The sequence below is a fragment of the Triticum urartu genome, chromosome 4 (assembly GCF_003073215.2).
Source record: "Triticum urartu cultivar G1812 chromosome 4, Tu2.1, whole genome shotgun sequence".
Classification (NCBI taxonomy): Eukaryota; Viridiplantae; Streptophyta; class Magnoliopsida; order Poales; family Poaceae; genus Triticum; species Triticum urartu.
This window is the reverse complement of record NC_053025.1, coordinates 177646698-177718786: the sequence shown is the minus strand read 5'-3', so window position 1 is coordinate 177718786 and position 72089 is coordinate 177646698. Positions and strand designations below refer to the sequence as shown.

Here is a 72089-nt window from a genome sequence, read left to right as displayed (position 1 = left end):
CGAATTAGCCAGAACAAAAATGATTCCACGACGATTCCACCGGTTGATTAACAGTGATGGATGGACTATGATAAGAGATGAGTGAATATTTCGCTAATTAAGTTGATTACCTTCTCCATGAGAAAAATCCCCAGCCCAATCCCACAGAAAACTCCAGTCGAGTAGAGTCTAGAATGTCGGTGCAGATAGGCGGCGGAAAGTGGTGGAGGCGAAATCCAGTGCCGTTTGGAGCACGACCTACGCCCGCCACCAACAACCGTCGAGCTTAGGGTGCGGAGTTGCGGAGGAGTCCGCGACGAGTGAGTGGGGACGAAGTGAGCGAGGGTTTCTTTTCCTTTTGCATGTGTGAGTGAACATACACGGTTCGTAGAGGTGACGGAGTTGAATCGTGTGCAATAGTAAATCACTGAGATTGAATGGGAATCCAAATTTCCTTTGTCCTTCATCCATGTGTTTTTTCTACGATGAACATAAAACCTGCTAATCACCGTGTTCAAATTTGCCACTTTTCCGGGTTCATTTACAATATTTAGGGGATTATGTGCATTTTGTAGGTATTAATGCACATAATTCAAATTCAAACAATTGGTGCATGAAAGGGTGCACAAGAATGGTCTTGAAAACCATGCTCGTGCTATTTAGTACATTCTCATGCCTTTTACAAGGAATGGGCAGATATTTCAAGGAAATGTGTGGCAATAGTCAACCATAAGCACGTCATTTACTGGGTTAACAACTATACAAAAATGAAATACATGCTTGGAAAACACATGACGCCTGGTGTGGTGCCATGGTATGACCTCACCGTGCCCTAGTAAAAATGTCGTCATGCACGTCTTTCATAAAATGAACCATCACCGAGGAAGTTTCATAGTTTCGAGGGGGAAATCACCAAGATTGAAGGGGGATCCAAATTTCCTTTGTCCTTTGTCCACGAGTTTTTTCTATGATGAACATACAACCTGCAAATCACTGTGTTCAAATTTGACACTTTTCCGAGTTCATTTGCCATATTCAGGGGATTATGTGCATTTCCTAGGCATTAATGCACACAATTCAAGTTCAAACAATCGGTGCATGAAAGGGTCCACAAGAATGGCCTGGAAAACCATGCTCGTGCCATTTAGTAAATTCTCATGCCTTTTACAAGGAATAATGGATAGATATTTCGTTGAAATGTGTGGCAATAGTCAACCACAAATGTTTGTTTGTTGGATTTTTAACTATAGAAAAAATGAAATAAATACTTAAAAAACATGACGCCTGGCATGGTGCCATGGTATGACCTCACCATGCCCTGGTAAAAATTTCAGAAGGTTTGGCTTATGTCGTCATGGATGCCCTTCATAAATTGAACCATCACCGAGGAAGTTCCATGCTTTCGAGAGGGAAAATCCCCAAGATTGAAGGGGAATCCAAATTTCTGTCCTAGTTTGTCATTCAGTTTTTTTCAACGATGAACATACTGCCTTAAATGCAACGTGTTCAAATTTGACATTTTTCCGGGCTAATTAACCATATTTAGGGGATTATGTGCATTTTCTAGGCATTAATGGACATGATTCAAATTCAGACAATCGGTGCATGAAAAGGTGCACAAGAATGGTCTGGAAAACCATGCTCATGTTATTTAGTACATTCTCATGCCTTTTACAAGGAATGGACAAATATTTCAAGGAAATGTGTGGCAATAGTCAAACATAAACGTGTTGTTTACTCGGTTAACAACTATACAAAAAATGAAACATATGGATGGAAAACATGACGCCTGGCGTGGTGCCATGGTATGGCCTCACCATGCCCTGATAAAAATTGGAGAATGTTTTCTTTATGTCGTGATGTGCGCCTTTCATACATCGAACCATCACCAAGGAAGTTTCATGGTTTCAAGGGGGAAATTATCAAGATTGAAGGGGGTCCAAATTTCCTTTGTCCTTTGTCCACGAGTTTTTTTCTATGATGAACATACAACTTGCAAATCACCGTGTTCAAATTTGTCACTTTCCCGGGTTCATTTGCCATATTTAGGGGATTATGTGCATTTCCTAGGCATTAATTCACATAATTCAAGTTCAAGCAATCGGTGCATGAAAGGGTCCACAAGAACGGCCTGGAAAACCATGCTCATGCTATTTAGTAAATTCTCGTGCCTTTATAAGTAATAGTGGATAGATATTTCGTTGAAATGTGTGGCAATAGTCAACCACAAATGTTTATTTGTTGGGTTTTCAACTATAGAAAAAATGAAATAAATACTTAAAAAACATGACGCCTGGCATGGTGCCATGGTATGACCTCACCATGCCCTGGTAAAAATTTGAGAAGGTTTGGCTTATGTTGTCATGCACGCCCTTCATAAATCGAACCATCACCGAGGAAGTTCCATGCTTTCGAGAGGGAAAATCCCCAAGATTGAAGGGGAGTCCAAATTTCCGTCCTAGTTTGTCATTTAGTTTTTTTCCAACGATCAACATACCGCCTCAAATGCAACATGTTCAAGTTTGACATTTTCCCAGGCTCATTTACCATATTTAGGGGATTATGTGCATTTTCTAGGCATTAATGGACATAATTGAAATTCGAACAATCAGTGCATGAAAAGGTGCACCAGAACGGTCTAGAAAACCATGCTCGTGTTATTTAGTACATTCTAATGCCTTTTACAAGGAATGGACATATATTTCAAGGAAATATGTGGCAATAGTCAACCATAAACGCGTTGTTTACTCGGTTAACAACTATACAAAAAATGAAAGACATGGATGGAAAACATGACGCCTGGCGTGGTGCCATGGTATGGCCTCACCATGCCATGGTAAAAATTGGAGAATGTTTTCCTTATGTCATGATGCGCGCCTTTCATAAATCGAACCATCACCGAGGAAGTTCCATGGTTTCAAGGGGGAAATCACTAAGATTGAAGGGGGGGTGGTGGTCCAAATTTCCTTTGTCCTTTCTCCACGAGTTTTTTTCTACGATGAACATACAACTTGCAAATCACCGTGTTCAAATTTGGCACTTTCCCGGGTTCATTTTCCATATTTAGGGGATTATGTGCATTTCCTAGGCATTAATGCACATAATTCAAGTTCAAACAATCGATGAATGAAAGGGTCCACAAGAACTGCCTAGAAAACCATGCTCGTGCCATTTAGTAAATTCTCATGCCTTTTAAAAGGAATGGACAGATTTTTCGATGAAATGTGTGGTAATAGTCAACCACAAATGTTTGTCTGTTGGGTTTTCAACTATAGAAAAAGTGAAATAAATACTTAAAAAACATGAGGCCTGGCATGGTGCCATGGTATGACCTCACCATGCCCTAGTAAAAATTTGAGAAGGTTTGGCTTATGTCGTCATGCACGCCCTTCATAAATCGAACCATCACCGCGGAAGTTCCATTCTTTCGAGAGGGAAATCCTCAAGATTGAAAGGGAATCCAAATTTTCTTCATTCTTTGCCCTGGAGTTTTTTTTCTACGATGAACATACACCCTGCAAATCACGATGTTCAAATCTGGCATTTTCCGGACTCATTTACCATATTTAGGGGATTATGTGAATTTTCTAGGCATTTAGCGCATATAAATTCAATCCAGCTACAGGTGCATGGGTGTGATGTGAGGGACATGGATTGCCGTTCGATCGTGGCGCATGCAACGGTGCACACACGCGATCCGCGTGGCTGGGTTTCAGACCAATCATAATGCAACACACAATAGGCTCAGCGCACACTGTTTCCGAAAGCGACGGAGATGAACCGTGTGCGATAATGAACGAGAAAAAAATGTAAGGGAAGCCAAATTTCTGTTGTCGTTTGTCGTTGAGCTCTTGAATACCACCGCACTGTATGGCTGCCCGGCCCCTCCGTCCCAGAGCTCTCTCCAGGCGTCGTCCATGGCACCGCAGCACACAGTAACTGGTAAGGAAGCGATGGCATCATGCTGCGCCGCGTTCCTCGCCGCCCGCGACCGCACACATGGTAAGGAAGCGATGGCATCTCGCCGTGCCGAGTTCATCACCGACGGCGGCCAAACAGTTACATGGGCGGACTTTGAGGCTGCCATGGCCAAATGGGTGGTGGATCTAGAGGCAGCCAAAGCCGCACAGAAGGAGCGGAAAAGGCATAAAGTAGTCAAGAAGAGAGAGTCCTGCCGCCGCAAGAAAAAAGAGGCCGCATGCCGTGGTGAGGAGAGCTTGGCGGAGATCAAAGCACGATGGGCTACCGCCTATAAGGCCGGGAAGGAGAACACGGGCGTCTGGCCAGCATGCCCTGATGGCAGCATGTGAGAAGTAGTTTAAGTTTGTAGTATTAGAGCAAATTACCAGTAGTACTTTAAGTTTGTAGTATTAACATACAATGTCGGTAAGAACATCCTTTGAGGGCTTTGAGCATTGATTATCATGTGTGCCCGTGTTTTTTTTGCGTTAATCATTAGAAGATCACAAAACACACGGTTTCTATGCCGTACCCGGCTTGCGTTTTTTTGCATTAATGACCCATAAGTCAGTTATCTGTGCGATATTTCCTAATAAACCAGGCATACATTAACCGAAAAAAACAAGTACACATGTACATTTTTTGGAGACGGGATCTGCCAACTTTCTTTTTTCTCGCACACGAGTATTTTACGCGCTTCGTCTGTGTTGTGTGTTTCCCCCGCCCAAGATTCATGTTTCGCACCAAAATTTTCATTAGGCACGTGATTTCAGAATTTATTCCTCCAACCACATCCCCTTACCCTCAGTATCCCCCTCCCTCGCCCCTTCCCCTACCGGCATCTCAAACCGCCACCGCCGCAACCACAGCTTCAACCACATCTACGTTCTGCTCGGATCCAGTCAGGTAACCCACCGATCTCTATCACGTCTCCGACCCGATTGCTTAAATGACGCCTGCAAAACATCCTCATGCCTCCAAATCCCCCCCGCCAGGAGCTGATGGCGGCCATGGCGCGATGGCCGCTGTGCGTGTTGACCCAAAGGAACACCTCGCCTTAGCCGCCGCCGACGACATGGTGCAGGTTCTGGCCCAGATGAAGTCCCCCAGCGACTACCCCCGAGGACTTAGCAGGTAAGATCTGACCAGCTACCAATACCACTTGCAACGACTATGATTTGTATGGTTGATGTATTAAGCATGTTCGTGCCTTGTTTATTTCAGTACTGCACACTGTGTCATGTTCAAATATTACCGTGTCCAGCTCAATTTCACCAATACTAGGAACAAACTTACAATACATGACTCAGGATATCACTAGAGATGCTGCCCATTTGCTATTTTTCGTGGATGCTAACCCTGTTGTACTTAACATGCCTGTCCATTGATATGTCTCCAACATATCTATAATTTTTGATTATTCCATGTGTTTTGGATGTTTAATGGGCTTTAATATGCACTTTTATATTATTTTTGGGACTAACCTATTGATCTAAGGCCCAGTGCAAATTGTTGTTTTTTCCTATTTCAGTGTTTCGCAGAAAAAGAATATCAAACGGGATCCAAACAGAATGAAACCTTCGCGAGGATCTTTTTTGGAACAAACGCAATCCAGGAGACTTGGAGTGGAGGTCAAGGAAGCAACGAGGCGGCTGCGGGAGTCCTGGACTAAGGGGTCCTCGGGCGTCCGGCCTGTTAGCCATGGGCCGGACTGATGGGCTGTGAAGATACAAAGACCGAAGACTCTACGCGTGTCCGGATGGGACTCTCCTTGGCGTGGAATGCAAGCTTGGTGATCAAATATGAAGATTCCTTTCACTATAACTGACTTCGTATAACCCTAGTCCCCTCCGGTGTCTATATAAACCGGAGGGTTTAGTCTGTAAGGACAATCATAATCAGATAGGCTAGACTTCTAGGGTTTAGCCATTACGATCTTGTGGTAGATCAACTCTTGTAACCCCCATACTCATCAATATTAATCTAGCAGGACATAGGGTTTTACCTCCATCGAGAGGGACCGAACCTGGGTAAACATTGTGTTCCCTGTCTCCTGTTACCATCAACCTCAGACGCATAGTTCGGGACCCCCTACCCGAGATTCACGGATTTTGACACCGACATTGGTGCTTTCATTTAGAGTTCTGCTTTGTCATCGCCAAGAGGTTCGATGGCCCGCTTCAATCATCCACAACGACATTATCCAGGGAGAAACCTTCCTCCCCAGACAGATCTTCGTGTTCCGCGGTTTCGCTCTGCGGGACAACTCGCTTGGCCATCAAGAGCAGATCGATAGCTATGCCCCTGGCCATCAGGTTAGATTTGGAAGCTTGAAGTACGCCGTGGACATCCGCGGAGAGTTGATCTTCGACGGATTCGAGACCGCGGTAGTAGCCGCTCCCTGTCACCATGATGAACATGGCTTAAACCTGTCATCAAACTACACCCAGGAGATAGAACCTTCAACTGCTCCAGCCTTAGATCCGAAGCAGATCACGCCATCCGAGGATGGGAGGCTCGGCCCCGCCATGGAGGCCACAGACTCAGCGGCGTTGGAGCCGCACACAGACACAACACCAAGTGAGATCTGTGTTGCCAGAACCTCGGACACATTTCCAGCTACAGGTTCCAAGGCATGTGCGTCCATGCACGACGAACTTGATCGGGCGTCGATCATTGAATTCAGCTCTGCAGACATCTTTCGACACTCACCTTTAGGTGTTGTGCTAAATTCATTAAAAACACTCTCCCTAGCGGGGGACTCACAACCGAATTATATCTGGTTTGAACTGGAGGCCAATGAGGGAGAATTTCGTTTCCCACCCCCCGCCCACTTAATAGCCACTGTCGAAGACCTAACTGACATGCTCGATTATGGCTCCGATGACATCGATGGTATGGACGATGATTCCGGAGAAGAAGAGGCCCAAAACCCGCCGTTTACCAAACGTTGGACGACCACTTCCTCGTATGACGTATACATGGTGGATGCACCAAAAGAGAATAGCGGCGATGATAAGGAAGATCCGATTGAGGATAAACCTCCCGAGATACAACCAAAGCGCCGACATCGGCGGTGTCGCTCTAAATCATGCCACAACAAAGACAGCAACACTGACACAGGAGAGGATAACACTCCGGATGGTGCCGAAGACAATGAAGACCCCGTTCATCCAACTTCCGAATAGGACGAACGGGAAGACAGGCAAGTTAGCCCTGGTGAACAGGCCACGCACGAAGACTCGGAGGATAGTAATTATCTTCCGCTCTCTGAGGATGAGGCGAGCCTCGGCACTGAGGATTTTATCATGCCCGAGGAACCTCTCGAGCAGGAGCGCTTCAAGCGCCAGCTAATAGCCACTACAAGGAGCTTGAAAAAGAAACAACAGCAGCTTCAAGCTGATCAAGATCTGCTCAATGATAGATGGACTGATGTCCTGGCAGCCGAGGAATACGGCCTCAAGCGACCACTCAAAAGTTACCCGAAGCGCAAACTACTACCTCAATTCAATGATGAGGCGCTGGAGCCCGTACCATCAGCGCACAATGTGGCCGACCAACCACCATGTGGCCGGGACAAAGTGGCAACGCAAGCTGAACACCAGCCCGCCTTACCTTGATGTAAAGGCAGAGACAAAACTGCTCAGGGATACACGTATGATCTCCGGCAGGGCCTGAAAAATAAAACAGGTCCGGCCAGATCGATCTATGGATCACGGGGGCGTGCCTCGACGTGCGACGACGGCTATCAAGCCGAACATGGCAAGTATAATTACGTCCAAGCCGAAAGCCGCTAACGGACTCCAACCGAACTACGTCACGAACTGGCTTGATATAGAGGCGCCGCACACCCTCTCTGCTTCACTAACGAAGTCATGGAACATGAATTCCCATAAGGGTTCAAACCCATGAATATCGAATCATATTCATATGGCCCGCGACGATGATCTTCATGCCATTAAATACCTCCCCCTAAACTCAAAGGGCCAGCCCTACACTGGCTGAATAGCCTGCCTGAAAATTCCATTGGCAGCTGGGAGGACTTGGAAGAAGCCTTCCTTGACAACTTCCAAGGTACATATGTTCGACCTCCGGATGCCGATGACTTAAGTCACATAATTCAAGAGCCCGGAGAGTCAGCCAGGAAACTCTGGACTAGGTTCTTAACTAAAAAGAACCAGATCGTCGACTGTCCGGATGCCGAAGCCTTGGCGGCCTTCAAACACAACATCTGGGACGAATGTCTCGCCCGACACCTCGGCCAAGAGAAGCCAAAGTCCACGGCAGCCCTTACGGCACTTATGACCCGCTTTTGTGCAGGAGAAGATAGTTGGCTAGCCCGTAGCAATAATAGGGCAAGAGAACCTGGCAATGCCGAAGCCAAGAGCAGCAATGGCAAGCCCTGGCGCAATAGACACAAGCGTTGAAATAACGGTGACAATACCGACGACACGGCGGTCAACACCGGATTCAGCGACTCCAAATCTGGCCAGCGAAAGAAGCCGTTCAAAAGGAACAATTCGGGCCCATCCAGCTTGGACCGCATACTCAATCACCCATGCCAAATACACGGCACTCCTGACAAACCAGCCAACCACAACAACAGAGACTGCTGGGTTTTTAAACAAGCCGGCAAGTTAAATGCCGAGAACAAGGAGAAGGGGTCGCAAAGCGAAGACGATGACGAGGAGCCCCGGCCACCGAACACAGGGGGACAGAAGAAGTCCCCCCCAGGTTAAAACGATAAACATGATATACTCTACCCACATCCCCAAGAGGGAACATAAGCGCGTGCTCAGGGATGTCTACATGATGGAACCAGTCACCCCAAAGTTCAACCCATGGTCTTCCTGCCCGATCACTTTCGATCGCAGGGACCATACGACCAGTATTCGTCATGGCGGTTCGGCCGCACTGGTCCTCGACCCAATCATTGATGGATTTCACCTCACGCGAGTCCTCATGGATGGTGGTAGCAGCCTGAACCTGCTCTATCAGGATACATCGTGCAAAATGGGCATTAATCCATCAAGAATTAAGCCCACAAAGACTACCTTTAAAGGAGTCATACCAGGTGTAGAGGCCCACTATACGGGCTCACTCACACTAGAGGTTGTCTTCGGATCTCCGGACAATTTCCGAAGAGAAGAGCTGATCTTCGATATCGTCCCCTTTCGCAGCGGCTATAACGCACTACTCGGATGAACCGCATTTGCACACTTCAGCGTGGTGCCACACTATGCTTATCTTAAGCTCAAGATGCCCGGTCCATGCGGCGTCATAACAGTTAATGGGAACACGGAACGCTCCCTCCATACCGAGGAGCACACCACCGCGTTAGCAGTAGAAGTACAGAGCGGCCTCCTCAAGCAGAACCTTAATTCGTCGGCCGAACTCCCAGACACTGTCAAACGAGTCCGGACTACTCTGCAGCAGGACAACCCAGCTCATCAAGAGCTCGACTAGCAACTCGGCCTCCGTCCCCGTCCCATCCAAGAAGCGGCATTCGTACCGCTCGTACATAACTACGCACTCAAAATACTATGGGCATAGACGGAGGCATAACTATCTTGTGATCCATAATACGGCTCGACCGCTCCTGGACACACACACTTCCCATTTTTTCCCTCTTTTTCCTTTTCAGGTCCTTTTTTTGCAGGTTTCTTCTGACGACCTGATCATCAGTCCTCTCGGCAGGATGGATACACCAAGGTGGCAAGAAGCACTGGCGTACAAGGGAATTCTTAGATGGTCTCTTTAACGATCATTCTACCTGCCTTCAAGACCCGCGCGCAGCTGTCCCTTGGTTAGGGCATGTTAAATAGCCTGGTTACTTATCGCACCAATTGTACGAATACGCTTACGTATTAATCAAACTATAATGGAAATAGTTTGCGGCCCAACTTCTGTGGCACTAGCTTACTATACTTTTTGCCCTTTTTGTTTGATGATTTTCTCAAAGTTGCGACCATACACTTTGGTACGCTTTAATCCGCCAGGGGATCCATCATGACCCATAATACGGCAACAAAGTCCGAACACTTTCCACAACATAGTTCGGCACCCTGAATTTAGCATTATATGCATTGGCTCTGAATCATGTCTTTGGTCAATAGTTGGGTTGCCCGGCTCCTGTGCTTACTACCTTACATTCCACTATATCGGCTAGCATAGTAAAGGGAGAACTATTGCGATTGTGTCCTGGTTTATCCGGATGAGCACCTCAGTAGAGAAAGCCGAAAACTAACTGTCATGATGCGGCGACAGCCGGTCAGCTCTTCGGAGGGTTCAAATCTTTAGCGATTTTTTCCGCATTATGCGATGAATTGGCTTTTTACCCGATCAGGTGATTACAGTACCCTAGTTCGGATACCAGGGGCTGCGCCTAAAATTTTCATTGTAGAACTCCTATGGCTAAGTGAGGGTGATAAAGCCACATAGTCCGATTGCCTGGTTCGTTGCACTAGACAACTCCTTTAAGGACCAAATAAATTGGATCAAGTGTGTTTAGATTCCATCCCGAACATCCCCATAATACCTACGTGGGGGCTGAAGCTGTCGACTGGCCAACTCTCAAAATTTCATAAACACGGCCACACAGGAGGTAAAATATTAAACAAACATTATATTACATAGCCGAAGTTGTTTTATAATACAGGGTGAGACAATATAACAGTATTCATTCAAAAATTACATCCCTCGTACACTGTTCCGCCATAATACGGGATCCCTCAAGGACTTTGCTAAAATATCGCTCGGGCGTGCGGTACACCTTTCCCGCGAGCGGTCCTTCAGTCGCGACCGTGGCAGCATTCATCTTCGCCCACTTCATCTTGACACGGGTGAAGGCCATCCGCGCACCTTGGATACAAACCGATCGCTTGATGGCGTCAAGCCGAGGGCAGGCATCAACTAGCCGCTTCACGATACCGAAGTAGCTGCTGGGGATAACTTCGGCCGGCCACAGCCGAACTATCAAGTCCTTCATGGCCAGTTCGGCCACCCTATGCAGTTCGACCAGCTGTGTTAGCTGGTCGCTCAAGGGCACCGGATGTTCTGGCGCAAGATATTGCGACCAGAATAGCTTCTCCGCCGAGCTCCCCTCTCCAGCTCGAAAGAACTCAGAAGCGTCAGAAATGCTGCGCGGCAGATCTACAAATGCCCCTAGAGATCTCCAAATACGGGTCAGTAGGAGATACCTCTTCTTCACATACTTGCTTTGCATAATAAAAGCCTTTCCCGCCGCGATCTTTTTGGCCTCCTGGATTTCTCGGAGGGTGCCTTGGGCTTCGGCTCGGGCCTATTGTGCACTCTGGCGAGCCTTCCCAAGTTTGGATTCTTGGTCTGCATGCTGACGCTCCAAGGACTCGTATTTCCTCAAAGCGTCTTGAAGCTCCTGCTGGACCTCCCCAACCCTAGCCTCATGCTTTTTCCGGATGGCTCATTCCTTCGCCGCCCTCTCCTCAGCCTCAGCCAACACTTTTTTGAGGGTTTCAACCTCAGTCATTGCTCCTGCAAACATCACGACACTACAATCAATATACATCATTTATTCTTTCCGAATATATGACAAGTATCCACATACCTTGCTTATCCTCCAGTTGCCTTTTCACAAGGCCGAGCTCTTCTTCGTCCCGCTCCGGACTCTGCTTTAGTCCGGAGACCTCAACGGCATGAGAGGTGGCGGCCAGCAGCGACGCCTGTGTTCATAAGACATATTTAGTTAGTTTCCTTCGAAAATTACTTGATCCTCTGTCCGGCTTTTTTTCTGAACACCGGACAGTGTCTCAGGGGCTATACTGTCTATATTGGGACTTTCTCTTTTACGTTGCTGACCTCAAAACCTGTCAGCAGGCTGCTGCAGGCTTCGGTTAGTCCGCTCTTGATGGACTGAACCCTCTCAATCACCATACCCATAAGGATACGGTGTTCATCCACAATGGAAGCGCCTCGTAGCGCTTCCAACAGATTATCCGATGCCTCTAGTTGGACAGAGGTCACCGGCGAGATAGGCACACCTCCTTCTCTCGAAGGAGGTTGCTCGCCGGATTCCGGAGCCGTATAGGTCTCCGGAACCGTATCCGGCTAGGGGCCAAACTGAGCACGACCCCCATCGTCGGTCTCCATGGGGATCTGCTCTCCCAGGTGTTCGGCGACCGAGGTTTCGCCCTCCGTTGCCTCCCTGGCGGCCTCCTGAACCTGCCCTTGGCTTGGGAAGGTCCTTCAGGACAGCATCTCGGCATCGCCCTTGTCCTTGGGAGAGTAAGAGGCCGGCGGAGACTCACTGGCCATCGCCTTCGAATCCAGTGAACCTCCTGATGAGGATCACAGGGAGCTGTCATGGGCCGGACTGCAATAGCATGATTAAACATGTTGATACCAAGAAGAAGAGAGGCCGGGTACATGGATGTATGCAGGTTTCTAGTACTTATGATGTGACCATGGGCTTATTTCGGGGGCGTCGCTCCGGGCTGCTATCAACGTCCCATGCGGAGTTATCCATAAGGGTGCCTTTCCCCCTCTTGGGTGCCTCCGCCTCCAGATTTGCGGAGGCCGCCCTCTTCTTCCTCCCCCCATCAGGGGTAGAGTTACTTTCTTCCTCCTCCTCGTCGTCATCTTCGGCGGTGGAGGAGTGAGTCTTGTCTTCGGACGACACGTCCGAAGCTCCCTTGCAGCGGGGGCCACTCCAGACCCCCTTGGCCTTCTTCTCCGGCGCCTGACAGGGCGCCGGGACCAGCATCTTCACCAGGAGCAGGATGACTGGTTCCTCAGGTAGCAGAGCCAAACATTATCCGCTCCGCTTTCTCTGTCCATACCTGAAAAAAAATAAAAATATTAAAGTTTAGATATCCCCCTTGAACAAGCAAGTAGAGGATACGCCTTGAGACATGAAAGACTTACCTCACTGGCAGGATGGACAAGATCATGCCTGCGGTCCGAGTCTATGGCCGGTGGCGTCTCATTGCCCTTAAAAAGCAACTTCCAGGCATCTTCGTGAGTAGTTCCGAAGAGCCTTTCCAAGGTTTGGTGCTTCTTCGGAATGAGTTCCCATAAAGGGCAAGTTCGACTTTGGCATGGGAGGATCCGGTGAACTAACATCACTTGGATCACATCGACGAGCTTGATGTTTTTATCCACCATGCTTTGGATGTGCGTCTGTAGCGCTATCAGTTCATCCGACGAAGACCAATTTGGGCCCTTCTCTATCCAGGAGGTGAGCCGCGTTGGAGCTCCGGACATGAATTTGGGAGCCGCGACCCAGGTGGTGTCATGGGGCTCTGTGATATAGAACCACAGTTTTCGCCACTCCTTGACGGTCTCCACAAAAGTACCTTTGGGCCATGTGACATTGGGCAGCTTGCTCACCATGGCACCTCCGCACTCCGCGTGCTGGCCATCCACCACCTTCGGCTTCACGTTGAAGATCTTGAGCCACAATACAAAGTGGAGTTGGATGCGGAGGAAGGCCTCACACACGATAATGAATGCCAAGATGTTGAGGAAAGAGATCGGGGCTAGATCATGGAAATCTAGCCCGTAATAGAACATAAGTCCGCGGACGAAAGGGTGGAGAGGAAACCCTAACCCGCGGACGAAGTGGGGGATGAACACCACCCTCTCGTTAGGCTTCAGGGTGGGGATGATTTTCCCCTTGGCTGGAAGCCGCTGGGCGATTTCTTTCACCAGATACCTGGCCTCCCGAAGCTTGGTGATGTCCTTCTCCTTAATGGAGGAGGCCATCCACTTGCCTTGCCCTCCAGATCCGGACATGGTTGAGTGCTTCCTTGAGGTGGAAAAGATGAGGACTTGGGCCCTGGAGCTCGAGAATGGAAGGGCAGAGAAAGAGACAAGGCATGGGCGAAGAAAGGGAATCCTTATCTCCTTATAAAGGCAGTGAATATCAAGCGCCTCCCCACTCACCTTAAAACTCACCTGTTCCCAAGGGCTGTGCAAACGGTATGGTTGGATTACCCATGCCCGTATTGATGAGAATCCGGCAATAGGGGGACACGATCTCTGCTTTAACAAGACGTGCCAATAAAACCGCGTCTCGAAATACGAAGCGGCAGGCCGAAAAATGGTTCGAAATAATGACCGGTCAGACAAGATGTCACATTGCAAAAAGTTGTCAGCAGATTTGACTCGTGAAATATTGAACTCTCTGCGGTTGTGCGTGGTACTTGTGTTACATATACGGATACATTCTTTGCATCCGAAGACTATTTTGGAGAAGGGAACCCGCCTTGCAATGCCGAAGATAGTCTGCACGCCGGACACCTCGTCATTGAAGCCTGGTTCAGGGGCTACTAAGGGAGTCCTGGACTAAGGGGTCCTCGGGCGTCCAGCCTGTTAGCCATGGGCTGGACTGATGGGCTGTGAAGATACAAAGACCGAAGACTCTACCTGTGTCCGGATGGGACTCTCCTTGGCGTGGAAGGCAAGCTTGGCGATCAAATATGAAGATTCCTTTCACTATAACCGAACTTGTATAAACCTAGTCCCCTCCAGTGTCTATATAAACTAGAGGGTTTAGTCTGTAAGGACAATCATAATCAGACAGGCTAGACTGCTAGGGTTTAGCCATTATGATCTCGTGGTAGATCAACTCTTGTAACCCCCATACTCATCAATATTAATCTATCAGGACGTAGGGTTTTACCTCCATCGAGAGGGCCTGAAGCTGGGTAAACATTGTGTTCCCTGTCTTGTGTTACCATCAACCTCAGATGCATAGTTCGGGACCACCTACCCGAGAACCGCCGGTTTGACACCGACAGCGGCCACGAGATAGGGCGGCGTGCCCAGGGGGCAGGCGCGTCCCCACCCTCGTGGCTCCACCGACCTACTTCTTTCACCTATATATACTCTTATACCCTGAAAACATCGAGGGGAGCCATGAAACCACTTTTCCACCGCCGCAACCTTCTGTACCCATGAGATCCCATCTGGGGACCTTTTCCGACGATCTGCCAGAGGGGGATTCGATCGCGGAGGGCTTCTACATCAACACCATAGCTTCTCCGATGATGTGTGTGTAGTTTACCACAGACCTTCGGGTCCATAGTTATTAGCTAGATGGCTTCTTCTCTCTCTTTGCATCTCAATACAAAGTTCCCCTCGATGTTCTTCGAGATCTATTCGATGTAATTCTTTTTGCGGTGTGTTTGCCGAGATCCGATGAATTGTGGGATTATGATTAAGATTATCTATGAACAATATTTAATTCTTCTCTGAATTCTTATATGCATGATTTGATATCTTTAAAAGTCTCTTCGAATTATCAGTTTGGTTTGGCCTACTAGATTGATCTTTCTTGCAATGGGAGAAGTGCTTAGCTTTGGGTTCAATCTTGCGATGTCCTTTCCCAGTGACAGCAGGGGAAGCAAGGCACATATTGTATTGTTGCCATCGAGGATAAAAAGATGGGGTTTATATCATATTGCTTGAGTTTATCCCTCTACATCATGTCATCTTGCCTAATGCGTTACTCTAATCTTATGAACTTAATACTCTAGATGCATGCTAGATAGTGGGCAATGTGTGGAGTAATAGTACTAGATGCAGAATCGTTTCGGTCTACTTGACACGGACGTGATGCCTATATTCTTGATCATGCCTGGATATCATCATAACTATGCGCTTTTTATCAATTACTCGGCAGTAACTTGTTCACCCACCATAATATATGCTATCTTGAGAGAAGCCACTAGTGAAACCTATGGCCCCCGGGTCTACCTTACATCATATGTTCCCATCAACTAGCCATCTCTATCTCCGTTTATTTTGCAATCTTTACTTTTCAATCTATACAACAAAAATACCAAAAATATTTATCTTATTATCTCTATCAGATCTCACTTTCGTAAGTGACCGTGAAGGGATTGACAACCCCTTTATCGCGTTGGTTGCGAGGTTCTTGTTTGTTTGTGCAGGTACTAGGCGACTTGCGTGTAGTCTCCTACTGGATTGATACCTTGGTTCTCAAAAACTGAGGGAAATACTTACGCTACTTTGCTGCATCACCCTTTCCTCTTCAAGGGAAAACCAACGCATGCTCAAGAGGTAGCAAGAAGGATTTCTGGCGCCGTTGCCGGGGAGATCTATGCTCAAGTCAAGACATGCCAAGTACCCATCACAAACTCTTGTCCCTCGCATTACATTATTTGTCATTTGCCTCTCCATTTTCCTCTCCCCCACTTCACCTTTGCCTTTGCCTTTTCTTCGCCCTCTTCCCGTATGTGTAGTGACCCGACCTCAAACAGTCAAGTCTCTGTGCTTCAGTGTCATCCCTGGATCGGTACTGCTGACACACACAGTACTCGAGGATTTATAATAGAGTAGCAACCACACACTTATTACATCGAATGTCTCAAAAGAGAACTTATTACAATAAATATGGCTTAAGGCCATCTAATTCGATAACAGCGGAAGGCTTGGAAGATAAAGTTCCATCAACTACAATGACATGGCTGAGCTGCACGGCAACGACCTAACGAACCTTACTCCTCGTCTGAAAAGTCTGCAACATAATACGTTGCAGCGCGAAACGGCTCAGCACATGGAATATGCTGGTAAAGTAACACAGTAGAGCAAGAACAGAATAATGCTATCACTACATGCATATTTGGCTGGTGGAAAGCTCTATGGTTATAGTTTTGCGAAAAGCCAATTTTTCCCTACAACAAAGGAATACATTTTAATTTAACAATCATGGTAGTTGAAACATCATTGAGAAGGTTCCTCCAACTCAATCCCGATTGAAGTAATTATCAACCCAACAATATTAAGTTAAAAGTGATGAGATACTTAGAGATACTCCAAGTACTAGATACTCAAGATGTCCATAACCGGGGACACGGCTAATCATGGTAGTCCATGCCTAATATCACATCCAATCCCTTGTGACTCCAAGATAATTAGGTCGGGACGAAAAACATGGTTGCCATGGTTAGGGTATCTGGTCACACCATCGAACTAGCCATAATACTCTGCTCCAGGTGAAAACTACTAACAGAGGGTTCCTAAGGGTTTGGGTTGGTAGTCTATACTTATCCACGAATCCCTTGATATATGAAAATGCGATGCACCCAGTATCAAAAAAGAACAAGAGTGGTAAATGACTTAACCAAAAACTTAACCTATAACCCGCGTCAGGCTGCTCTCAACCTCCTCCATGTTAACGTGTTTACTTGTCCTTGTTGAATGGAATGGGCTCTTCCCAGCGCTCCCCATTTCCATTTCCATTCTTCCCTTCAGGGAACTCCCGTGGCATAATGTCCCAGTCTTCCCGCACTTGAACCAAGTAACGTGGCTTAGGTCTCTCTTGGCGGGTGTGGGCTGGATTGGGGCGGTTTCTGATTGTTGCTGCTCCAATTCCCATTCCCATTCTTGGCTAGTATGAATTATGGTTACTTTCATTATGGGTGTGGCCTCCCATGGTTATGAACAAAGTCCTCCCAAGTTTCGGGATTTAGGCGAGGCTTCTGTTGAGCTCCTGAGTTATACCTCCCTTGTCCATACTTTCCTCTTACGGCTCTCATCTGCTGCTTGTTTCCCTTCAATTCAATAAGAAGGCCCCTTAATCCTACCAACTCCTGTAGTTGTTGAATGTTACACCATCAAACTGCATGCTCATCTCATCATTCAGCCCTTCCATAAACTTCTCCCTGCTTTGCGGCATCTGTGCCACATAATTAGGGCAATAGAGATAACTTGCTAAACTCATCCGCGTACTGAGCCACGGTACGGTTCCCCCTGGCGTAAGTTGCGAAACTCAACGCTTCTTCATATCTCATAGCTCCAGTTGAGACATGGGCCTGTACGGGAAAGCTTGCTGAAACTGGTTCCATGTAACAGTGGCTATACGGTAGGTGACAGTGTATATTCCCCCCATGAGGCCTGCTGGTTCCATCCAACCTGATTGTGTGGCAAAAAAACGGCACCTTCTCAGCATTGGTACATCCTGCAGTGGTTAACTCCCTTCCAATCCTGCGGAGCCAATCATCTGCTACTATAGGCTCGGTGCTACTGGAAAACACCGGCGGCTGCAACCTCAGAAAACGGGCTAAGTTGTCAACTGGTGGTGGTGATGGTGGATTGTTGTTGTTGTTGTTGCCTTGGTTTTGAACTAACAAGTGTATCAGGTATTCTGCTGCTGGATCAACTGAGTGAGCTCTGGTGGGAAGGTAAATTCGGGGTCACGTCTCGGAGGCATCTGATGGGTTTTAGAGGGGAAAGATTAGAATAGAAAGGGGTCTAATGAGAAAATACTACCCATATGCACATGAGACAAACACAATCATTTCACTCAATCAATCAAGCAAGGGCATACAATCGATCTAGAACTATCGCAAAAGTTCTCAACTACTACTAAATACATGGGGGAATACTACTAATTATTTGGTGGTCATCAAGAAATTTTGATCGGTGGAAGACTCCATGATATCTGCTCCAGCTTCGTCTTCAAAGTCATCATCATTAGGGTCGGAGTCGGTATCGTCGATGATGATGTAGTTGTCCGGGTAAGTGGAATCATCGTCTTCTCTTCCCGGTGCTGGATCTCCCATGAATACTCTGATCTTCTTAATCAGGTCATCATCCTTCTCCAATAGTGTCTTAATTTCCTCCTCATATCCATCGCGTGTAAACTGGAGTTCTTCTTCTAGCTCGATGATCCTTGTCTTTGCCTTCTTCAAATCCATCATGTCTGAGCACATCTGGTTCTCCTGACGTCGAATATGCTGATTTAACTCCTGGATGAAAGCTGCAATTGATCTATCCTTCCTGGTGCTAATCATCTCCCACTGCTCATCTTGGCACCCACAAATCTGATAGATAGTATCCTTAAGGTCCTTATGATAAATTTCTCCAATGCGTCCCATGGTAATGTGAGCTGCCATACTCTTTCCTAGACTCCAGGTGGGTGCATAGAAGGAAAACTCTATGGGCTTAGTGACTGGCGTGAATGTCCTTCCTGGAACTTGAACTTGAATCATCCATCGCTCCTCTTCTGGTAATGTGGCGTTGTAAGTCCCGGTGAAGCTTGGTATTCCTATGTTCAGGTACCTAGTGACTTCCTTCAAGTGTCGTCCAAAAGGTGTGTCTTCATCCGGTTATGCAAACTTGTTCCTTGCGTCCGCCATCCTAAAGAGTAGAAAATGGAGAGGAGTCATAAATGAGTAGAGAAGAGTGAACTAGGGTTTATCTTAGTGGTCGTGTCCTAAACTCAGCGTGTGCTTTGATACCATCTTGTAGCTGACCCGACCTCAAACGGTCAAGTCTCTGTGCTTCAGTGTCATCCCTGGATCGATAATGCTGACACACACAGTACTCGAGGATTTATAACAGAGTAGCAATCACACACTTATTACATTGAATGTCTCCAAAGAGAACTTATTACAATAAATATGGATTAAGGCCATCTAATACGATAACAGCGGAAGGCTTGGAAGATAAAGTGAGTCCATCAACTCCAACGGCATAGCTGAGCTGCACGGCAACGACCTAACGAACCTTACTCCTTGTCTGAAAAGTCTGCAACATAATATGTTGCAGCCCAAAAATGGGTCAGCACATGGAATGTGCTGGCAAAGTAACACAGTAGAGCAAGAACAGAATAATGCTATCACTACATGCATATTTGGCTGGTGGAAAGCTCTATGGTTATAGTTTTTGCGAAAAGCCAATTTTTCCCTACAACAAAGGAATAGATTTTAATTTAACTATCATGGTAGTTGAAACATCATTGAGAAGGTTCCTCCAACTCAATCCCAATTAAAGTAATTATCAACCCAACAATATTAAGTTAAAAAGTGATGAGATACTTAAGATACTCCAAGTACTAGATACTCAAGATGTCCATAACCGGGGACACGGCTAACCATGATTAGTTTGTCCACTCTGCAGAGGTTTGCGCACTTTTCCCCACAAGACTCGATAGCCTCCGTTGGATTTCTCGCACTACATGGTGTTTGAGAAACGGATGACCGAGACACAGTCTTTCAGGAACATTAACTCTCTACTCCGGGCAGACCATACCAAACCTACAACCCACTACCTACTGATCCACCTCTTCAAGAGCTTCACGTAACTTACTCAACTATGCTAGAGCCCATAATAGCTTGTGGCTGCACACGGAAGTTTCTAGCATGAATCATCTCAGTTCCCTTTGAGCCTGGGTGGCGGTCCATAGGAAAATCACACGGAACCCCGGGATTTCCAAAAATACATGCAACACTGGGTTCTCCAGGTACCTCAATCCACCCAGATGTGTATTCAAGTTGCCACCTTAAGTTAAACCATTAATTAACAATCTCACATCTGTGATGGATTTCACTCACCCAAACCACGTCTACGAGCATAGCATAGCAATATAAGCAATTCGTATAAGTAACTCCCAAGGTTTGAATATAGCAGGGCAATAGGTTCTACCTCATCAACTACTTCCCAACCCACATGTTAATGGCATCATAATCATGCAATGTTTGAGGATTGGAACTAATGCATAAAAACTGGCTGATAAAGGGGTATGATCAAAGTGTTACTTGCCTTGCTGATGATCCGCGAAATCTAGGGACTCCAAATAACACACTTCGCACTCCGGGAATTCTATCGCAAACAAACAATAGCATACATAAGCAATCAAGCAAAGAAGAATGGGTAAATCTCAAATAAGAAGATCTACCAGAAAGTTCAACTAAAGAACTCCGGTTTGCAAAAAGAATCAAATCAAAGGGAGCAACGAAACTCAAACGGTGAAAGAAACAAGATCCGTTTACTAATCTGGACTAAGTTCAAATTTTACAATAGCAAAATCTTGTTTAAGTTGATTAAACAGAAAGAGGGTCTTGAGACGAAGATCTAGGCGCTTGAATCGCCTCATTCCGATAAACGAGTGAAAAGATAAACTAAAATGGAAATCGGATCAGAAATCGCGATCAGAAATAATTGCGGAAAAATCTGATAAAAGAAAGCTGACGAACAGGCTAACGAACGAGCGTTCGTTGTCTGTAACTAACGAGCGAAAACCTTCGTTAAAACGAATGTACGGACGAACGTCCACTAAAGAGAAGAACCGGGAAAAACCGGCGAACCGATCTAAAAAACGAACTAGGTTTTTCAAAAAAATGAAACGTTTCTTTTTTTAAAGAAAAAACCGGACGCGAACGGCTACCTCATCGGGTCCGGCGAGACGCGGGAGCGGCGGCGGTGCGAGGCGGCGAGGCGAGGCGGCGCGGCGCTGGAGCAGCGGCAGCGGCGAGGCGCGGTAGAGGCGGCGGCGTGGCTACGATGGCGGGGCTGCGGGCGGCGGGGTGGGTGGTGGTGGCGGGGGGCTTGGGTATTTAAAGAGGGAAGGGGGAAGTGGCTTGGGGGAGGGGCAAGGCGGCGGGGAGGCGGAGTCCGGCTCGGACTTCGTCCGAGTCGGCGGCGGCGGCGTCGCTGTCCTGACGCGGGACGAGGCGGCGGGGAAGATGGGCCGGCCCGGCTGGGTTTCGGCCCAGTCAGCGCCCGAAGATTTTTTTTAAACAATTCCGCCGAACAGAAAAAAATCTTAGAAAATAAAATAAAAATCTAAAAATGCTAAAACAAATTTCCACCGTCTAAATAAAATATTTAGAACGAGATGAACATTTTTTTGGCCCTAAAATGCAATTTTGAAAATGTGCAATTTTTCTAATGCAAACAAAATTGCAATAAAATCCAATAAAAACAAATATTTGATTTTAATATTTTTCCTCCAATATTTCAATTATTTTGGAGAAGTCATATTAACTCCTCTCATATACTTTAATATGAAATATTTTTAGAGGGAAAAATAATTAAAACCAAAAATCCTTGTTTCAATATTTGATAAAAATCAAATTTGAAAACCGAAGAAATCTACAACTCTCTCCGAGGGTCCTTGAGTTGCTTAGGATTTCGAGGATCGCGAGACGAAATGCAATAAAATATGATATGCAAGAATGATCTATGTATAACATTCCAAATTGAAAATTTGGGATGTTACACGTAGTGCCAAGGTTTTTGATGACTTGTAAATTTTTGCAATAAGTATGTGAGTTCTTTATGACTAATGTTGAGTCCATGGATTATACGCACTCTCACCCTTCCATCATTGCTAGCCTCTTCGGTACTGTGCATTGCCCTTTCTCACATTGAGAGTTGGTGCAAACTTCGTCGGTGCATCCAAACCCCGTGATATGATACGCTCTTTCACACATAAACCTCCTTATATCTTCCTCAAAACAGCCACCATACCTACCTATTATGGCATTTCCATAGCCATTCTGAGATATATTGCCATGCAACTTTCCACCATTTCGTTTATCATGACACATTCATCATTGTCATATTGCTTAGCATGATCATGTAGTTGGCATAGTATTTGTGGCAAAGCCACCGTTCATAATTCTTTCATACATGTCACTCTTGGTTCATTGCATATCCCGGTACACCGCCGGAGGCATTCATATAGAGTCATCTTTCGTTCTAGTATTGAGTTGTAATCATTGAGTTGTAAATAAATAGAAGTGTGATGATCATCATTTTCTAGAGCATTGTCCCAAGTGAGGAAATAAAAATAAAGAAAGAGAAAGGCCATATTAAAAAAAAGAGACAGGCCCAAATAAAAAAATGAGAGAAAAAGAGAGAAGGGACAATGCTACTATCCTTTGCCACACTTGTGCTTCAAAGTAGCACCATGATCTTCATGATAGAGAGTCTCTTGTTTTGTCACTTTCATATACTAGTGGGAAATTTTCATTATAGAACTTGGCTTGTATATTTCAACAATGGGCCTCCTCAAGTGCCCTAGGTCTTCGTGAGCAAGCAAGTTGGATGCACACCCACTTAGTTTCTTTTGTTGAGCTTTCATACATTTATAGCTCTAGTGCATCTGTTGCATGGCAATCCCTACTCCTTGCATTAACATCAATCGGTGGGCATCTCCATAGCCCATTGATTAGCCTCATTGATGTGAGACTTTCTCCTTTTTTTCTCCACATAACCCCCATCATCATATTCTATTCCACCCATAGTGCTATGTCCACGGCTCGCGCTCATATATTGCGTGAAAGTTTATAGGTTTGAGATTACTAAGGTATGAAACAATTGCTTGGCTTGTCATCGGGGTTGTGCATGATGAGAGCATTCTTGTGTGACGAAAATGGAGCATGACTAAACTATATGATTTTGTAGGGATGAACTTTCTTTGGCCATGGTATTTTGAGAAGACATAATTGCTTAGTTAGTATGCTTAAAGTATTATTATTTTTATGTCGATATGAACTTTTGTATTGAATCTTTCGGATCTGAATATTCAAACCACAATTAAGAAGAATTACATTAAAATTATGCCAAGTAGCACTCCGCATCAAAAATTCTGTTTTTATCATTTACCTACTCGAGGACGAGCAGGAATTAAGCTTGGGGATGCTTGATACGTCTCCAACGTATCTATAATTTTTGATTGCTCCATGCTATATTATCTACTATTTTGGACATTATTGGGCTTTATTATCCACTTTTATATTATTTTTGGGACTAACCTATTAACCGGAGGCCCAACCCAGAATTGTTGTTTTTTGCCTATTTTAGGGTTTCGAAGAAAAGGAATATCAAACAGAGTCCAAACGGAATGAAACCTTCAGGAACGTGATTTTCTCAACGAACAAGACCCGAGAGACTTGGACCCTACGTCAAGAAACAAAAGAGGAGGCCATGAGGTAGGGGGCGCGCCTACCCCCCCCCCCCCCCCCCCCCCCAGGCACGCCCTCCACCCTCGTGGGCCCCCTGTTGCTCCACTGACGTACTCCTTCCTCCTATATATACCTACGTACCCCCAAACGATCAGATACGGAGCCAAAACCATAATTCCACCGCCGCAACTTTCTGTATCCACGAGATCCCATCTTGGGGCCTGTTCCGGAGCTCCGCCGGAGGGGGCATCGATCACGGAGGGCTTCTACATCATCACCATAGCCCCTCCGATGAAGTGTGAGTAGTTTACCTCAGACCTACGGGTCCATAGTTATTAGCTACATGGCTTCTTCTCTCTTTTTGGATCTCAATACAATGTTCTCCCCCTCTCTTGTGGAGATCTATTCGATGTAATCTTCTTTTTGCGGTGTGTTTGTTGAGACTGATGAATTGTGGGTTTATGATCAAGTCTATCTGTGGACAATATTTGAATCTTCTCTGAATTCTTTTATGTATGATTGGTTATCTTTGCAAGTCTCTTCGAATTATCAGTTTGGTTTGGCCTACTAGATTGATCTTTCTTGCAATGGGAGAAGTGCTTAGCTTTGGGTTCAATCTTGCGGTGTCCTTTCCCAGTGACAGTAGGGGCAGCAAGGCACGTATTGTATTGTTGCCATCGAAGATAACAAGATGGGGTTTTCATCATATTGCATGAGTTTATCCCTCTACATCATGTCATCTTGCTTAAGGCGTTACTCTGTTTTCATTAACTTAATACTCTAGATGCATGCTGGATAGCGGTCGATGAGTGGAGTAATAGTAGTAGATGCAAGCAGGAGTCGGTCTACTTGTCTCGGACGTGATGCCTATATACATGATCATACCTAGATATTCTCATAACTATTCTCAATTCTGTCAATTGCTCAACAGTAATTTGTTCACCCATCGTAGAATACTTATGCTCTTGAGAGAAGCCACTAGTGAAACCTATGGCCCCCGGGTCTATCTTCATCATATTAATCTTCCAATACTTAGTAATTTCCTTTTCTTTTCACTTTGCTTTTATTTTACTTTGCATCTTTATCATAAAACTACCAAAAATATTATCTGCTCATATCTATCAGATCTCACTCTCGTAAGTGGCCGTGTAGGGATTGACAACCCCTTATCGCGTTGGTTGCAAGGATTTATTTGTTTTGTGCAGGTATGAGGGACTCGCGCGTAGCCTCCTACTGGATTGATACCTTGGTTCTCACAAACTGAGGGAAATACTTACGCTACTTTGCTGCATCATCCCTTCCTCTTTGGGGAAAACCAACGCAGTGCTCAAGAGGTAGCAGTAACCTATTTGGCTTTGGATTTTCTTTGGTAGATGTATAGGCATTTTGTATTTGTATTGGATAGGAGTCAAATATGCCTATGTTGGAATATGATGTGAGGAAGTAGAAATAGAATATGCTGACTTGAGCAAATCTATCACTAACCCCTTTGATCCCTTCTTAATAGTGTGGGATCCCTATAACTCAAGAATCATTAAAAAAAACTATACTAGATAGCTTCTAGAAACTCATTCTTGAGCATATATCCTTTTCGATGGTCATCGATCCTCACAACTAAAGCAAAGGAACTAATACCTTTGACTAAAGCATTCCAATTGAGCTTGATGTTGACGTTTATGCTTGGCTCAAGTCAGAACAATGATCTTGATCATGACACTTGGTGAAGGCTTCCAATAGCTGCCCCATAAGCCATGTGGGGAGCATGGCATTGTATTCATCTTCATATGTTCGTCATGTGATCATCCACAAGCTTCAAGCATGTAATCCTTCAAGATGGCTATCTTGAACTGCCCTTGTCAACCATGATCATCAACACTTGATGTCATCTTCTCATGGACACTTGAGATCTCTCTCTCTCTCTCTCGATGCGATCCCATGAGAATCACCTAACCCTCAAAAACATAGATAACACATAGTATGGGTTAGTACACAGAGTACAATTGATAATTTCTTATCATACCACAAGATCCTATATGGTGCATCGTTTGTGCTCGTGTGTTGACCATTTAGAGTTCGATCTCCGAGCTTCATCTTGGTCAACCGATATCTCTACTCCATGTTTAATCTTGAAGTCATGAAGGGTATATTGAATTCTTCACTTGAATAGCTTGCTCAATCATGACTCAACACATGAGTCCATTATGATCATATCCTTGAGCCACTCCTAGAATTCATCATTCAAATCATCCTTTTAAGATCTTGATCCATTATGGCTCAAACCATAGCTCTAAGCATGGCAACCCTTAAGATACTCCAATTAACTCCATTTTGATCATCTTGATGTAATTGTTGCTTCAAAGGAGTTGTGTTCCATTATTCTTCAATCATTTTTCAATGGGACTAACCTTCAAATGTATATCTCAATGCAACATTAGTCCTATAGGATTGTTATTTAATTACTAAAACCACACATGGGGGCTACATGTACTTTCAATATCCCCCATTTTGGTAATTGATGACAATCTCAACCAGAGGGTTTATATAATGAACTTTTAAACAAGCATGCAATTTATCCAAGGATAAACTATATACTTGGGATGGTTGTACTATCATCAAGACACTACACAAGCATTTGATGATAGTACACCCATAGTATATAGAGCAAACTCCCCCACAATACATGCATGTGTGAATGAACTTTGAATGTCATTGCATATATTGGTTGACATAAACTAGGAGAATATTTCTCTATATAAAATACTCATCCATGCAACAAGAATATATAACAAGGGTAGATATGCATGAGCGACAACAAGCACTACAAAAATACTTATCTTAAACCCTCTAAACTTCTCCCCCATTGGCAACAAATGCCAAAATGGATGAAAAAAAATCTAGAAGACTAATATAGTATGAGTTCCTCCTTAATGTGTGCATATCGCGAAAATGTGAGTGAAATCAAATGCACATATTCAATGATGAAAAATTTGAGGAGCTCAACCCATATTTAGGATCTAGAATGCAACAAGATAGTATGATATGAAAATAAGATTAAACATGGAAGGAAAACATTCAAAAGATCCAAAGAACATATTTTGGACAAGATAAAATAGGAATATACAATGTGATCATCATGTCAAGTATGGGTCCAAAATACATCCAAAACACATGAGTGCGCAAGGATATATGCAATGCATACAAGCACTCACGACACAACCTCTTACCGAAGCCACTATATGAATAAAAGGAACACACAAAGTGATTGGCAAGGAATAAATGATATCAAGGAAAGATATGAACTTTCTTATGTATAAAAGTTTCTAAGTGGCCAATAATATGTATCCACAAAGAAACCCGTATACACAAAAAGGTTGTAATTGATAAGAACATGATATCCACAGGTGAATCCACTATTATATAACTTTGAGCCTAGCATAAGAGCAAGGCGCATGGCACAAAGCACATGGCACAAATTGATCTCATTTGCATAACACAAAGTGACGCAAGCAATCAAAAGATCCGATGAGCCAGAAAGATAAAAGAATATTATGATTTGAGCAAAGGAGTGTTCTAAGGAAAATAGAGAAGCTCCCCATGATTTGCGCACTATTTAGTTTTTTTATTTGGATACAAGTGCACAAAATAGGATCATCACTCCCCCAAAATCAATAGGAACACAAAACAATTGCAAGCAAGCATAGATAAGAAAAGAATCCTAGCAATTGCAACAAAGATATGGTTGAGCAACATGTAAATGAGGCAACCTAATAATAGGCACAACCAAATCGATGTGTGTGAGTCACGTCAAAGCACTTGAGAAGACTAATATAATGATGAGAATTAAGCATCAACATAGTCTTGAGTAAATGAGATACAAGGTGCCAGACATGTCCCTCCCACACACATGAAGTTAAGCAGGTGTGACGCCCCCGATTTAATCATACACTAATCATACACGCAAACGTGTACGATCAAGATCAGGGACTCACGGGAAGATATCACAACACAACTCTACAAATAAAATAAGTCATACAAGCATCATATTACAAGCCAGGGGCCTCGAGGGCTCGAATACAAGAGCTCGATCATAGACGAGTCAGTGGAAGCAACAATATCTGAGTACAGACATAAGTTAAACAAGTTTTCCTTAAGAAGACTAGCACAAACTGGGATACAGATCGAAAGAGGCGCAGGCCTCCTGCCTGGGATCCTCCTAAACTACTCCTGGTCGTCGTCAGCGGGCATCACGTAGTAGTAGGCACCTCCGGTGTAGTAGGAGTCGTCGTCGAAGGTGGCGTCTGGCTCCTGGGCTCCAACATCTGGTTGCGACAACCAGGTAGAAGGGATAGGGGGGAAAGAGGGAGAAAGCAACCGTGAGTACTCATCCAAAGTACTCGCAAGCAAGGAGCTACACTACATATGCATGGGTAAATGTGTAAAGGGCCATATCGGTGGACTGAACTGCAGAAAGCCAGAATAAGAGGGGGGATAGCTAATCCTGTCGAAGACTACGCTTCTGGCCACCTCCATCTTGCAGCATGTAGAAGAGAGTAGACTGAAGTCCTCCAAGTAGCATCGCATAGCATAACCCTAACCGATGATCCTCCCCTTGTCGCCCTGTGAGAGAGCGACCATCGGTTGTATCTGGCACTTGGAAGGGTGTGTTTTATTAAGTATCCGGTTCTAGTTGTCATAAGGTCAAGGTACAACTCCAAGTCGTCCTGTTACCGAAGATCACGGCTATTCGAATAGATTAACTTCCCTGCAGGGGTGCACCACATAACCCAACACGCTCGATCCCATTTGGCCGGACACACTTTTCTGGGTCATGCCCGGCCTCAGAAGATCAACACGTCGCAGCCCCACCTAGGCACAACAAAGAGGCCAGCACGCCGGTCTAAACCTAAGCGCACAGGGGTCTGGGCCCATCGCCCATAGCACACCTGCACGTTGCGTACGCGGCCGGAGAGCAGACCTAGCAACCTCCATTACAAAGGAAGTCACGTTACGTGGTCCAACCCGGCGCGCGCCGCTCAGTCGCTGGCGTCACGAAGTGCTTCGGCTGATACCACGACATCGAGTGCCCATAACTGTCCCCGCGTAGATGGTTAGTGCGTATAGGCCAGTAGCCGGACTCAGATCAAATACCAAGATCTCGTTAAACGTGTTAAGTATCCGCGAACATCGACCATGGCCAGGCCCACCTCTCTCCTAGGTGGTCTCAACCTGCCCTGTCGCTCCGCCTCAAAGTAACCGTCGGGAACCCAGGCCCACCTCTACCGGGATGGAGCCACCTGCCCCTTCAGCCCCCATCTCCGAACAGTATCATAAGTAAGGTAACTGTGTAAAGTATACAGTATATGCCCGTGATCACCTCCCGAAGTGATCACGGCCCAGTAGTATAGCATGGCAGACGGACAAGAGTGTAGAGCCACTGATGGAACACTAGCATCCTATACTAAGCAGTAGGATAGCAGGTAATGGTAACAACGGTAGTAGCAAGGACAGGCTATGCATCAGGATAGGAATAACGGAAAGCAGTAACATGCTACACTACTCTAATGCAAGTAGTATAGAGAAGAGTAGGCGATATCTGGTGATCAAAGGGGGGGCTTGCCTGGTTGCTCTGGCAAGAGAGAGGGGTCGTCAACTCCGTAGTCGTACTGGGTAGCAGCGGCGTTTGTCTCGGTGTCTAGCGAGAGAAGAGGGGGGAGAAACAATAAATATTTAAGCAAACAGATGCAAGACATGACAAGGCGTGATGCTAGGTGTGCCACTAACGCGGTACGAGGTGGTACCGGTGAAGGGGGAAACATCCGGGAAAGTATTCCCGGTGTTTCGCGTTTTCGGACAGATGAACCGGAGGGGGAAAGTTGCGTGTTTGCTATGCTAGGGATGCGTGTCGGACGAACGGGCTACAAATCCGGATTCGTCTCGTCGTTCTGAGCAATTTTCATGTACAAAGTTTTTTCATCCGAGCTACGGTTTATTTTATATTAATTTTCAAAGTTTTAAATCATTTTCTAAATTGTTTTAATTCGAAAATTAAATCTTAAATTGCTATGGGTACACAGAATTGTACCCAACAGAATGTATGTGTGGCTGGCAGGTGGGGTCAAGGGGTGGTCCAGTCAGCATTTGACCAGTCAACTGTTGACTGGTCAACAGGGTCTAACAGGGCCCACCTGTCATGGACTGGGTCAACCCAGTCAACAGTTTGACTGGTCAAACTAAACAGGGGGCCCACATGTCATTGACTGACAACTAACTAACCTAATTAATTGGTTTAATAAACAGATTAATTAGGTTAAGTTAATTAGGTTAATCTAATCAATATTAATTAAGTTAATTAATTCTTTAATTAAGTAATTAATTATTTTATTTATTTATTTATTTTAAACTCCTTTTTTTCATTTTATTCTGGGGGTGGGGCCCCACTGTCATAGGGCCAGAGGAGGCCTAGCGGGTTTGGGCGTGGGTGCCCGCCCGAACACGCACGGGCGCGTGTGCTCTGGGCGCCGGCGTCGGGCGTGTGGTCTGCGGCGATTCGAGGGAGGCCGGGGCGAGCGGCGGCCGGGTGGTGCAGGAGGCGAGCGGCAGGCCAGCGTGCGGTAGCGGCTGCGGGTGGCCGCGGCGGAACCAGGAGGCGGCGACGCAGGCGGGCGCAACCAGCTGCCGGCGAGCACGGCGAGCGGCCAGGGGAGACGCAGCGGGTAGGGCTCGGCCATGTGCGGGCGGCACCAGCGTCAGAGAGGCGAAGCACGGGCGCGCGCGAGGCCACGTGAGAGCGTGCCCGAGCGCGGGCAGCGCGTTCTGCGAGGGAGGGGAAGGCGGGGGCTGGGCCGACGCGGGCGCGCGCGGTCGATGGCCTCGGCGGGGCGCAGGTGTAGAGGCGGCGCGGACGGTGCATGGTGAGCACGCGGGGCGAGGGAGAGAGGAGGCCGGGGCCTCACCGGGGCGCGTAGGGGTCCGGGCAGCGGGGATCGAGGGGGGTGATGGCGACGATGGCGTAGAGGGAAGCAGGCCAGCGAGGGAGGCGGTCCGGCGAGGTGGAGACGAGGATGACAGCGACGGGATCCAAGGGCGGCGGGGTCGAACGGTGGGCGTCGGCGGCGTGGTTCCGGCGACGGCGTGGCAGCTTCGGGGGGCGGCGGTGAGGCATGGTGTCGGGGACGAGTGGCGGTGTTGCGGCCTCGTCTGGGTCGTGCCCCGATCCAGAGGGAGTCAGGGGAGGCAGAGAGAGGAGTGGGGGAAGTGGGGGCTTTCGCCCCGATCCAATCTGGATCGGGAGGGGGCGAGGGAGTGGGGAGGAGTGGTGCGGTTAGGGGGTTAGGGTTTCGGCACCATGGGATAAGGGAGTGGGGCGTGGCTGGGCCGGCCTGGCGGCCCGATGGCCTGCTGGGCCATGGTCCAGCGGGGGAGGGGGGATCTTCTATTTCTTTTTTTGTTTAACTGTTTATAACATTTTTCTTTTACGGTTTTAATTCATATTATTTTAGTTTTATGAAATATAATTCTAGCACCTAAATTAGTGGTAGTAATTATATTACTGCCACAATTATCCTTTTATTTATTAAAAGTAGTTTTCAATAATTTAATCCTTTAAGTGACGATTAAATAAATAATTTACTATTGTTTCTATCATTTAATGCATCTAAGCATTTTATAAAATTTTGGGTTCACCACCCTGATCATATATGATTTATTTGCTACACTTTAAACATTTTAGGTTTGACTTTAGAAAACTTTTATCGTTTAACTTTATTTTAAGTTAGAATTCGAAAGGGACGTGATACACCGCAAGATTAACAACAGTAACCATGGTGACGTGGCATCATTATCGTGAGATTACTGTAGCCTAATTATCCGGGCGTCACAGCAGGTCACACACATATCAAGCAAATGGGTTCACAAGCTCACTAGTAGCAAATTAAAAATCAAAGCTTGTGACAACCCATGGTGAAGATAGAAAATAATAGGCTTGTCAAGACAAGCACGAGGACAACAAACTTCACCAAACATGAGTAAAGTAAGATGCAAAGAGGTAAGACACACACTCATACAACGAATGCTTCCACGGAGCCACCAAAGATATAAAAAGAGAACGAAACGGTGGACATGAAAGAATATGGATATCAACTAGAGATGTAACTTCTCTCACATGTATAAGATTCTAGGTAGATGACAATCATGGTGATATATATCAACAAAGAAGGATGTACACATGAAATAGTTACAAAAGGAAAGAATAATATATCCAAACGGGAGTCAAAGGAAATACCAATGAGATCTTTGCTTGAAAGCATAGCACATGGCTTAATATTATCTTATTGTATATTAATGAACTCCAAACACACAACCATCAAAGACATCACAACTAGAAACAAGAGATCATTGTTGGGATGCTTTGAGAAAGGAAACAAGTATCACAGGAACGAGTCAAGAAATTCATGCCATGATGCAATCTACACAAGGTTGAGCCCATTGATACGTCTCCAATGTATCTATAATTTTTGATTGCTCCATGCTATATTATCTACTGTTTTGGGCTTTATTATCCACATTTATATTACTTTTGGGACTAACCTATTAACCGGAGGCCCGGCCCAGATTTGATGTTTTATGCCTATTTCAGTGTTTTGAAGAAAAGGAATATCAGACAGAGTCAAAACGGAACGAAATCAACTAGAGAAGTTATTTTTGGAAGGAAAGACACCTGATGAACTTGTACCCCGCGTCAGAAGATACAGGAGCTGCCCACGAGGGTGGGGGCGCGCCCACCCCCCTAGGGCGCGCCCCCCTGCCTCGTGGGGCCCCCGTGGCTCCCCTGATGTGCTTCTTCCGCCTATATAACTCCATGTGACCTAAAACTTCCAGAACGCAACATAGATCAGGAGTTCCGCCGCCAGAAGCCTCCGTAGCCACCGAAAACCAATCTAGACCCATTCCGGCACCCTGCCGGAGGGGGCAATCCTTCTCTGGTGGCCATCTTCATCATCCCGGTGCTCTCCATGACGAGGAGGGAGTAGTTCTCCCTCGAGGCTGAGGGTATGTACCAGTAGCTATGTGTTTGATCTCTCTCTCTCGTGTTCTTGAGATGATACGATCTTGATGTATCGCGAGCTTTGTTATTATAGTTGGATCTTATGTTTCTCCTCCCCCTCTTCTCTCTTGTAATGAATCGAGTTTCCCCTTTGAAGTAATCTTATCGGATTGAGTCTTTAAAGATTTGAGAACACTTGATGTATGTCTTGCCGTGGATATCTGTGGTGACAATGGGATATCACGTGATTCACTTGATATATGTTTTGGTGATCAACTTGCGGGTTCCGCTCATGAACCTATGCATAGGGGTTGGCACACGTTTTCGTCATGATTTTCTGGTAGAACTTTGGGGCAAACACGAGAGCACGATCTCCGGATTTAGGGTGACAGCATGCAATGATTTAGTCAGGTCTCGCAGTGCGCCATCTGCGCGCGGCATGTCACATGTCACCATGATGGCATGGACAGGCATCAAGATGTTACAATTAAATGCAATGTGATTTAAACTCATTTAGAATGTACTAATACATGTTACATAGTAAAGCATTCTGATGCATAGGTTGGACAAATGCTACTTGCTCTTGGGAAAACAAGAGAACTTGTCTTTTCTAATCCCTACCATTGCATACAGAGAACTGACACGGCATGTCGTGCTAGGTAGTCTCAATTTGTTGAAGGAATACACACCCCACCTAGTTGATTCCTTTTTTCATGACAAGAAACAGGGAACAAGGCGGGGAGTTAAGGCATCTAGTTTTCATAATGTGCCTAATACCATGTACGGAAGGAGTAACAACTTCGATGATATGGGAACACTATGTTGAGATTGATTAGGTAGGATTCCCCAAAACCAAATGAGGTAGATAGGGACCAAAGTATTTGTGTTCACATTTGTATTTTCGAAGTTGAAAAAGAAAGGAAAAGTTTTTAATGAACAATCACCCACAATTTAGGAGTTACTCCCTCCGTCCTCAAATAAGAGGATGCTTGGATCCAAGGGACTATTTTTAGTCTGACTAAAAATAGTCTCTTTTAGAGGCTAAAGTTCCAAAAACCCCTGACTAAAGAGAGGCTAGGACTAGTTTTGAGGCTAAAAATTTTAGTTATAGGAAACCAACTAAAATATGTATTAGCCCTCTCTCCTCATTTAATTCCTCTCATTTAACACATGCGAATTCCAGATTGAAGGGTTTGGAGGATAATAAATGCTCAATAACTTGATTTTAGTCTCTTCAGTATTTGAATCCAAGCATGGATGAAGTTAGCAAGTTTTAGTCCCACTACTTTTAGTCATGGGACTAAATCGTATCCAAGCACCCTCTAAGTGGGCGTTTAGCATTCAAATTTTGTTTCTTTCTTATCACACGAAAATCAAGACCAATAATCTTTGTACTTTCTACATGCACTTAGCTCATTGAAAATTAAAAAGGAGAGATTATGACTTGCACCTTCTTAATGCATTGTCTACTCCACTTCATAATGTCTTAATATTTCTATATTTCCACTTATTTGAGGACCAAGGGAGTATGTCAAAAAGCCCATGCAGGTTAATTTCCATCATTACCTCCCCACAAGCCCTTGTAGTTTCAAAAGTTAATATAATCTTGAAACAAGTTCATTAACCAACTGATCACCTCTCTCGCATTGTTATCTGCTATCACGTGTTCACACAAAATGTTGCCCAACTGAACAACGCAAATGCTACAGGCACGTCATGATATCAAACCCTGCATTTCCCTTTGGCACGCCAAGGAATCCAGCCATCGACACCTGGAGCCACACCACACGGCAACAGCTACAAAGGGGTCCGTGGACTTTAATGCCTCGTTCATCCCCAATGGTTGCTTCTCTGGCTACTTTATGACCACTAGCTGCCATTAACCCATTTCTGCGGCAGGCAGTCTTTTCACGAGGTGAGGGCACCACAAACATAGTACATTTTCACATGTTTATTACAAGGGAGGGTGGTAGTCTTGGATGATCTATTTTTCACTTTAGCATTCTTTTTTCCATGATCCATCTGAACCCCTTCACAAGCAATACTCACCAACCCAAAAATTATTTTGGCCCGACCTCTACCAATTCAGGCTTTGCATAAATCATTTTTCATTACCTGTTATGGCATGTGGTTTTCTTATGGGCCCATGGTTTTCTTAGTCTGGTCCAGTTTTTACTTGTGTTGTTCGGTTTTCATGACCCAGACTGTGTCCCAAGAGAATTTGGACTCAGGAATGGTTATTTTACTGCAAAATCGTGTTCATTGGCACGCCGGTATAGAAGTGCTGAAGCTTCTACCCTGTTGATAGCAAACAAGGTAAGAGTCTTAGTTAAATGATGGGTTATTTCTGGAGCTGGTATTATTAAATAAGAAAATGGGTTGAAGTTCTTCAGTGATAAATTCCTCACCATCCTGGATGAACGACGAATCTGCCTGTTTGTAGTGCCCAATTCACCTTGTCGGTTCCTAGTGAGTTGGCGACAACATGAGTAACCCGATCGTCAATCTGGTTCGTGCACACTGCACCGAACTGCTCTGCAGTCTGCCAGAGAGGATGCAAGTGGGGGTTAGCCTCTCCAACAGGGAAAATCCGGCTAAAGACAATACGGCAGCCGGCAAGGATCCTCCGCTGCTCAGATGATAGTATGCTGCGCACATCAGCATCATTGAGGTTGGGATGAGAAAAGAAGTTTTGATGAATGCGCCCAATAACCTATTTCAAGAATGTGACAAGTCTGTCAGTATAATCAACTGTGTATTTCAGTTCTCAGGAGTTTACTTGAGGGATGGATCCATCATTACCGCCAACGAAGAAGCAAGAGTGCCATCCTCAGGCCTTTCATCACGATCAATTTCAAGAAGTGATGGTCCAGGAAGGCCAAATTGCCGTCTGCTGCAAGGGAAATAGGTGTATCTGCAGATAATTGTTTGAAAAGGACTTAGTAAGATGCACTTGCTATTAACTCACATCAGAGTAAATATTTGACAGAGATACATGCCTCTCTACAACAATCATATTGTTTTTGTTGTGGGGCCAGACTCTCACAGAGTCATCGATGATCACTACTGCAGATTCCATCCCCAATACCCCATCAAGATCTTTACTTTTTGGTACACGGTCATCGCTGTCAAATGTATCACCGTCACCACCTCTTGAGATGCCATCACCACCCCTTGAGATTACTCTCCCTGCAAACAGGGTTCCACTAGGATCAAGAACCTTAGCCATCTCAGTAGCATACAGCTTGTTCCCCATCGTGTACAGATGTAACTCGTAAAGCTTGCTCGCCTACAGCATAAAGCACCAAATACATCAACCTTCAACACGAAGTGGAAAATGCGTCCATGAGCGGTGATTGAGAAACCTAAAGACAACAAACCTTCTCGAGAAAATTCCATATTCCTGGTCTTAGTTTAGTCCACATTTGCATATGATGGAATCGGAACAGATGCCGCTCTGACCTTTCCCGGTCTTGTTCCTCTTTCTTCCGCAAAATCTCTTCATGAATAGGATCCACTTCTATAAACTGAATTATAAGTGCATACAATATTAGTGCACTTGACGAATAGTGAAACAATTTAAGTCTTAGGCTACAAAGTCTAATACCTTCGCAGAATTGAGGAGAGTGTGATCCAAATCAAGCACTAAACAAAGTTTCCTCGATGAAAACATCGTGTGCTGTTCCATGATCCGTCTTGCCCTTTCCTTCTGTATGAGAGCCTTCTGCTGGTCATCATAACCGTTGAGGAGATCATCAAGATCACCCCACTGGTTAGCTGGTGGCCTGGTACCAAGTGTTGTAGCAGGGGCAGCATTATTGGAATCATTCTGTCCAGCAGCTACTCTTGGATCTGCCCTATTTACGCTGACTAAACTTTCTTGAGGAGCAATGAGTGATGAAGCAGCTAACTGTGAATTAGAGACAGGATCGACCTTACTCGCGCTCATGGTGGACTGTCGAGCAATGCTGGATAATGAGACTGGTTGAGATGGCAACACAGTAGTCTGAAGTTGCTCTGCCAGTTGTTGACGGTTAATCAAATTGTCTTTGCTGTCCTGGAAGGCCGGCAGGGCGATACCATTGCTTTTGGCTTGATCAGAGTTCAGAGTATCGTTCTTCTGTGATGTGTTATTGTGGAGGACACGACGGGGATCACGCGCCTTCATACGTATTACTCCAGGGTCATTTTGTGAATTCTACAGCAAAACATATGGTCAGTACTTACAGTAAAGCCAGGAATTGGCACTAAAAGAAAAGAAAAAAGTTCATGTAAAAATATTGACACCGCATAACCTACAAGTTACTACAACCTCAGCATGAGCATTGTGATTTAAAAAATAATCTTCACTTAATATGCCTAAAAATATGTCACCAAACAAATCTAAGTCACTATAAAATAATATGATAGTGACATTCATCAGGGCTTTACCACAGAGGCTGTTTGCGATGTTGCTTGTGGCCTATAAGAAGGAATGTGTGCAACTTCTGCGGTCTTCAGAGCATTGCCAGGTGGTATGACCATCCCAGCAGTGACATTATTGATCATGCCACTAGAGATGATACCTGAAGCAGGCTGAGGCTCTGATGCGGACCTCTTCTGATGTTCCATTTGAATCCAATGCATGAGCACAGTCGGGTTCACAGCAATGTCCTTTAACACTGCAGGCAATGAAACAATAGGAGCTGCACTGGTCTGTGGAACTGAATTAGGTTGGGAGGCTTGGAGAGTTCCAGTACTGTCTGGGATACTACTTACATTGCTAATAAGTTGACTACTGGTCCTAATACTAGGATTCCTGGCTGTCTTAGTTTCAAGCCCTGTATGCTTATTTGATTGAACCCTGTCACCTGAATAGGAGCTGATGTTACTTCCATCTCTACCAGGTGGTACCAGAATGTCTCTGGGACTCCCAGTACTCTCCCTAGCTCTTTTTAACACGGTTTCATCCATGAGAGGTTGGTCAGTTGCCTTGTGCTTCCGGCTATTATCTGATACAACACCCCCCAAGGTCCCATCTTTGGAAGCATTTGGCTCTGCCAAATTTACATGTATATTTGCATCTGCAGTACCACCAGAATCACGGTTCAAAAACCTGAGCCTTGGATCTCTACTTTTAGCTGAAGGCTTAAGAGCATGGCTGGGTCCTGAAACAGACTGTTCAATTTGTTTAGCATAACCTGGAGGACCACCTGCAAAACTGTCATTGCTGCTGATAACTGCACTAGGTCGGGAAGCAGGCATCAGATTCCCACTTGGCGGAGCAGACTTATTAGAAGCTGAAAAGCTTGAAACTTCACCAAATATATCACCTTCTTTGTCTCCAGATTTATCCCCATCATCAGATGGGGTTGGGCTTGGAAGATCATCACTTGCAAAGGTAGATGTCGGGCCATACTTCTGTCGGTACGAGGAAACATCCTTTAGCGCATCATTCACACATGGATAAAGAAAAATTTTCGAAGGATCAATTCTTTCCGCCGAAAAATATCTGTCAGGTGCCATTGGAAATACTCCAAACCCAATGGGCTTTGGCACAGAAAAAGGTGGGGCACTAACTCGGGTGGGTGAGGGTAAGCTGTTCTCGTCATAATCTGCATGAAGGTCCAACAAGGGGCTAACAATTCTATTATTCGCCGGTATCTCCCAGCTGGGGAAACTAGAGCCCCTAGGTGGATTTGCTGCTCCTGACTCGACTGGCAGTCTATCTGATGGAACCTGTCCAGATGGAACAACCACATTCACTGTTTTGGTGCTACAATTGGAACCGGCATTGTCTTCTCCATCTACAAAAACTAACTGTCTCACACGACTATCGAGCTGTCCACAGAAAAGAAACAGAAAGTTAGCATTCGAGCACAACCTACTCGCTCATGAAGCCCCACGAGCTACAAAAAATGCAAACCTCATCTCGCTGGTTGAGTGCCAGCATGTCTGAATATCTGTTCTTTATGTGAAACAGCAGCCTAGCAATTGAAAAGGGACCAATTGGTTATAAGATAACAAGTCAGTTTTAATCAATACTAAATGATTAGCAAAAGATGACTTATATTTACTTCAACAGCATGTTCTTGTTCTGCTCCCTCTTCGGCATCGCATATGAATTAGCTACCTACAACAATGAAAACGATGTGAGCACTATGGTTTGCCAGTTTGGAAAGGAAACAATCCAGCAGTCAGCCTTACAGTGGTGATGGTGTCGATTCCAACAAAAGCCTGTTGCACAAGAGCATCAAGCATAGGCATCGGGCTACCGCTCTCTGGGAACAGCGGCTTAAGGCTCTCAAAGCAAGACCGCAGGCGGGCACACGAAGCCTCAAATGACCTACAACACAACATTAGTAACTTATATCTCTCAGAAACTGAATCAAACATTATCCTAGCCATGAAACATGAGTACATACTTCTCAGCTTCCTCAATGGAAAGCCTCTCAAGCTCCTCCAGTATACTCCCCACGCGCTGGTCAAAATCCAGCTCATCAGCCGCCTCAACGGCCAAACGGGTCTGCTCCATGTCCACTGACTCTGACTTGTCCTGCGCATCAGAGTCCAAGTCGATGGTCTCAGGCTGCTTAATTGGAGGGGAAGTGGACTGTACGGCCTCCCCCTCCTCAATCTCGCCCTCTTCCTTCTCCTCGTCCGAGGTGTCGACGAGGTGCTCTACCTCGTCCTCGTCGGCAGCAGGCCGCGGAACGAGAGGCTTGTTCTGCACAGCCTGCGCCCAAGCAAAGCTGTGGAACGCCGGTGCATAACTCCGGGACATGGTGTACCCCATCCAAACCCTAGATCTCTGCGACGACGCCGACGGAGCAGCGGTGCCACTGGACGACTCCTTAAAGTCGGCGGCACTAATTTCTTCCAGCGACTCTGAGGAGTCCCCATCGGACGTCTCCCCGCCGCCACCGGCGGTGAAGACGTCCCCCCCAGGCGCGACCACCGCCGACCGCGGGCGCTCCCTCGTCATCAGCACGACCAGCCAATCCTCGTCCTTGGGCGTGAGAGTCACGCGCATGTGCCGTCCGCGGCGAGCACCTCTGGCGATGGGCGCGCCTCCCAGGTCTCGTTCTACGCAGTCAAATCTGGCTACCCGGAGCTGAATCCGCAGCTCCCTGTGGCGCCGACCGATCCAGCAGCCGCCGAATCACACCAATGGATCAGAGCCCCGTCAGAATGGGGAGACCGCCCACCGGATTTCGCTGGATCGGAGATGCGAGGGTAGACGAAAAGACAGCGCGGCGCCGGATTTCGGGGAGACGGGGAGGGGCTCGTGAGGCTTTTGCAGAAACTTATACCGAACCCAAGTTTTAATCCGACCGTTTGTGTTTGATTTCCACGGTCGGGATATGTGGACGTGTAGTGTCAAGGTTGTGGCTTCGTGAGGATGGGGGACTCTTTTTTTTTCTATATCTATACTATACTTCTATCTATACTAGTGTTAAAAGACCAAAGGTGATTTCCCCTACATCCACACGAGAAAATGCACACAGGATAACCCTAGACGTCCGATCAAACCCACTTACTACCATCCAACTGTCCACGTTTCATCAACCATACTACAACCAGATCGACGGTTGTAAGCAAATGTTCTGCCAGCAGACTCCCACGTCCAGACTCCTACACATCCCCACGATAACACCTCCTTCCAGCGAATAAACAGAATTTCCGGGATCAACGCCACCACCACGCCACGAACCTCGCGTCGGCACGCCGCCTCGCCGTCCTCGCTCCGCCCCGTCGTCCTCACTCCGCCCCGCCACGCCGCCCTCGCCAGACGACCCTCGCCCCTGGTCTCCGCGACATCCTCGACCCGCCTTGCAGCCCTAACTCTCCTCAGTACGTCGTCGTCACCACGCCGCCCTCTCCCCCGGTGTCTGCGACGTCCTCGACCCGGCGCACTGCCTTACCTCCGGTGTCATCACCACGGTGGCGAGCAACATCTCCAAAACATCTAACGGACCTGCGAGTGCACAGGTTAGATCAATTGAATTTGCACGTCTTTTGGTCAGACATAAGACAAAGGAAATTGCTCTTTTAATCTGACAACCTATAATTTGATACTTACAGTACATAATGATTTGCATAGCAAACTGAGTTGAGGCACGGTTCAGTAAGTGTTTCACAACAGGAGCCATTGAGAAGACAATATGTCCGGATCTCAGCATAGTTGGGTACGTACTCCCTTTCAGGACCTGACGAACAACGACAGTTCAGGTAAATACAGATATCACCTACTCTTAGCAACTAAGATCATGTAAGTACCGACTATGTCATTGCCACGCAGGTCAAAAAACAGATCCAAAAGAACTAAAGAGACAGAGGGAAAGGGAAAGGTATGCACTAAACAGGGATGCAATATTGAAAAAAAGAAAGGAGGCAAGGGATCGTAAGAAAGCTATGCCCGCTATTTCAAATGGAACGAACACTCCATCTAAGCCACCCGTGGCCATGTCGCCTGGTTACTCAATTTTCTCTGCTCTTTATCATACATTTCATTAATGACATCTAAATTCTTGTTAATTAAAAGTCACTTTGGACAGGTTCTGACACTGTGGGGATTCCCAATGCACAGTCTACTATCACCCAGCAACGACACACACGAGTTGTGGAAGGTCATGTGTTCTCCTACATCCAGGCGACATGCGGCTTTTGTGTGTCAGCAACTGACTTTAGTAATGCAATTTTGATGCAGGCATACCTATTGATGTGGTAATGAGTGATCAGACTCCACTTCATGGTCCATGTTCACTAACAACACCAGATGTTGTCGTCTCTAACAATGAAAATGTTAATACTATCAACTCTGCCATTGAGTCCTCCCAACTGACTGTGTTACGACCGCCACTTCAATCCTACAGATGCAACAGTTCATATGGTAATCATTTCTGGCTCATATTAACTATCATACATAATTCAGACATACATAGTACATAGTATAAACGTGTGTTGCTCATGTTGTCTTGAACCTAATTCACACTGACTATACAGAAGCAAAACAAGCACTGAAGAGGCAGAGGGAAAATGCCCGGTATGAGCAACATAAAGAAGAGATATTGCAAAGCCTACGTGACAAACGTCGTGCAGCCAAATCTACAGTAGTGCTTACAACTGGAGAACAAAACCAATCTGATACAGGTGATGCCAGCTACATGATACATTGTATATCTTATCTTTGATTTCCTAACAGAGATTCACTCAAGGTTTCTGTAGCTGATGAAGATTGTGATTGGCTACACACAAATGATACATACCTGATACAAAACATTGGAAGAAGGATGAGGCGAGACACAACATACTCACTGCGTTGTCACGTGGGCACCATCCCGTCGACAAATATAATGGTGCTTTAATTGACTACATATTGGTTCATACCTTGAATTAATCGCTGATACTTGCCCATTTTGCAACATATGCTGTCAGGCAACGACCATGCCGATGATGCATATGGAATACTGGAGCCCGATGACAACACAACAAATATGGATGGTACACATTAATGCACTTACGGTCCTATGTTTAGTTTAGGAGATCTTATAATTATTACAAACTAAATTTTGTCTACTATAGACTGCTTGGGAGGTGAAAACCACATGTTTGAAACTGAATATGTTGAGCCTGATGAAGAAGCTAGGATGTTAGCCCACCAAGGTACCTTGTTGCTATCATGAGTTTCCATATATAATATAATACTGTCTTTTCGTGGCGTGGCAATATATTAATTAATATTCATATTCCGTTCTAGATGTTGACTTTGAATCCTACCGAGTTGAACAATGTCACACTGATGGAACACCCACAAATGATCCTCATGATACGGTTTACATTAAACTTCCCAAAAATCACCACGTCCTTAGAAAAGTTAGGGACTGCCTCCACTGTGGAGCATTGTAGTTTCAATACGAGGGACCTGCATTTTGTTGCAGAAAGGGGAAAGTAGGTTTATTTAGTCCCGAGGTCCCGAACGAGTTGAAACGGTTGTTCACAAGTCAAGGTGATGATGATGCTAAACATTTTCGAGACAATATACGGTATTTCAACTCTCACTTCTCATTCACAAGTCTTGGGGTCACCCTTGATCGTCGAGTAAGCACTGCAGCAGGAACCGGCGTATATACCTTTCGTGCATGTGGGGGGTTGTACCACGCTCTTGATGAGCTGGTGCCGGCTGATAATGGCCCTAGGCATTTGCAGCTCTATATTTATGATACAGATCATAACTTGGTGCACAGGACTAAGAGGTCTCCAGATCTAGATATAGATCTCATACGGAAAATTCTGGGAATACTAGAGCAAAACCCTTATGCACAGGCTTTCAAGAGCCTTGGGTCTGTTCCGAATCTAGATGAGTACAAGATCTCACTGAACACAGATATCAAGTTGGATCAACGTAGGTACAATGCCCCAACGACTTCTCAGGTGGCAGTGATATGGGTTGAAGGGAGCGACCCACAAAATTGTTTTGACAGGAGTGTTGTCGTACATGCCAAAAAAGGAGACCGACCCCTCTATATTAGAGCATACTATGGCTGCTATGACCCATTGTCATATCCACTGTTTTTCCCACATGGGGAGACTGGTTGGAATCGTTGGATGTCGTATGTTCAGACCCCCGATGACACCACCCAATTTCCAGTGCATAATTCTGGACCGCAAGAAAACCGGACCTCTGATTTACATACAGGTATGATGTTCATTATTAATTTGTTATATTCGCGGCAAATGTTGTTCAATTCTTTTTTTATCGAGCGTGTCCCAATTGACAGTATGGTTCAGTCATCATCAGTTTATGATACTATTTTTTATTAAATATTTTTGATATTAATCATAACAAAATTTCTTTATCGTCAAGGTCATCTTGTGGTCTCTAGATGTTAAATTACATGGAGTACTTCACAGGAGATAGTTTGTCCGACACTCCCGAACAGGTATATTTTGCATCGTATCATGATATTAAGTATTTCATGTTGTACCATTATTTAGAAACTAAGTCTTATTACTACTTCACTTTAGGTTCACATGACAGATTTTTTTAGAACAAAATTAGCTGTCATTTTAGTCGACTCGGAATTCAATGATGACGATATAAGAAACCGAGACTTGGATGATGATGAAACCAACACGGATCCTTCTGATTGTATGATTGTTGAAAGACCTCCTAGCAAACCTAACGCATCAGGCTCATCGTCACAAGTTGAGCTCATCTCGCAATCTTTTATCCTTTCGCCGTCTGTCACTCCAACAAACGACGATTTAATAGATGAACTTTGCTTGTTCATCAGCATGGTTGATGATGTCCCGATGCTAGAGTAAGACACATTTTTGCAGTTCATTTTTGTTTGTAATAAACTATTACTCTTGTATAATGACAGAATTCCCATTTCACAGGAGCGAATGGGTGAAAAGCTCTCAGCCTTACCCTATTAGTTTAAACTTGAGACAATTAAAGAACATATTGAAAAATGATGAGTACATGGATGCTGATTGTTTTAACATGGCTGTGAGGATACTAGCGTGCCACGACGTCCAGCTTGCTAGAGACGTCCCAGTACACTATATGGATCTACGATTCTGTGTAAGTTATTTTAATCATTTTACATTCTGCCTCGTTCTACTAATATTTTCTTACAATATTGTAGTCCATGTCCCACTATGCATGAGTCCCAAGTCATCGTGACGGTATGGACATTGCTATGTTGGCACAATTGTTTGATAGCTGGCCTGACAGTAATGAGTATCATATCTCAGAATGTGATACGGTAAGATTTAAATTTAAATTTATTGTTTTTTTGTGCTTAATGAATGATAATGATTGATGTATTTCTAAATGCATGTATCATTGTAGATTTTATTGCCTCGTGATATTCTTGGGTTATTTTTATTGTTTGTCTTGGACCAACATAAAAAAGTTGTATCTATTTTGGACCCGCTTTCAATACCCACTTTTGGAAAGCATATACTTGAAACTATGGCCAACAATCTAAACCTTGCACTCCAAGCTGCAAACCCTGCCTTCAAGGACAACATTTTGAAATGGGGATGCAAAGTTCCTGCTGTTCCCACAAACTCATATGGGTACGAATCTTGTTAATACATCATAATCTTACTTGATTCATTCAACTTGCATGTAACATTTCATACATGTAGTCCCCTGTCTGGTTATTTGGTTTTTAATTTAATGCACTCATGGCACGATGGGACGCTATATTTTCCAGTACCCAAGGTAAGTATTGACATCATGCTCATTTCTACACATGATACACATGTTTTTTAATAACAATGTTATATAATGCATATGTAGGATGATTTTGAACTGAGGAAGTGTTTTTTGGTTCATATTTTGAAGTATGAAGAGAATGAAGTTTTAAACAATATCCCGGTCTTAGAACGAAGCATCATAGATCGGATCAAAAGATGGACCTTCCAGAGAGGATCATCATCAAATAATGATTACTAGATAATGTTCCTTAGTTGTCATTTTTAAGTATTTTTAAGTATACTTGAAACTATGTCATTGTTAATTTTATGTGAAGACACGTGTATTGGTCGTGTGTTACATGCACGGGTTTTTTCATTTTGTTTTTTGGAATTTTGGGATCACAACATTTCAACAATGGAAGTCTTTCACCGATCAAACAAGACTTATGACTTAATCTAAAATAAATTATTGCATTCAAATCATTGGGCGTGACACGCATTTAAATGTTCTGGTAAAAACATAGGTGAAAGTTCATGTTTTTACTGTACTTTATTAGGATATGTGCGTTGCACGTGCACGTTTACTAGTATTACCTAATAATCGACGGTACCGGTACGCCGGCTCGCGCTTTTCCCTCCTGCTTTCCTACTTGTGTTCGGCATTACTCGTGATATCCAACGTTAGATACTTTCTCCGTCTTCCTAAAGAATTTACTCCGCAGCTAAAAAGAAAGAATTTACTCTGTATATTTTTTTCTGAACATCAGTACAGACACAAGCGCTCATATACACGCGCATACACGCACCCCTATGAACGCACGCACGCACACCCTACCTCTATGAGAACCAGGATTTGAACCCTGGTGGGCTGGGGATACCACAGTCCCTCTAACTATCCAACCACAGGTTGGTTCGCAATTTACTCTGTATATAGGAAGTACAAGTACTCCCTCCGGCCCAAAATTATTGTGTCTAGACTAGACAAATTTAAGACAAGAATTTTGAGACGGCTCTCTAAGTAAAATCCAGATATTAAGATAGTACTCCCTCCGATCCTTTTTACTCTGCATATTAGAATTCTTTGAAGTCAAACTTCACAAAGTTTGACCATATTTATATAAAAATATATTAACATCTGCCATGCTAAAGTTATATAATATGAAACTTTAAGTCATGACACATCTAATGGTATTGATTTCAGATTGTGAATGTTGGCACTTTTTTCTATAAAGTTGGTCAAACTTTACGAGGCTTGACTTCAGTCAAATCTTATATGCGAACTAAAAAGGACCGGGGGGAGTATTAATCATGGTTTTAATGAATATATATCGTTATTTTTACCTAATAATAAGGGTCTGCCATGTCACATCTAGATGTGAGATAATACCTCACATATAATGTCCCGCCACCCTCTAAAAACTGCCCCCATGGCCTATTTGCTTCCGATCCCCGCACCCACCCACGTAGACACTTGTTTGTAGGTGTCGTCCTATATTGTTTTGTCCCTCATCACCCCACCTCACCTAGCCCAACTACCCCCACCTCCTGGGCCTTGTTTGTTGGGATTTTTTTTGCCTTTTTGTTCGGTTTCCAGGAAAATAGGCATGGACTTTGTTTGTTCAAAAAAGCACTTAGCTTGCTTCCAAAAGAAGTTTGGGTGGCTGGGAAATTAACACCCAGACAGGGTTTATGCAGCTTTTCTGTGTAATTTACAGCTGGCCACCCCATCCCACCCTCCTCTTCCCTTCGTCCTCCACCCTCCAAATCAACCCCAAAACCACCCACCTACTTCCCCCACACACAACCGTCATGGATGAACAACAAGACTGTAATCTTTTTCTGTCGGTAAGGATTGCACCAGAGCACCTTCTACTTCTAATAGGAGAAAGAAGGCAGTTGCAGAAGAAATCATGACGGGCATTGGCGGCTTTTACCAGGGTGAGTTCATATTTTGCCCCCCTCCTTGTAGATCCTCTTGGTAACCTTGTAGATGCTTTGTTATGCTAGATATTAAATTCTGCTTGAATCCAACTCATCTTTAACCTCTCTCTTTTCCATCTTTTGATGGGAGAAACAAACATATGTTGGTCTATAGAAAAAACACATAGCAGTAGGTTGTCGTCAGTTCAGAGATTTGTTGTCTTGATCTTTGGATCAAAAAAACAAAGCTAAGAAGCCCATATGTATATGATAAGACAGACAAAATTTTGGTGGTGTGCCAATAAATAAGTACTCCCTCCGTTCCTAAATATAAGTCTTTGTAGTGATTTCATTATGAACCACATACAGATGTATATAGATGCATTTTAACTATAGATTCACTCATTTTGCTCTGTATGTGGTCCATAGTGAAATCACTCCAAAGACTTATATTTAGGAACGGAGGGAGTACATGTCAGTGTATTGTAGTGTCGGAAAATTTAATGTAGAGTCATAGACTAATCACGCAATAAAGTCTGCAAAATGACTGTCTTTTACATGGTTGAGAATGATTATTATATTCAGAGTGGGGGAATGCATAATGAGAAAATGGCCATAAGCAATCACATTCATAGTTCCATCCATACAATCTGCTGACTGGAGTAATTGACAAACAAACTTAACTTGTTAGGGATTGAGAAAAAATGATGATTTTGTAAATGAAACACTCTATTCTCAAGTAAAAAAGAGAGAAAGAACTTTTAAACTAACTTCAATCACAGTGTGTTCTGCATGTTGACAGGAAATCCAAAAAATGTTCATATAACTGATAAGAAAAAATAGGAGCATATAATTGTGGTTTGCATGTTTTAAGGTAAAATAGTGTGTGTCATGTGGTGGTTCACTCCTACATTTGATAAAAATCTTTAGGCGGAAAAAAGAAGCAGCTACAACTTTGAATCTTCACATACAGAACACAAGCATAAACTTTTTGAATATCTATTCCAAAAGAAGTTTTGATTCATTGTAACATTGCATCTGCACCAAATGAAGATATATATGCAGGCGACTACATTGGGACTCGAGTATGATTCGGCTTTAAAAATATGATTCAGGACACAAATGTAGATAAACTTACGTGTATGTTTTGATTGCAGCATGTGCGCTCTCAATACCTAGGAATGGTTTTTGACCCAAGCCTTTTTCAGTTGCAAAGCAATGGAGCTAATTTTCTGCAGGTGATTCCACCTTACTCATTCGCCTATCAAGTCCATGAGTTTGGAACATCATCAAATCCTCTGGCTATTGGGAGTAAAAAATCAATTCTGGTGACTGGACAACATGATGTCCCTTTTGCCCAGCAGAAACAAGATGTAAGTAAGTTATTGTTTCTTCGCAGTATTTAGTTGATATGAACTGTATCTAACTGAAAATTTGAACCAAGAAAAACAAAAAATGCAGGCATTGGTGTTGAGTCAAGGCTTCGGCATGAACATGTCATACACACAAATGCTACTTGCCACTGACTCTGAGGTTTGAACTACCGAGAAAAAATATTTTGTTATCCATATAAAAAAGTACTTGTTTTAGGATAGTTTCTTTTGTCTTGTGCAGGCTGCTTTTTTTGGTTCACCACACACAGATCGATATCTCGTTGGTCCTGAGGTATGATCACAAACTGAAAAAATGCAAAAACACGAGGAAAAATAAAAAAGTGTTGGAACAAGCTTATCTGAAAATAATTATGATAAAAAGACCAATCATTTTTGCGAAAAACATGTATGTTGGATAAGAATTTCTTATTGTTGTTTTTAACCAACAAAATTTGCAGAATGAGACATTCATGGTAACTGGGCGGAACTCAAGGTTAAGTGAGCAAGTTGACATGGACATCCCTGTGTCAAGCAACTATCTTGAACACAATGGTGTTGTTAACTGGGAAAACAACCAGACAAATTCCTTGGAGGCTGGTTCGTCCGTGCAAGCTGTAACACACTACTGCAGGATGCTGCTAACGCGACACTACGATCAGAGACCCATCGATGAAACTGGGTGCGATGCAATAATCATAAACGGTGGTGTAAAAAACCGTCAAAAAGGTGCAAAATGTTTACGATGGAGGATGCATCAACCGGGTTTAGATTTTAGTTGAGTGTGCGATGCAGGGCATACATTTCAGTTCAATTAATTGTTTGCGATGAGGAGGAACAAAAGAAACGGGCAGCCAGATGAAGGTGTGTGCGACATACAATATACGGTTCACTCGGATGAACTATTTGTGATTAGGCAACACAAAAGAAACGGTCAGCCAGATCAAGATGTGTGCAATATACGGCATGCGGTTCACTTGAATGAACTGTTTGTGTTGAGACAAGAGAACGGAAACAGTTCAATATATCAAGATGTGTGTGATACGCGGCAAACAGGTCTGGAATTAGAAATGTGTGCGAAGACCGATAATAATACGGACGATTGCTTTTAATAAGACGTATGTGATATGCTCTGTCTACACAACATCTATTGGCCATTGGACTCGAGGTCCTTGTTTTTTAACACATGTTAAAGAAGGTCTACCGCATTACTTTTTGACAATGTGTGATACGTGGCATATAGTTGATTCATCCGACCTGTTTGTGATGGAATAAGTTGTGTGTGTTGTGGGCAAATGCTTGCTAGTATTCAACTGTTTGCGATTGATGAATTTATCACCGACGGGTTCCCCAGTGTGGTTCGTGTTCATCTGATCATCATCTATTTCTTGTGCTAGCTCGATGTTCCTTCTATGCTAAGTTTCTATTAATTGATGGTGTTTTATGAACATGCCACCATTTCCCGCCACCCAGCGATATTTCACATAAACCTAGGCGACGCGCGACGCACGGAGGCGACAAGCGCAGCCTGTAGCACATCCACCTTTTCCAAGCATGCCAACCCACAAAAGCACCACCTCTACCATCAACCTCGTCGACGAGGAAAACGAGCAGGCGCCACAGCCCGTCGAGGCTGAGGAGCTCCCCGGCAACGCGATGGACGACGACGTGATGCGCATCACCGCCAGGGTTGAGCAGACCTTTGGCGCATGGCGCTTGAGCGCCGCGGATCAAGATTGGCATGTCAGCACCAACAGGCTGCAGCTCGCCGCACAAAATGATCGATGGCGCGCCGCAGAGCAAGCTAGGCGCGTCCGCACCGATAGGCTGCGGCTCACCGCAGAGTGAGAGGCACGCCGCGCCGCACAGTAAGAGCGGATCCATCGGAGATTGCCTGCTGTCGACACGGCGTCGCGGCTGGGTACACATCCCGTTAGTATCCCATTCCTCGCCAGGAGTGGGCAGAGGCCCTCAGCGCCGTACTTGCACCAGAGGCTGGCCGCGCCGTACTTGCACCGGACGCCCGCCACATTGTTTGCATGGGTCGCGTCGTTCGCCTTGTCTGCGGCCCGCTAGATGCCAATGCGCTGGTCCGTAGGCTCGACCGCCTCCTTGGCCCAGGTGTCCACCTGGGCGCAGTAGAGGAACATGGCCGTCGCATCCTTGAGCTGGTGATCTCTGATGAAATAGCCAACTTGGAGCTCGAGATCACGCTCCATATGTACCGCGAGCGTGTCGATCGCTTGGACGAATGCCTGTATGAGTTCAGGCAGAGCCAAGAGCTACCGTAAGCAAGGGCTGCTGGTCATGGTCTCATGGACGCGTTTTATTTTTTTGAGTCTTTTCGACGTGGATAGCTATGTATTCACATTAATCATAGTATTGCTCTGTTTATTCCTCTGTTTTCAATGTGTGTACTCTGTTTTCCGTTCTTATATGTTCTGTTTTAATGTGTGTATATACGCTTTCCATTCTGTATATGTGGATGATAACAACTAGATTCAAATTAGTAGAAAACAGATAGAAAATGGAATTCATAATATATATATATATATTAATTGTTCATTAGCTCATTAAAGAATATATATATATATATATAATATCATCACATATACGTGATGATAATTAACTACTAGGTACAATGCATAAAATTGAAAACGAACAATAATAAAACTAATAATCCCTCCTAGGCCAGTATTCCGGCAGCCCCTCACCAGCAGCTCCCTAGTGCGTGGCGTCTTCCTAGTGCGGAGGCAGTACTCCGCTTCCTCCGCCTCGCAGCGCTTGACGTACCGATCTGCCTCTTGTTGGCGGACATGCGCGAACGATCTTGCCATTTCGTTGGGCGCCCACCGGAGCTCCCCGTCAGTGGCACGCTGGAGCTTATAGGCCCACCTCTACGTAGCGACGAGGCACCCAGCGCCTAAGACCTTCATCGCGATGTACCCGTCTTCGTACACCTCCTCCGCATGACGATGCGCCCGCCCCCAAAGTTCCGCCGCCTCCTTTTTCCATGCGGCATCAGGGGCTTCAAAGGCCGCCTGGTACCTAGCTTCCTCCGCCGCCATCTCCTTCTTGAACGCCACTTGCCTAGCTTTCTCAGCCGACAACAGCGACTTCCACGGACAAAGATTGTACTGGCCCCAAAACCAATCCAAAGTTGGGGGTCCGGCGCAACCTCGTCCGGCGGCGCGTAGGGTTCCTCGTCGCTGCTATTCGAGTGAGCATCCTCGGGGATCGGCGACTCCTCATCGGCGTGTGGGCAGACCGGTGGCACCATGGCAGAGATATGAGAGAGAGAGGGCGACCGAGTGGAGGATGTAGATGAGAATGCAGGCGGGACGACGTGAGCAAGGTAGTATTTATTGGCGGCCGGAATCTAGATCAACGGGAACAGTACACACGTTGGTCGCCGAAATTTACGAGTACTGTAGTTTGAATTACACACGATTCTCGCAGCATAATCCATGTGTGAACATAATAGCTGACGGTTTCCAATACAGAACCGTGTCTAATTAATTATCCCCGCCACTCACCTACCAAACCTCGAGCCGCAAGATAGACTGCCAATCGTGTGGGGGCCGGTTGTCTTGCCAGATCTTTACATTTTCTTTTTTGAACACTAGATATTTACATCGTCTGATGATTTTCTAACTCGCACATAAGTACACAAAAATATGATTTTTTCAAACCATTATGGTTATCCGTTGCATGTAGACGTAGTTCAAATTTGAATTACGGTCATTAAATGGCTAGAAAATTACTTAAATGTATTTAAAAGGTCAAATGACCCCTAAAATTTTCCAATTTTTCACATGACAGTTGTATTAGTGCATGTTAAACATAGAAAAAAATGGAAGGCCGTAAGAGGAAGCTATCTCCCGTTCGTCATCAAACATGCATTGTTCCCTCTCGGAACCACGAACCTTCTAGTGAGTTACTCCGGTTTGTGAGGGGTGTGTGTCCAAACTTTCGTCAAATAGGCCAATTTTTTTACCACATCATCTTGGTGGCATGACATTACATGAAGCAAGGTTTCATGTTTTATTGAACATTTTTTTATTTTTTGGAATTAAAATGCCATGGCACTCCATGCATGTGCCCATGCCGTGAGACCAATATATTTGAAAATTCCTTCTATTTTATTGCACATGGAATTAACTCGCACACAAGTACACAAAAATGATTTTTCAAACTGTTATGGTTAGCCGTTGCATGTAGATGTAGTTCAAATTTGAATTACGGTCATTAAATGGCTAGAAAATCACTTAAATGTCTTTAAAAGGTTAAATGACCCCTAGAATTTTCCTAATTTTCACATTTTAGTTGTAATAGTGCACGTTAAATGTAGAAACAACTTGAAGGCCGTAAGAGGAAGCTATCTCCCATTCGTCATCAAACATGCATTGTTCACTCTCGAAACCACGACCTTCTAGTGAGTTGCTCCGGTTTGTGAGGGGTGTGTCCAAACTTTCGTCAAACATGCCAATTTTTTTACCACATTATCTCGGTGGCATGACATTACATCGAGCAAGGTTTCATGTGTTTCTGATCATTCTTTAATTTTGTGGAATTAAAATGCCATGGCACTCCATGCATACATATGCATGTGTCCATGTCGTGAGACCAATATATTCGAAAATTCCTTCTAATTTACTGCACATGAAATTAACTCGCACACAAGTACACAAATATGATTTTTCAAACCGTTATGGTTAGGCGTTGCATGTAGATGTAGTTCAAATTTGAATTCTAGTCATTAAATGGCTGGAAAATCACTTAAATGTCTTTAAAAGGTCAAATGACCCCTAGAGTTTTCCTAATTTTCATATTATAGTTGTAGTAGTGCATGTTAAATGTAGAAAAAATTTGAAGGCCGTAAGAGGAAGCTATCTCCCGTTCGTCATCAAACATGCATTGTTCCCTCTTGGAACCAGGAGCCTTCTAGTGAGTTGCTCCGGTTTTGTGAGGAGTGTGTGTCCAAACTTTCATCAAACATGCCAAAATTTTACCACATCACCATGGTGTCATGACATTACATCAACTAAGGTTTCATGTGTTTCTGATTTTTTAATTTTTTTGAAATTAAAATGCCATGGCACTCCATGCATACATATGCATGTATCCATGTCGTGAGACAAATATGTTTGAAAATTCATTGTAATTTACTGCATATGGAATTAACTCGCACGCAAGTACACAAATATGATTTTTCAAACCGTTATGGTTAGGCGTTGCATGTAGATGTAGTTCAAAATTTGAATTATGGTCATTAAATGGCTAGAAAATCACTTAACTGTCTTTAAAAGGTCAAATGACCCCTAGAGTTTTCCGAATTTTCATATTACAGTTGTAGTAGTGCACGTTAAATGTAGAAAAAATTTGAAGGCCATAAGAGGAAGCTATCTCCCGTTCGTCATCAAACATGCATTGTTTCCTCTCAGAACCACGAGCCTTCTAGTGAGTTGCTCCGGTTTGTGAGGGGTGTGTGTCCTAACATTCGTCACACATGCCAATTTTTTTACCACGTCATCTTGGTGGCATGACATTACATCAAGCAAGGTTTCATGTTTTTAGATCATTTTTTAATTTTCTGGAATTAAAATGCCATGACACTCCATGCATACATCTGCATGTGTCCATGTCGTGAGACCAATATGTTTGAAAATTCCTTCTAATTTACTGCACATGGAATTAACTCGCACACAAGTACAGAAATATGATTTTTCAAACCGCTATGGTTAGCCGTTGCATGTAGATGTAGTTCAAATTTGAATTACGGTCATTAAATGGCTAGAAAATCACTTAAATGTCTTTAAAAGGTCAAATGACCCCTAGAATTTTCCTAATTTTCACATTACAGTTGTAGTAGTGCACGTTAAACGTAGCAAAAATTTGAAGGCCGTAAGAGGAAGCTATCTCCCGTTCGTCATCAAACATGCATTGTTCCCTCTCGGAACCACGAGCCTTCTAGTGAGTTGCTCCGCTTTGTGAGGGGTGTGTGTCCAAACTTTCGTCACACATGCCAATTTTTTTACCACATCATCTTGGTGGCATGACATTACATCAAGCAAGGTTTCATGTGTTTCTGATCATTTTTTCATTTTTTGGAAATAAAATTCCATGGCACTCCATGCATACGTATTCATGTGTCCATGTCGAGAGACCAATATGTTTGAAAATTCCTTCTAATTTACTGCACATGGGATTAACACACACACAAGTACACAAATATGATTTTTCAAACCGTTATGGTTAGGCGTTGCATGTAGATGTAGTTCAAATTTGAATTATGGTCATCAAATGGCTAGAAAATCACTTAAATGTCTTCAAAAGGTCAAATGACCCCTAGAGATTTCCTAATTTTCACATTACAGTTGTAGTAGTGCACATTAAACGTAGAAAAAATTTGAAGGCCGTAAGAGGAAGCTATCTCCCGTTCTTCATCAAGCATGCATTCTTCCCTCTCGGAACCAGGAGCCTTCTAGTGAGTTGCTCCGGTTTTGTGAGGGGTGTGTGTCCAAACTTTTGTCAAACATGCCAAATTTTTTACCACATCACCTTGGTGTCATGACATTACATCAACTAAGGTTTCATGTGTTTCTGATTTTTTTTAATTTTTCTGAAATTAAAATGCCATGGCACTCTATGCATACATATGCATGTGTCCATGTCGTGAAACAAATATGTTTGAAAATTCCTTATAATTTACTGCACATGGAGTTAACTCGCACACAAGTACACAAATATGATTTTTCAAACTGTTATGGTTAGGCGTTGCATGTAGATGTAGTTCAAATTTGAATTATGATCATTAAATGGCTAAAAAATCACTTAAATGTCTTTAAAAGGTCAAATGACCCCTAGAGTTATCCTAATTTTCACATTACAGTTGTAGTAGTGCACGTTAAATGTAGAAAAAATTTGAAGGCTGTAAGAGGAAGCTATCTCCCGTTCGTCATCAAACATGCATTCTTCCCTCTCGGAACCAGGAGCCTTCTAGTGAGTTGCTCCGTTTTTGTGAGGGTGTGTGTCCTAACTTTCGTCACACATGCAAATTTTTTTACCAGCTCAGCTTGGTGGCATGACATTACATCAAGCAAGGTTTCATGTGGTTTTGATCATTTTCTAATTTTTTGGAATTAAAATGCCATGGCACTCCATGCATACATATGCATGGGTCCATGTCATGAGGCCAATATGTTTGGACATTCCTTCTAATGTACTACACATGGAATTAACTCGCACACAAGTACACAAATATGATTTTCAAACCGTTATGGTTAGCCGTTGCATGTACATGTAGTTCAAATTTGAATTACGGTCGTTAAATGGCTAGAAAATCACTTAAATGTCTTTAAAAGGTAAAATTACCCCTAGAATTTTCTTAAATTTCACATTACAGTTGTAGTAGTGCACGTTAAACGTAGAAAAAATTTGAAGGCCGTAAGAGGAAGCTATCTCCCGTTCGTCATCAAACATGCATTGTTCCCTCTCGGAACCACGATCCTTCTAGTGAGTTGCTCCGGTTTGTGAGGGGTGTGTGTCCAAACTTTCGTCAAACATGCCAATTTTTTGACCACCTGTAACATCCCAAATTTTCAATTTGGAATGTTATACATTAGATCATTATGCATATCATATTTTATTTTGCATTTTGGTTGATCCTAGAAATCCTAAGCAACTCAAGGACCCACGGAGAGAGTTGGGGGTTTCGTTATTTTCATATTTGAGTTTTCTCAAATTTTGAGAATAGGATCATTTGATTTTATTTATTTTATTGTCAATTATTTCTATTACAAAAATAGGAGAGAGGGAATAAAATGACTTTCCCAAAATAAAGAAATATTGAGGATTTAATAATAAAATCAAATAAGATTTTATTTTGGAGTTTTTCCGTTGTTTTATTTGAATTTAGGAAAAATGTGCGTTTTTCAAAATCTCATTTAGGTCCCAAATAAATGTTCACCTTGTGCGGCTTGATTTTAAAAGCCCGTGAAAATTTATTTCGGAATTTTTGAAGTCCGTTTAGTATTTCTTTTTAATTTTCTTCCGAGCGGAATAATTTTAAAAAAATGCGAACCGACTTAACGGGCCGTGTCCGACCTGGACACTGGCCCGAGAGGGCTTTATAAGCCGAGGCCCACCCCCGGGGGAGAAACCCTAAGCGCCCAAACCCTAGCCGCCGCCCCAAGCCACCGCCGCCGCCGCCGGATCCCGCCGCCGAGGTTCGCCGCGCCTCATTTTCCGTGCCGTTGTTAAAAAAAGATCGGCGTTCGTCGTTTTTCTTTTTCTTGGATTAAATCCGCGATTTTTCTGATCGCGATTCCTGATCCGATTTTCGTTTTAGTATAACTTTTCGCTCGTTTATCGGAATCAAGCGATTCAAGCGCCTAGAGTTTCGTCTCGAAACCCTCTATCCATTTAACCAACTTAAACAAGATTTTGCTACTGTAAAATTTGCCTTAGATTCAGATTACTAGAACGAAGTTGTTTTCTTTCGCCGCTTGACTTTCGTTGCTTCGTTCGATTTGATTCTTTTTGCCAACCGGAGTTCTTAAGTTGAACCTTCTGGTTGGATCTCTTATTTGAGTTTTACCTGTGCATTAGATGAGTACTTATTGTATGCTTGTTTGTTTGCGATAGAATACCCGGAGTGCGCCGCCTGTTACTTCGAATCGTTAGGTTTCGCGGATCATCATCAAGGCAAGTAACACTTTGATCATACCTTTTCTACTACCCAGTTTTATTGCATTAGATCAATCCTCACACATTGCATGATTAGGATCTAATTAAATTGTGGGATGGGAAGTAGATGAGGTAGTACCTATTACCTGTTATTATCAAACCTTTGGGAGTTACTTCTACGTTTGCTTATTATGCCATGCTATGCTAGTAGACGTGGATTGGGTGAGTGATATCCATGACAGATGTGAGATTGTTAATTAATGGTTTATCTAAGGTGGCAACTCAAACACACATCTAGGTGGATTGAGGCACCTGGGTATTCCAGGACTTGCCTGTTTTCTTTTGGACCGCCACCCAGGCTCAAAGGGATCATGAGACTATTCATACTAGAAACTTCTGTGTGCAGCCACAACCTATTATGGGCTCTAGCATAGTTGACTAAGTCGTGCGAACTCTTATAGTGGTAGACTAGCAGATGTAGGGGATGTAGGTGGTACGGTCTACCCGATCGTAAGGTGCTAGCGCTTCTAAAAGACTATGTCTCGGTCATCCGTCTTCTCAAACACCATGTAGTGCGAGAAACCAAACGGAGGCGATCAAGTCTTGTGGGGAAAAGTGCGCAAACCTCTGGAGAGTGTAATAAACTAATCATGGTTAGCCGTGTCCCCAGTTATGGACATCTTGAGTATCTAGTACTTGGATTTTCATGTGAATCTCAACATGTTACTCTAAATTAATTTTGTTGGGTTATGTTTAATGATGATGCTTAATTGGGATTGAGAATGCTGTCAACCATTCTCAGTGTTTAACAACTACCCTGATAGTTAAATAAATTTATTCCTTTGAAGTAGGGAAAAATTGGCTTTACGCAAAACTGTAACCATAGAGCTTTCCACCAGCCAAATATGCATATAGTATAGCTGTTACATTCCATTACTCTCTATGTGTTACCTTGCCAGCATATTCCATGTGCTGACCCGTTTCGGGCTGCAACGTTAATGTTGCAGACTTTTCAGACGATGATTAAGGAGTTTTTAGGTCGTGGTTCTATACTCAGTGATGCCGTTGGAGTGATGGACTCACCTATCTTCCAAGCCTTCCGCTGTTATAGTTATTAGATGGCCTTAAGCCATATTTATTGTAATAAGTTCTCTTTTGAGACACTCGATGTAATAAGTGTGTGATTGCTACTCTGCTATAAATCCTCTGAGTACTGTGTGGTGTCAGCATTACTGATCCAGGGATGACACCGGAGCATAGAGATCAGACTGTTTGAGGTCTGGTCGCTATAGAGATGGTATCAGAGCACACGTTGACTGTAGGACACGACCACTAAGCTAAAGACCTAGATCACTATTCACTCTCTCCTCTTCTGACCTCTCATCTTTTCTATTCTTTAGGATGGTGTATGCAAGAAACAAGTTCACACAACCGGATGAAGATACACCCTTTGGACGTCACTTGAAGGAAGTCACTAGATACCTGAACATAGGAGTACCAAGCTTCACAGGAACCTACAATGCCACTTTACCTGAAGAAGAGCGCTGGATGATTCAAGTTCAAGTTCCAGGAAGGACGTTCATGCCAGTCACTGAGCCCATAGAATTTTCTTTTGATGCACCAACTTGGAGTCTAGGAAAGAGCATGGCAGCTCACATTGCCATGGGACGCATTGGAGAAGTCTACCACAAGGATCTCAAGGATACTATCTACCAGATTTGTGGGCGCCGAGATGAGCACTGGGAGATGATCAACACCCGGAAGGATAGATCAATTGCAGCTTTTATCCAGGAGTTAAACCAGCACATTCCACGACAGGAGAACCAGATGTGTGCTGACATGATAGATCTGAAGAAGGCTAAGGCTAGAATCAAGGAACTGGAGGAAGAACTCAAGGCTACACGTGAAGATTATGAAGAGGAAATTAAAGTATTGGTGGATAAGAATGCCGACCTAACTATGAAGCTAGCAGTATTTATGGGAGGCCCTACGCCAGTAGGTGAAGACGAAGAACCCCAGGAAATTAGCCCGGAAGACTACATCATCATCGATGGCACCGACTCGGAAGCAGATAGTAGCAACGATGACTATGTTGATGAAGCTGGAGCAGATATTATGGAGTCTACGACCGAAGAATATTTCTAGTAGACCACCTCATCAGTAGTAGTAGTCCACCATGTAAATATAGTAGTCCGAGCACTTTTGCGATAGATAGATCGATTGTATGCCCTTGTTTGACTGATTGAAGTGAATTGTTTGTTTTTGCCTCATGTGCATATGGGTAGTGTTTTCTCTTTAGACCCCCTCTATTCTTATATCTCATCTTTTCTAAACCCTCAGATGCCTTCGAGACGTGACCCCGGATTTGCCTTTCCACCGGAGCTCACCTAGTTGATCCAGCAGTAGAACACATTGATGCAGTTGCTAGTCCAGAATCAGAATCAGGGGAACAACAACAACCCACCACCACCACCACCACCTGTTGACCACTTAGCCCGTTTTCTTAGGCTAAATCCGCCGGTGTTTTCCAGTAGCACCGAGCCGATAGTAGCAGATGATTGGCTCCGCAAGACAGCTAGGGAGTTGACCACAGCAGGATGCACAGATGCGGAGAAGGTGAAGTTTTCCGCACATCAGTTAGAAGGACCCGCAGCATCATGGTGGGAGAATTTCACAGCCACTTTCCCAGTTGACACTGTCACATGGGACCAGTTTCAGCAGGCTTTTTGTACTGCACATGTTTCAGCAGGAGCTATGGCCATGAAGAAGCGTGCGTTTCGCAACTTACGCCAAGGAGGAAGGACAGTTGGCCAGTATGTGGAGGACTTTAGTAAGTTAGCACGTTATGCCCCAGATGACGTCGCTACGGATGCAGCTAAGTAGGAGAAGTTTCTAGAAGGACTGAATGATGAGTTGAGCATGCAGTTGATGGTAGCAACCTTCAACAACTACCAGGAGTTGGTAGATCGTGCTCTTATGATTGAAGGGAAGCAACAACAGATTGAGAACCGCAAGAGGAAGTATGGACAAGGAAAGTACAATTCAGGAGCTCAGCAGAAGCCACGTTTTACCCCTAGACCGGGAGGACATTTTAAGCATACACATGGAGGAGGTAGCTCGCACAATCACAATGGCACCAAGAATGGAAATGGCAATGGAGGAAGCAACGGCCAGAATCGCACCAACCATCAACCCCAGCCAAGAAGGACCTAAGCCAAGTCACTTGTTTTAAGTGTTAGAAGACCGGACAGTATGCCAATGAATGTCCTGAAGGCCAAAATGGCAATGGAAGTTCTGGGAAGAAGCCGAACCCTTTTAACAGGGGATAGGTGAACCACGTTAGCGTGGAGGAGGTTGAAGCTCAGCCCGATGCAGTAATAGGTAAGTTTTTGGTTAAGTCATTTACTGCACTCGTTCTTTTTGATACTGGTGCATCACATTCATACATCTCAAGGGGATTTGTGGATAAGTATAACCTACCAACCCAAGCCCTTAGGTCACCCATGTTAGTAACCTCGCCCGGAGCAGAGTATGTGGCTAGTCTATGGTGTGATCGGTTACCATTAAGGATTGGTAACTATGTTTTTCCCTCAGACCTAATAGTATTGGAATCCCAAGGATTGGATGTGATATTAGGCATGGATTGGTTATCAAAGTATGAAGGGAATATTGAATGTGCTAGTAAGTCAATTTTTCTTACCACCCCAGAAGGGAGAAGGATCAAGTATGTATCCCGGCATGTGCCAAAGAGGACTCAAGTAAATTTCTTAACAGGAGTTGTGCAGGAGGAAGTACCAGTGGTAAGGGATTTCCCTGATGTATTTCAAGAGGAGTTGCCAGGCATGCCACCGGATAGAGATATTGAGTTTTTGATTGAGCTATTGCCAGGCACAGGGCCAATATCAAAGAGACCATATAGGATGCCAGCAAAGGATTTGTTGGAAATTAAGAAGCATATTAAGGAGTTACTGGATAAGGGATATATTCGCCCAAGTTCTTCGCCTTGGGGATCGCCAGTACTTCTAGTGGAGAAGAAGGATGGATCGTTAAGGATGGTTGTTGATTATCGAGGATTGAATGAAGTAACGATCAAGAACAAGTACCCACTACCAATGATCAACGATCTGTTTGATCGATTGCAAGGAGCTAAGCTATTTTCCAAGATCGATCTGCGATCGGGATACCACCAGTTGAAGATTCGAGAACATGATATTCCGAAGACAGCTTTTACCACCAGGTATGGGCTGTATGAGTATACCGTTATGTCATTTGGTCTGACTAATGCACCTGCCTATTTTATGAACATGATGAACAAAGTGTTTATGGAGTTTTTGGATAAGTTCGTCGTAGTGTTCATTGATGATATCCTGGTTTATTCGAAGAATGAAGAGGAGCATAAGGAACATTTGCGTTTGGTACTTGGAAAGCTCAGAGAACATCAATTATATGCCAAGTTCAGCAAATGTGAGTTTTGGTTGAAGGAAGTAGGATTCCTCAGACACGTTATATCTGGAGAAGGTATAGCAGTTGATCCCACTAAAGTTGAAACCGTGACCAAGTGGGAAGCCCCAACAACAGTTGGAGAGATCCGGAGTTTTCTTGGACTCGCAGGATACTACCGGAGATTTATTGAGAATTTCTCAAAGATTGCGAAGCCTATGACTGAGTTGTTAAAGAAGGATACCAAGTTCATATGGACAGAGGAATGTGAGGCTAGTTTCCAGGAGTTGAAGAAACGCTTAGTTACCTCACTAGTGTTGATTTTGCCGGACCAGACCAAAGATTATGAGGTGTATTGCGACGCTTCACGTCGAGGACTTGGAGCAGTGCTTATGCAGGAAGGGAGAGTTGTTTCATATGCCTCAACACAACTGAAGCCTCATGAGTTGAATTATGCTATGCATGATTTGGAGTTAGCAGCCATAGTGCATGCATTGAAGACATGGAGACATTTCCTCATTGGAAATCATTGTGAGGTGTACACGGATCATAAGAGTTTGAAGTACATTTTCACACAGAAGGAGTTAAATCTCAAAGAAAGGAGATGGTTGGAGCTTATCAAGGATTATGATATGAAATTGCATTATCATCCTGGAAAGGCTAATGTAGTAGCAGACGCATTAAGCCGCAAGAGCCATGTCAATACGTTAATGACGGGAGAAATACCAAGGGAGTTAGCCGAAAATCTTCGTGAACTATGTTTGGAAATAGTTCCAAGAGGCTATGTAGCAGCATTGGAGATTCAGTCAACTTTTATGGATAAAATCAGGGAAGCTCAGAAAGCTGACAAAGAGATTGCTGCTATAAAGGAGAAACTGAGCAAAGGAAAAGCTAAAGGATTTCGTGAGGATGAGCACGACACCCTATGGTTTGAAGACCGCGTTTACGTGCCCAATGACCCAGAGATTAGGAAGTTGATATTGCAAGAGGCACACGACTCACCGTATTCAATTCACCCAGGAAATACCAAGATGTATCTGGATTTGAAGGATATTTTATGGTGGACCGGAATGAGGAAGGATATTGCAGAGTATGTAGCAGTTTGTGATGTATGTCAGAGAGTAAAGGCAGAGCATCAGAAGCCAGCAGGATTGTTACAACCATTACCGATACCCGAATGGAAGTGGGATAAGCTAGGCATGGATTTTATCACGGGATTACCCAGGACTCATTCAGGCTATGACTCGATTTGGGTTGTAGTTGATCGATTGACGAAAGTAGCTCATTTCATCCCAGTAAAGACCACTTATACCAGTGCTAAGTTGGCAAAGATATACATGACCAGGATCGTATGTCTGCATGGAGTTCCGAGGAGTATCTATTAGTTAGAGGAACCCACTTTACCTCAAAATTCTGGAAGCAGTTACACGAAACTTTGGGTACCAGGTTAGAATTCAGTACAGCTTTTCATCCATAGACAGATGGACAGACCGAGAGAGTCAATCAGATTTTGGAGGATATGCTGAGAGCTTGTGCGCTAGATTATGGATCTAGTTGGGACGATAATTTGCCATATACAAAGTTCTCTTACAACAACAGTTACCAAACCAGTTTAAAGATGGCCCCTTTCGAAGCCTTGTACGGAAGGAGGTGCAGGACACCGTTATCATGGGACGAAGTTGGAGACCGCCAGTTGTTGGGTCCTGACTTGATTAAAGAGTCTGAACAGAAGGTGAAGTTGATTCGCGATAGGCTCAAGGTAGCCCAGTCCAGACAGAAGAGTTATGCAGATTCTAAACGCAAGGAGACAGTTTACGAAGTCGGAGATAGAGCTTATCTTCGAGTATCTCCACTTCGAGGAACAAAGCGTTTTGGAGTTAAAGGGAAGTTAGCGCCACGATTTGTAGGACCATATCGAGTTTTGGAGCGTATGGGAGAAGTGGCCTACAAGTTGGAATTGCCCGAAGGATTGTCAGGAGTACATGATGTGTTCCACGTTTCTCAGTTAAAGAAATGTCACGCGGAGATGGCTGATATACCTTTGAGAGACACAGTGCCTTTGGAAACTATTCAGTTGGATAATGATTTGATCTACGAGGAGAAACCAGTCAAGATTCTCGAGTTTGCCAACCGAGTTACTCGCAACAAGGTTATTAAGTTTTGCAAAGTTCAGTGGAGCCACCACACGGAGGATGAAGCCACTTGGGAGCGAGAGGAAGATTTACTCAAGGACCACCCTCACCTATTTTCTAGCCAACCGAATCTCGAGGGCGAGATTCATCTTAAGGGGGGGGGGTAGGTTTGTAACATCCCAAATTTTCAATTTGGAATGTTATACATTAGATCATTATGCATATCATATTTTATTTTTCATTTTGGATGATCCTAGAAACCCTAAGCAACTCAAGGACCCACGGAGAGAGTTGGGGGTTTCGTTATTTTCATATTTGAGTTTTCTCAAATTTTGAGAATAGGATCATTTGATTTTATTTATTTTATCGTCAATTATTTCTATTACAAAAATAGGAGAGAGGGAATAAAATGACTTTCCCAAAATAAAGAATATTGAGGATTTAATAATAAAATCAAATAAGATTTTATTTCGGAGTTTTTCCGATGTTTTATTTGAATTTAGGAAAAATGTGCGTTTTTCAAAATTGCATTTAGGTCCCAAATAAATGTTCACCTTGTGCGGCTTGATTTTAGAATCCCGTGAAAATTTATTTCGGAATTTTTGAAGTCCGTTTAGTATTTCTTTTTATTTTCCTTCCGAGCGGAACAATTTTTAAAAAAAATGCGAACCGACTTAACAAAAGAAATACTAAATGCAAAATGTGTGGTGCCAGCATTACTGATCCAGGGATGACACCGGAGCACAGAGATCAGACTGTTTGAGGTCTGGTCGCTACACCACCTCATCTTGGTGGCATGACATTACATCAAGCAAGGTTTCATGTGTTTCTGATCATTTTCTAATTTTTTGGAATTAAAATGCCATGGCACTCCATGCATACGTATGAATGTGTCCATGTCGTGAGACCAATATGTTTGAAAATTCCTTCTAATTTACCACACATGAAATTAACTCGCACACAAGTACACAAATATGATTTTTCAAATCGTTATGGTTAGCCGTTGCGAGTAGATGTAGTTCAAATTTGAATTATGGTCATTAAATGGCAAGAAAATCACTTAAATGTCTTTAAAAGGTCAAAATGACCCCTAGAATTTTCCTAAATTTCACATTACAGTTGTAGTAGTGCACGTTAAACGTAGAAAAAATTTGAAGACCGTAAGATGAAGCTATCTCCCATTCGTCATCAAACATGCATTGTTCCCTCTCGGAACCACGAACCTTCTAGTGAGTTCCTCCGGTTAGTGAGGGGTGTGTGTCCAAACTTTCGTCAAACAGGCCAATTTTTTACCACGTCATCTTGGTGGCATGACACTACATCAAGCAAGGTTTCATGTTTTACTGATCATTTTTTAATTTTTTAGAATTAAAATGGCATGGCACTCCATGCACGTGCCCATGCCGTGAGACCAATATGTTTGAAAATTCCTTCTATTTTACTCCACATGGAATTAACTCACACACAAGTACACAAATATGATTTTTCAAATCGTTATGGTTAGCCGTTGCATGTAGATGTAGTTCAAATTTGAATTACGGTCATTAAATGGCTAGAAAATCACTTAAATGTCTTTAAAAGGTCAAATGACCCCTAGAATTTTCCTAATTTTCACATTCAATTGTAATAATGCACGTCAAACTTAGAAAAAAATTTGAAGGCCGTAAGAGGAAGCTATCTCCCGTTCGTCATCAAACATGCATTGTTCCCTCTCGGAACCACGACCTTCTAGTGAGTTGCTCCGATTTGTGAGGGGTGTGTCCAAAGTTTCATCAAACATGCCAATTTTTTACCACATCATCTTGGTGGCATGACATTACATCAAGCAAGGTTTCATGCGTTTCTCATCATTTTTTAATTTTTTGGAATTAAAATGCCATGGCACTCCATGCACACATATGCATGTGTCCATGTCGTGAGACCAATATGTTTGAAAATTCCTTCTAATTTACTGCACATGGAATTAACTCTTACACAAGTACACAAATATGATTTTTCAAACCGTTATTGTTAGGTGTTGCATTTGATGTAGTTCAAATTTGAATTACGGTAATTAAATGGCTAGAAAATCACTTAAATGTATTTAAAAGGTCAAATTACCCCTAGAGTTTTCGTAATTTTCACATTACAGTTGTAGTAGTGCACGCAAACGTAGAAATTTTTTGAAGGCCGTAAGAGGAAGCTATCTCCCATTCATCATCAAACATGCATTGTTCCCTCTTGGAACCAGGAACCTTCTAGTTAGTTGCTCCAGTTTTGTGAGGGGTGTGTGCCCAAACTTTCGTCAAACATGCCAAATTTTTTACCACATCACCTTGATGGCATGACATTACATCAACTAAGGTTTCATGTGTTTCTGATATTTTTTTTAATTTCTTAGAAATTAAAATGCCATTGCACTCCATGCATACATATGCATGTGTCCATGTCGTGAGACAAATATGTTTGAAAATTCCTTGTAATTTACTACACATGGAATTAACTCGCACACAAGTACACAAATATGATTTTTCAAACCGTTATGGTTAGGCATTGCATGTAGATGTAGTTCAAATTTGAATTATGGTCATTAAATGGTTAGAAAAGCACTTAAATGTCTTTAAAAGGTCAAATGACCCCTAGAGTTTTCCGAATTTTCATATTACAGTTGTAGTAGTGCACGTTAAACGTAGAAAAAATTTGAAGGTCGTAAGAGGAAGCTATCTCCCGTTCGTCATCAAACATGCATTGTTCCCTCTCGGAACCACGACCTTCTAGTGAGTTGCTCCGATTTGTGAGGGGTGTGTCCAAACTTTCATCAAACATGCCAATTTTTTTACCACATCATCTTGGTGGCATGACATTACATCAAGCAAGGTTTCATGTGTTCCTGATCATTTTTTAATTTTTTGGAATTAAAATGCCATGGCACTCCATGCATACATATGCATGTGTCCATGTCGTGAGACCAATATGTCTGAAAATTCCTTCTAATTTACTGCACATGGAATTAACTTGCACACAAGTACACAAATATGATTTTTCAATCCGTTATTGTTAGGCGTTGCATGTAGATGTTGTTCAAATTTGAATTATGGTAATTAAATGGCTAGAAAATCACTTAAATGTCTTTAAAAGGTCAAATTACTCATAGAGTTTTCGTAATTTTCACATTACAGTTGTAGTAGTGCACGTTAAACATAGAAAAAATTTGAAGGCCGTAAGAGGAAGCTATCTCCCGTTCGTCATCAAACATGCATTGTTCCCTCTCGGAACCAGGAGCCTTCTAGTTAGTTGCTCCTGTTTTGTGAGGGGTGTGTGTCCAAACTTTCGTCAAACATGCCAATTTTTTTACCACATCACCTTGATGGCAGGACATTACATCAACTAAGGTTTTACGTGTTTCTGATATTTTTTTAATTTTTTCGAAATTAAAATGCCATTGCACTCCATGCATACATATGCATGTGTCCATGTCGTGAGACAAATATGTTTGAAAATTCCTTGTAATTTACTACACATGGAATTAACTCGCACACAAGTACACAAATATGATTTTTCAAACCGTTATGGTTAGGCGTTGTATGTAGATGTAGTTCAAATTTGAATTATGGTCATTAAATGGCTAGAAAAGCACTTAAATGTCTTTAAAAGGTCAAATGACCCCTAGAGTTTTCTGAATTTTCATATTACAGTTGTAGTAGTGCACGTTAAACGTAGAAAAAATTGAAGGCCATAAGAGGAAGCTATCTCGTGTTCGTCATCAAACATGCATTAGTCCCTCTCCGAACCACGAGCCTTCTAGTGAGTTGCTCCGGTTTGTGAGGGGTGTGTGTCCAAACTTTCGTCACAAATGCCAATTTTTTTACCACATCATCTTGATGGCATGACATTAGATCAAGCAAGGTTTCATGTTTTTTCGATCATTTTTTAATTTTATGGAATTAAAATGTGTGGTGTACAAAAGCAGGGGCTCTCCTTTTGCACCCCTTTACTTGTGCATGGGTAGTCAGAGCCACGCCCACGGTCGCACTGTACAGGGCAGAGGAGGGATGCCGGAGCGCAAGACAGCCAGGCAACGCCAGGACCAGGGGCACAAAGAGAGCAAGAGGAAGAGGTGGGCTCCCCTAGCAAGACTCTTGCCGGGGTGGCTTCCGTAGTGTAACACCCTCGATGCGACTATATCTCCCACGTGTCGAGGCACGACTTAGAGGCATAATCGCATTGAAGGCATATGTCGCAAGTAAGGCAATCTTCACAACATCCCATGTAATATAAATAATAAAGGGGAGAACATAGTTGGATTACACTCGCCACGTCAATCAAGGTACATAAATAACATTACATCATCCAAACACTCATGGCCCGACTACGGCACCAAAATAAAAGATAACCTAACATGCGACATGGTCCCGATCACCCCCAACAGGGCACCACTACTGATCATCAGGAAAGGAAACATAGTATCGTTGAGAGTCCTCGTCGAACCCCCACTTGAGCTCAAGCGTGTCACCTGGAGCGGAATCATCAGGCCCTGCATCTAGTGTAATAGTAATCTATGAGCCACAGGGACTCAGCAATCTCGCACCCTCACGATCAAGACTATTTAAGCTTATAGGAAAGGCAAGGTAAAATATGTGGAGCTGCAGCAAGCGACTAGCATATATGGTGGCTATCCTGTTCGCCAAAGAGAGCGAGAAGAGAAGGCAAAGCGTGAGCGAGAAACTAGAGGACAACCTGCGCAAACATTACTCCAACACCGTGTCCACTTCCCGGACTCCGCCGAGAAGAGGCCATCACGGTAACACACTCAGTTGATTCATTTTAATTAAGTTAAGGTTCAAGTTATCTACAACCGGACATTAACAAATTCCCATCTGCCCATAACCGTGGGCACGGCTTTCGAAAGTTCAAATCCCCGCAGGGGAGTCCCAACTTAGCCCATGACAAGCTCTCACGGTCAACGAAGGAATAGACCTCCTCCCGAGACGTTCCGATCAGACTCGGTATCCCGGTTCTTCAAGACAACTCCGACAATGGTAAAACAAGTCCAGCAACACCACCCGCTGTGCCGACAAATCCCGATAGGAGCTGCACATATCTCGTTCTCAGGGCACACCGGATAAGCTAAGCGTACGGGAGCCAACATAACCCAAGTTGCCAAGGGACGACCCCGCACGGTGCTCTAGGTTGGACCAACACTCAGAGGAGCACTGGCCCAGGGGGTTTAAAATAAGATGACCCTTGAGTCAGCGAAACCCAAGGGAAAAGGCTAGGTGGCAAATGGTAAAACCAAGGTTGGGCATTGCTGGAGGAGTTTTATTCAAAACGGACTGTCAAGGGGTTCCCATTATAACCCAACCGCGTAAGGAACGCAAAAATCCGGGAACATAACACCGATATGACGGAAACTAGGGCGGCAAGAGTGGAACAAAACACTAGGCGAGAGGCCAAGCCTTCCACCCTTTACCAAGTATATAGATGCATTAAGATAACAAGATAATATAATGATATCCCAACAAGTAAATAATGTTCCAAAATGGAACGGCCTCCAATCTTCACCTGCAACTAGCAACGCTATAAGAGGGGCTGAGCAAAGCGGTAACATAGCCAATCAACGGTTTGCTAGGACATGGTGGGTTAGGGGTTTGACATGGAAATTTGGGAGGCTTGAAAGCAAGTGGTAAGCATCGTAGCATTGGCATAGCAAAAGAGCGAGCATCTAGCAAAGCAAAGATAGTAGTGATTTCGAGGGTAGGATCATCTTGCCTGCAAAGTTGTCAGAGTTGACTGGATCCTCGAAAGCAAACTCAACGGGCTCCTTGTTAGTGAACTCGTCTCCCAGCTCTACCCAAACAAGACAAACAAGCAGCAAGGGCACAATCAACCACGTGCAAAGCTCAAATGATATGATGCAAAGATGATATGCTATGCGGGATGCATATGCAAGATTTGACGAGGGATGCATGAACCTGGCCTAAACTTGGGAATCCAAGTGTTCCACTGGAAAGATGAGATGAAATCGCTTGAAAACGATATAAAGAACGCCGGAATCAGAGTTACGGTTTGGAAATGGCAAGCAATTCAAATATGACCATGTTCTGCGATTTACAGCAAGTAGTCATGTAAATGCAATGAGATGAACATGCTACATCATTCAAACATGACAACAAAATACATGGCAGGGATGCATTCATGATGCTTAACAAAAGTCTAGCACTGAGCTATGGCCAATTCATCCATTAACAGGTTCAAACAAGCATGGAAAAAATGCATTTGGTAAACAGATCTCAGACTTAGTGAAATTAACACTTGTCTGGAATTTCAGATCAGATAGCACTCTTCGGAGCAACAAAACTATATGCTACAGGACCTGAACATGACAAAGTAAAGCATGGCATGGAGCTACTCAAAGAGCTTAAGAAAAGTCCCTTAGTGACCTTGAGCCAAAAGGGATCAGAAAATACAATTGCAAGCATGTGAACATGGCAAAAACATAATCACTTCTCAGACTTAGTGAAAACTGGAGCATGCTGAAAACAGACATCAAGTACGCATGTTTACGAGCTCGATGCACTCACTACGGAGCAAGTCATGACAAGCTAAGTATACACCCATCAAGAATACACAAAATGCAAGCTAGACATGGCAAGAACAATAGCATAGCATGCACGGATCAACTACAACATCCTCGGCAAAATCGCTAACAAGTAGACAATCTGCCCAGATTCACGAAGTAGCAAAAGTAGACCTCGATTGACTCAAGCTAGGGTGCTCCATAATTGCAAACAAAGACATGAAGGGATAGAGCACTACAAGATTAACAAAACATCCTTACTGATCATCCTTAAAAGAGGCACGGATCACTCGGAAACAACATGAACATATGGCCATATGAGATAAACAGGTCAAGGACTTAGTGGAAATGCTAAGTCCCTGAAATCAGAATTATCAAGTGCCTCACTTTGCAAGCTTGTGCTTGTCACCACACACATCACAAAAATACATGGGTTGCACCCCTGGAAAGATGGCAAAACCCTTAACAAAACATATGTAGAACTCATGGGCATATCATGCACGCAATAATCATGGCAAAAATGACAAATATCTAAATGGAGTAGCAGATCTGACAATTATCTCAAGTAGCACTCTTCTAACAGCATTTCGGGCATCAAGATGAACTCAAATGAAAATGATGCAATGGAATGAAATGATGTGCTCTCTGAGACGAACATTTTGATATGCTAAATGCCCAAAACGGAGCTACGGATGCAGAGTTACGATGCAATGAACATGGGCATATGAGCTAGGGTTTCGGGGCAAAAGTCAACCCAAACGGGATCTCAGATCCAGATCTAGCGCGGATGTCGAGGATGGCCGACCGGAGCTGAAGAACTCGCCAGAACAGTGTCGTGTCTCGCCGGAGTTGTCGCGGGGCGCCGGAGTGGAGGGGCTCGCCGGCCGGAGGGAGCACCGGGGCGGTCGCCGGCTTCGGGCGTCGAGGTGGAGCGGCGAGGCGGCGGAGGAAGCGGACGCCGACGCGGGGTGGCGCTCTCCGGCGAAGGGTGGCGCAGCCCGGGCGGAACGGCGGCGAGGGTCGGGCGCGGTCGCGGGGATGGCGCGGCGGGCGGTGCGCGATGCGGGCCGCGGGGGCCCCGCCTGGGCTCGGCGGGCCGGCGGCGGAGGGAGGCGGCCGGGCGTATCGGGAGGTGCCACGTGGCGGCGGCGGGTGCAGCGGACACGTCCGGCGCCGGCGGATGTTGTCTGGCGCACGGAGGAAGAAGAGGGCTAGGGTTTCGGGGGAGAGATCCGAATTTTCGGAGGAGGACCTATTTATAGGCATAGAGGGAGCTAGGAGAGTCCAAATGAGGTGCGATTTGCGGCCACGTGATCGTGATCAAACGCTCTAGATGATGGAGAGGGTTTTGGTGGGTTTTGGGCCAACTTGGAGGGGTGTTGGGCTGCAACATAAACGAGGCCTTTTTGGTCCCTCGGTTAACCGTTGGAGCATCAAACGAAGTCTAAATGGTACCAAACTTGACAGGTGGTCTACCGGTAGTAAACCAAGGCCGCTTGGCAAGTCTCGGTCCAATCCGGAAATGTTTAATCCCCACACACGAAAGAAAGGTAGAAATGACCACCGGAGGAGAACGAAGCGCCGGAATGCAAAACGGACAACGGGGAAAATGCTTGAATGCATGAGATGAACACGTATGCAAATGCAATGCACATGATGACATGATATGAGATGCATGACAATGATAACAACACACGGAGACAAAGACCCGAACCCGAGAAAATAAAATAACTTAAGGCCGGAAACGGCAAGAGTTGGATTACATATTGGGCAAATCATATCCGAGGTGTTACACGTAGCCCTGGCAAGATCCTTGCCGGGGCAACTTGCCTGACGCCAGCAGAGCGTGCCACCCTTGAGCCCAAGGGTTTCCGACGCCATCAGCCACATCAAAACCAAGGCTCGGGAGGCACCTCCATGGTGGCATGCAGATGTTTGTAGAGATCATAAATACGCAAGATCGGATGAGAACCAGAAGACGATGATCCTTGGCGAGATCCTTGCCAAGGAAACCCACGAGACCCCCGGCAAGATCCTTGCCAGGGATGACCGCAGTGCCACGGCAAGACCCTTGTCGGGCCCTCAGCAAGACCCTTACCGAGGACGTCTGCG

The 72089-nt window shown here is 44.3% G+C and overlaps 1 protein-coding gene across 1 annotated transcript; it reads right to left on the bottom strand.

Annotated features, from left to right (window-relative positions):
- Window positions 1-34299: 34299 nt before the first annotated feature.
- On the bottom strand, window positions 34300-40011 carry LOC125551240 (RNA polymerase II C-terminal domain phosphatase-like 3). The gene is made up of 11 exons (XM_048714396.1): window positions 39084-40011; window positions 38866-39004; window positions 38736-38791; window positions 38585-38645; window positions 37111-38499; window positions 36287-36877; window positions 36060-36206; window positions 35679-35968; window positions 35482-35593; window positions 35088-35392; window positions 34300-34977 (listed from the first exon to the last, which is right to left on the bottom strand). The coding sequence occupies exons 1-11, from the start codon at window positions 39689-39691 to the stop codon at window positions 34917-34919; spliced, it is 3759 nt and encodes a 1252-aa protein (XP_048570353.1). The 5' UTR covers window positions 39692-40011; the 3' UTR covers window positions 34300-34916.
- Window positions 40012-72089: the final 32078 nt, after the last annotated feature.

Bases quoted from the DNA above. Each gene is read 5' to 3' on its own strand.
- LOC125551240 (XM_048714396.1), bottom strand. From the start codon at position 39,691: ATGCGCGTGACTCTCACGCCCAAGGACGAGGATTGGCTGGTCGTGCTG. The intron at 39,005-39,083 runs GTATGTACTCAT...GTTGTGTTGTAG, and splicing joins TCCATTGAGGAAGCTGAGAA to GTCATTTGAGGCTTCGTGTG. The intron at 36,878-37,110 runs GTAAAGCCCTGA...GTTTTGCTGTAG, and splicing joins CATCGCAAACAGCCTCTGTG to AATTCACAAAATGACCCTGG.